At 38.1% G+C, this 59417-nt stretch overlaps 1 protein-coding gene and 4 gene segments (V, D, J or C); all 5 read left to right on the top strand.

Annotated features, from left to right (window-relative positions):
- LOC124235050 (T cell receptor alpha chain MC.7.G5-like) overlaps positions 1-4233 on the top strand; it is a 25566-nt gene extending 21333 nt beyond the window's left edge. The window contains exons 3-5 of the mRNA XM_046652708.1: positions 23-115; positions 3858-3947; positions 4091-4233. Of these exons, the coding sequence (XP_046508664.1) occupies positions 23-115; positions 3858-3947; positions 4091-4233 (326 nt within the window). The remainder of the gene's footprint in view (positions 1-22; positions 116-3857; positions 3948-4090) is intronic.
- Positions 4234-9705: 5472 nt separating this feature from the next.
- Positions 9706-12240, top strand: LOC124235049 (T cell receptor alpha variable 8-3-like). The segment is given in 3 exon segments: positions 9706-9757; positions 9867-10270; positions 12145-12240. Coding segments are annotated over 3 exon segments (546 nt in total).
- Positions 12241-29306: 17066 nt separating this feature from the next.
- Positions 29307-29879, top strand: LOC124235047 (T cell receptor alpha variable 14/delta variable 4-like). The segment is given in 2 exon segments: positions 29307-29355; positions 29524-29879. Coding segments are annotated over 2 exon segments (405 nt in total).
- Positions 29880-45840: 15961 nt separating this feature from the next.
- Positions 45841-46336, top strand: LOC124235046 (T cell receptor alpha variable 8-4-like). The segment is given in 2 exon segments: positions 45841-45916; positions 46029-46336. Coding segments are annotated over 2 exon segments (354 nt in total).
- Positions 46337-48383: 2047 nt separating this feature from the next.
- LOC124235044 (T cell receptor alpha variable 16-like) lies at positions 48384-48976 on the top strand. The segment is given in 2 exon segments: positions 48384-48471; positions 48585-48976. Coding segments are annotated over 2 exon segments (438 nt in total).
- The last annotated feature ends 10441 nt before the right edge of the window (positions 48977-59417 follow it).

Here is a 59417-nt window from a genome sequence, read left to right as displayed (position 1 = left end):
CTTGTCTTCTCTTTTTCCACAGGATCCAGCATGGCTCAGAAAGTAACCCAAGCTCAGACCAGAATGACAAGGCAGGAAGGAGAAGCTGTGACCATGGACTGCAAGTTTGAACCCAGTAGGAGCAGACATCATTTTTACTGGTACAAACAGCCTCCCAGTGGAGGGATGGTTTTCCTTATTTATCAGGATTCTGATTAGCCAAATGCAAAGCAGGATCGCTTCTCTGTGAATTTGCAAAAGGCAAAAAAATTCATCCGCCTCACCACCTCTTCCTTAAAAATGTCAGACTCAGCAACATACTTCTGTGCTCTCCTGGATCCCACCGTAATACAAATAATGGTGCAAGATAATCAAAAACCTTGGGGCTCCATAAAGGCAGCCACCTGCTCAGAGGCTTGGGAAAACTCATGAACATCAGACAGGAAGATGGCAGGCACTGTGGAAGGAGAGTTGAGAACTTCTAATGTAAACTCTCCTTCCACAAAAAGATTCCCTTATTTAAACTAAGTACATAAAACTGCATTCCTCCCTGAGATTCCCAGGTATTATGTTTGTATCTTGGGTTAAAATGAATCACAAAGTGTGCTCAACTTATTCCTAAACAGCTGCATTGAATGAACCCATTTATTTCAGGAGAATAGGGAGTAGTTTTCTAATTAGCATCTTGAATGGTTGGATTCTCAGATCTGAAAAAGCACTAAAAACATTAATTTTCTCTTCCAATATCATGTTGATTTTTTTTTTGAGGCAGATTTCCCTGAGCTAACATCAAAATATATAAAGAACTCATACAACTTAACAGTAAAAAAAAAAAAAAAACCCAATCAAAAAATGGGCAAAAGATCCAAACAGATATTTCTCCAAAGAAGATATACAGATGGCCAGCAGGCACATGAAAAGATGCCAACAGCACTAATTATCAGGGAAATGCAAATCAAAACTACAATGAGATATCATCTCCTGTCTGTCTATAGAATGGTTATAATTAATAACAGGGAATAAGTGTTGGAGAGGATGTGGAGAAAAGGGAGCTCTCATACACTGCTGGTGGGAGTGCAAATTGGTGCAACCTCTATGGAGTATAGACATTCCTCAAAAAATTAAGAATAGAATTACCACGTGATCCAGCTAATCCACTGCTAGGTATTTATCAAAAAAACATGAAAACACGGATGTGTAAAGATATGTACACCCCTATGTTCATTGCAGCCTGATTCACAATAGCCAAGATTTGGAAGCAACCTAGGTGCCCAGCAAGGGGTGAATGGATAAAGAAGATGTGGTATACATACACAATGGAATACTACTCAGCCATAAGAAATGATGAAATCTGATCATTTGTGACAACATGGATGGACATTGAGGGTATTATGCTAAATGATGTGAGTCAGAGGGAGAAAGTCAAATACCTTATGATCTCACCTTTATCTTATAGAACAAAACAACAACAAACACACACATAGAGACAGAGATTGGATTGATAGTTACCAGAGGAGAAATGGGGAGGGAAGAGGGTGAAAGGGGTGATTAAGCACATGTGTTCAATGGTGGATGGTAATTAGTCTTTGGGTGGTGAACATGATGTAATCTACACACAAATTGAATTATAATGATGTACACACAAAATTTACATAATGTTATAAATCAATGTTACAGTAATAAAAATAATAATTAAAAAAATGAACAGGGGCTGGCCCCATGGCCGAGTGGTTAAGTTCGCATGCTCTGCTGCAGCTGGCCCAGTGTTTCATTGGTTCGAATCCTGGGCGCGGACATGGCATTGCTCATCAAATCGTGCTGAGGCAGCGTCCCACATCCCACAACTAGAAGGACCCACAATGAAGAATATACAACTATGTACTGGGGGACTTTGGGGAGAAAAAGGAAAAAATAAAATCTTTTAAAAAAAGGAATAAAAAGAAAGATTGATGGTTCCTCATTCTAAGTAAAGGAGTTCATTAGTGCAGTCACAAGAGGAGGCCATTAGAGCTGCAAAATAAAGCTCCTTCCAGGGTGAGGGAGAGGTTATCATTGAGTCTTGCAAAGAACTTACTTTCATCCTTTCATCAGTGAGTACCTCATAATCTCATACTGAGTGTGTGCACAGCTTCAAGGATGTGGGTAGGCCCCTTCCCAAACGCAGAACAAAGAGCTGACCCCTCATGGTAAGAAAAGACAGAGATGATTAATAGTTTAATCTGAAATGGCCAAATTTTGTTCTGATAGTGGAGTAGTAAGCTTAGTTACTGTAGCAGAGAAAGATGAGTAATTTTAATTTTATTCTGTCCCATTTTGTTAATAATAACCACTTTTTAGAATAGCCAGACAAATTTATTTATGTTTATTTCCACCTATCCTGTAAAATGGTGTTATTTCGTTTCCTTTTCCAAATCTTCTTTTCCTATCCCTTCTTTTCTCCTTAGTGTCCTCAGTGCATGCCACCCCTAGGCATGGGTATGAAGATGAGAAAATATGCGTTAAAGAGGGACTCAGGTGGAATAGGAATAAGTACCATCCAAGTTGTTGGTTCCTGAATCAAAACCAGAGGCATCCAACAATGTCCTTCTAGAAGACGCTTGAGACATCATTCCAGTAGCCAATGTGGGAGATTTGAATACCAGGAAAGTTGGCTTTTAGACTGGATTCTAATTTTGTCTTTTCCTGTCAGACTGAGTACAGCCATATTATACAACTATGAAGTTATTTTTGTCGTATATGTTGCAAATACTTTCTTCCACACTGTCACTGGATTTTTAACTTCATTTATGATTTGTTTGCTTTTTTCACCAGAAAGAAGCTTCTAACGTTTGAAGTTAAATTATATACTACTGCCCCTGAGACTTACTCTAGCTGGGAATATGGATAGGAGTTCTCTTCTTCTCTTAACAGCCCAGGGCTCAAGATAGATTTCTTGGATTATAGGACATTTAATACCAACTCAGTGTAGCATCAAACCACTATTTAGTGGTGAGTTTTGCCTTGTACCATAAATGATGTATGAATAATCTCTTCGTGGATGACATTATTCATTCAGACTCAGTCAGACATGGTCTATTTGAGTTTCAACCCTGAGAACAATTTTAGTGTAAAACCTCTGAATTAGGGCTAGACATTGGGAAACATTCTTACCCTCCTTTTAAAATTATGTTTAATCCTTGGGTGGGAATATACCCAACCAATAGAATGCTCTGTCTTTACCTGTTGCTTGACTGGGGAACACCCAAATTGAAAGCTGCCTTGTGTGGGGCTGTGATAAAAACTGCTGTGTGATTGCTTGGGACTTACCCTAACCTAAGATCAGACATAGATTCTGAGCTCTGAGGCCTGGAACCCCAGATTGCACTTGAACTATGAGATCAGTGACAGGAGTAACTATTCTCCTACCTTTGGGTAAGTGATCTGGGTCTAAGGATGACTCTCATGGCTGAAGAGAAAGAGCAGGTCTGCTGGTTCTACTTCTCCCACTGTACTTTACCAAACCTCTGGAAAGAATTTGCATCTCTGTGTTTCTATGTGTCTACGTGTTTCTCTAGAGAGTCTGAGCTTCATTTTAAGAGGCTGATGGTATCCACTACACACAGAAGATCCTCTGAGTCTCACAGCTTTCGGACTGTAAAGATTTTGGGGTTCATTGAGCCCAAGGTTCATGGAAGACAACAATTTATCTTTGGCCATATCACTCTGGATGGCTCAATAATAAACACCCATAATACTCTCTTGTCCTGAGAAACACACATCAAAATACTCAAGCATGGGGTATGACTGGAGAGAGGAGTTCTGGGAGTGCTTGTGAACCTGACCTCAGATTTGACAATCCAGAACTAATCTAAGGTTTTTCAACCTCTCAGATTTTATAGGTGATGCTAAGACTACACAGCCAAATGCAATGGAAAGTACTGAAGGAGAATCTGTGCGCCTGCCCTGTAACCACTCCACAATCAGTGGAGGTGAGTACATATATTGGTATTGACAGATTCCCCACCAGGGTCCAGAGTATGTGAGTCATGGTCTAAAAAGCAATGTGACCAATGGAATAGCCTCTTTGAGCATGAAAACAGACATAAAATTCAGTACCTTGATCCTGCCCCAGGTCACCTTGAAAGACACCACTGTGTACTACTGCATCATGAGAGAGGCACATTGGGGCAGATGGGGCTGCACCTGTGCAATATCTCCTTGGTTGGGGAAGCGAAGCAGCAGCAGCCATCCAAAGAGGCCACTGCACAAGAATGAGCAGAAGCCCAAGAGAATAAGAAAAGTAAAGCAGAAAAAAATAAATGAAGAGTAGATAGTGAGAAAATCAAGGAGGAATGACAGGAAAAGGATAAGGAATAGCTTACATTATTGAAGGCCCTGAGAAGCTTGTGAGGAAACTAAGAATCACAATTGTAATCCTGCAATATAGGGGAAAGGAAGTGAGAATTAATCATGGCTCTTTGTTTTAAACAAATGTTGCTTTCTTTGTAGGTCTCACTAAAAAAGGTGAGAATAACCATTTGGTTATCCCAAAGACTTTCTCCCTTTGGATCCAGGGAAGTGCCAGTGGCAGGAACTCTGGGCTCCAGACCATGTGGCTCTGAGAGGAGAGGGGGCAGTGTTGGTCCTCTGTGGGAACACCTTTCCTCTCCAAGTTCCCTCAGAGTCTGTGGAAAACCCCCACACAGGGATGATTATGCTATTGTGGGGCTTTCTTCATCAAGCTAGCACCCCAGGAAAGCAGATAGTGAGGGAAGAGAGAGAAGGGCCCTGGAATCACACAGGCGAAAGAAAGTGCCCCTCCCCCACCCAGCACTCCAGCTCAGTCAGCCAGAGTGCCCACACAGATAGAAAAGCAGCAGCTATGAACAAATGAGCTGCAGATCATGGTGGGCTCAGAATACACAGCCCTTGATCCTTACCCAGTGGTGGCAGGCGTGAGCTGTGGACCAGGTACTATCACTACGCAGAGGCATAAATTCACACCATTAAACAGTATGAAAAAATATATTAAATCTCCAGACCAGAAGGAAAATGACAAGCACCCAGAAATCAATCCTGAACTAACAGAAATTTATAATCTAAGAGACAGAGAATTCAAAATAGCTATCATAAATGACTCAACAACCCACGAGAAAATACAGATAGTTCAATGAAATCAAGAACTTCTTCATGAAAGAGATTGAAACTATAAAGAAGAACCAATCAGAATTGTAGGAGATGAAAAACACAACAAATGAGATGAAGAAAAATCAGGACTCCCTGAATAATAGAGCTGATATTATGGAGGAGCAAATCAGCAGTCTGGAGGACAAAAATATAGAAATGCTTCAGATGGAGGAGGAGAGAGAATTAAGACTAAAGAGAAATGAAGAAATTCTCCAAGAAATACTTGACTCAATTAGGAAATGCAACATAAGAATTATAGGTATTTGTGAGGGAGAAGAGAAGGAGAATGGAGCAGAAAGCTTGTTCAAAGAAATAACAGCTGATAACTTCCCAAACCTGGGTAAGAAGCTAGAAATACAAGAGAAAGAAGTCAATAGATCTCCTAACTATATCAATGTAAAAAGAGCTTCTCCAAGGCATATAGTAGAAAACCTGGCAAAGATCAAGGACAAAGGAAAAAATATTAAGGGCAGCAAGGCAGAAGAAAATAACTTACAAAGGAACTCTTATCAGACATTCAGTGGATTTCTGAGCAGAAACCTTACAGGCCAGGAGATAGTGGAATGATACATTCAAAATTCTGAAAGACAAAAACTTTCAGCGAAGAGTACTCTATCCAGCAAAAATATGCTGCAGATATGATGGAGAAATAAAAACTTTCTCAGATAAACAAAAGATAAGGGAGTTCATTGCCACAATACACTCCTTACAAGAAACATTCAAGAAGGACCTCATACCTGAAAAAAAAAAAAAAAAAAAAAAAAACTGGGTTAAAAAGCCTTGAGTAAGGTGATATAATTTCCACAGTCCACAGGTAGTTACCTCGTGTGCTTTGTTCAGTTGTACTTGTAATCAGTGGGAAAGATGGACTCTAGGTTTCCTAAAGCTATCTCCTATTCCACCATGTTCCTGCATTAACCTCTGGGTCTCTCTAGCATTCATGAAGAATGGTCATTTGCCATTTTTTCCCCACTATCATTTTTATTATCTTCTTTTAGTTAATCTCCTCCAGTTTATGTATTTGTAAATGTGTTTTTCTCATCAAGATTATTAGAATCATCTGATTAAGGACTTGATTTTCTGGGTCTTTCACCTCTCATTCTCCAAACTAGCTTTTTCTGGTGCTAGAAAATGAGTGCTTGCTTGTTTTTACCCAAGCTTCAAGGACTGCATTTTTTCTCCTAAAATCCAAAAATTTCTGAATTTTTCATCAATTCCCAAGAGCATGATAAGGCATGGTGCCACTTCTCAAAGCTTATGTTTTCTCAGTACCTAAAACAAAGGTACAACAGAGATTTTCAATTTGCTCTTCTCTCTCTAATTTTTAACAATTTCTTAATTTTTTCTTGTTTTTCATGTTTCATGTTTATTTCAGAACACTATGATTTGTGGTGTTCTGGACTGTGATGGGCTCCTTAATCTTTCTGGTAATCAATATATTTCTTAGAATCCTGTCAACATCTTTAAAGGAGAATATTCTATTTCTGACCTTATTCTTCCTCAGCTATGAGACGTTACTTCTACTACCATGGAATATTGGAGAATTCCTTTGCATTCTTCCAGGGCAGAGGAAACAGCATTGTTCCAATTCATCAAAATCCTTTGGCTTTTGACCCTGTATTTCTTGGGCTTTGCCAATGCCCAGCAAGCTTGACAGGAACTACAATGACTACCAGCCTGAAACCAGCAGCAATTGCTCCTCATAGCTTATTTTTGGCTATTTTTTTTCCTGTCCTAACTTTAATCCTCAACCTGATCCTATCTGTTCTCTGTATTTTGGAAATATGTGTAAACCTCTCATCTCCAGATGATCCCTATTCTTTTAACTCTTATGGATTTTGGTTTATTCCCCTTTGTATTTCTATTCTTTTAACTATGAGAAAATTTGGAAGAGATGGGAGGTAAGGATATGGCCCAAGAATCAGAAGTTCACACTCATTGACTGCAAATTCACAAATTGACAGCATTAATAAATTTTCTATATGTAAGATAGTCTTGACAGGAAGCAACAAATGAATGAAGAACCCAAGGAGATGACTGAGATCATGATCCTGGAATCAAAGAAAAGTATTCTGACTTTTGTCAAAGAGCCCCACTGGCCTCAGAGAAAACAGAGACTTTCTCCATTCTAAGGTTTTCAGAGATTCCTCTCTTGTTGTGGTTGTATGTCCTTTAGCCACACAGGTTTCTGTAGTTTTATTTCCTGTAGGCCTTAGGGCAAAGCCTTCTCATCCAGAGTGACTTCTTGCCAAATAGCAGCACTACTCTCATTTTATGGGCCCTGTCTTTTTTTTTCTCCACCTTCACTCATTTCACCCTCTCTCCTATCCTCCCACTTCTGACAATCACTAATCTGTTCTCTAGCAGTTTTTTATTCAATTCTACATATAAGTGATATCATACAGTATTTGTCTTTTCTGATATATTTCACTTGGCATCATGCCCTCAAGTTTCATCCACATTGTTGCAAATGGCAGGATTTCCTGCTTTTTTGTGGCTGAATAATATTTCATAGTATATATATAATATGTGTGTGTGTATATATATGTGTATGTATATATATATTTCTCATATTTCTTCATCCATTCATCTGTTCATGGACACTTAGGTTGTTTCCATGTCTTGGCTATTGTGAATAATGCTGCAATGAACATAAGAGTGTAGATATCTTTTTGAGATAGTGATTTCATTTCCTTCAGATAAATACCAAGAAGTGGAATTGCTGGGTCACATGGTAGTGCTATTTTTAATATTTTGAGGAACCTCCATACTATTTTTTCATAATGGCTACACCAATGTATATTCCTACTGACAGTGCACAAGCGTTCCCTTTTCTCCACATCCTGATCTACACTTATTTCGGGGTTTTTTGTAATAACCATTCTAACAAGTGCACCATGATATCTCATTTTGGTTTTGATTTGCATTTCCCTGATGATTAGTGATGTTGAGCACCCTTTCATCTACATGTTCACCTTTTGGTTGTCTTCTGTGTCCATTCAGATCCTCTGCCCATCTTAATCAGATTGTTTGTTTTTTGCTATTGAATTGTAAGAGATACTTAGGTATTTTGAATATTGACCTCTTTTTACATATATGATTTGCAAATATCCTCTCTTGTTCTGAAGGTATCCTTTTCATTTTGTTGATGGTTTCCTTTGCTTATAGAAGCTTTTTATTTTGATATAGCCCCAATTGTTTATTTTTGCTTTTGTTGCTTGCACTTTGGTGTTAAATCTAAAAAATCATTACCAAGACTGATGCCAAAGAGCTCATCCTCTATGTTTTCTTCTAGGAGTTTCATGACTTCAGATCTTATGTCCCATTCTTCAATCCATTTTGAGTTAATTTTTGTGGATGGTGTAAGGTAGGGGTTCAGGTTCTTTCTTTTGCATATGATTGTCTGGTTTTCCAAACACTACTTATTGAAAAGACTATTCTTTCCTCATTGTGTATTCTTGGCTACTTTGTCGTAAATTAACCATATATGCGTAGTTTTATTTCTGGGCTCTCTACTCTGTTCCATTGATCTACGTGTCTGTTTTTATGATAATATCATACTCTTTGATTACTATAGCTTTGTAATATAATTTGAAATCAGGAATTGTGATGCCTCGAGCTTCATTCTTTCTCAAAATTGCTTAGGCTGTTTGGGGTCTTTTGTGGTTCTATACTAATTTTAAGATTGTTTTTTTCTATTTCTATGCAAAAGTCCATTGAATTCTGATGGAGATTGCATTGAATCTGTAGATTGCTTTGGGTAGTATGGACATTTTAACAATGTTAATTCTTCCCATCCATGAGCATAAAATATCTTTCCATTTATTTGTATCTTCTTCAATTTCTTTTATCAATGTTTTATAGTTATGGGAACTGTCTTTACACTTAAAAGGTTTCACAAGCATCATGTGGGTTCATGAGCATCAGCCAAGGAATATATATGTGCCATCTTCCATCAGCACTATGGAAGCACTGGGCCATCCAAAATTCAGTCAGAGGCAAGTGGTCTTATTCCATTTGCCTGATTCCAGAGACTTTCATGGACTTGAATTCCACGTCTGATATACTGTTAAAAAATGAATTTCTCAATGAAGTAACCTGATACTCTATTTTTATATGACATCTTATTTCACATGGACTCTACAACTAATACACAATCATAGACTTAGAAAGGAAGAAACATCTTGTGGAAAGTTTTGATATATCTCAGAAGACAAAAGGAACTTACTAGCTCTCCATGGGCCCTCAGGACCTTTGGCTTTGCAACTGGCCTCTAGAGGGCGATCCTGCACAAACTGGAGGTCTTGTTGATCAGTATTATCTGCTCAACCCCTCCTCCCTGCAGCTGGCTGAGTTCTTTGTAGACAGACAAGCGGCAAGAATTAGAAGTCGGAAAGCATCCAGGCTCATCTCAGCAGGTTTGGTGTTTTTATCTAAGCAAGAAACTCATCCAGCCTAATCTTCTCCACACTTTCTATTTCTAAGGGCTTGTTTTTGCAGCCACTTTCCTGCCTGCTCAGGGGAGATTTTCCAGAAAAGACCCCATAGCATTTCCACTGCTCAGCCATGCTCCTGTTTCTCATCTCAATACTGGGGATTGTATTTACCCTGAGTGAGTGTAATTTCATCATGGTTTATGGTTCTATAGATTCTGACTAAAATTACTTACTTTTCATGCTGAAGTCTGCACTGCTTTCACTGATATAACATTAATTTTTCAGGAGATGCCAGAGCCCAGTCAGTGACCCAACCTGATGGCCATGTCTTGGTCTCTGAAGCAGCCTCACTGGAACTGAGGTGCAACTATTCCTATAGTGCAGCAGTTTACCTCTTCTGGTACGTCCAGTACCCCCGCCAAGGCCTCCAGCTTCTCCTTAAGCATTTGTCAGGCCAGGACACCCGCATTCCAGGCATTAAAGGATTTGAAGCTGAATTTAGGAAGAGTAACTCTTCCTTCAACCTGAGGAAATCCTCTGCCCATTGGAGCGACTCGGCTGAGTACTTCTGTGCTGTGAGTGACACAGTGCCTGGGACTGCAGGGGGAGCTGAACACAAACCACTCAGGGGAGTGGAGTTTTCAGAGACTCAAGATGCCTTCCTGTGGTATTTTGAACAATGTTTTATTGTATGATGGCAAATGAGGCAAAGAGGGCTGAGCAGAACCAGGTACATATATACAATCTTACAATTCCATGTCTTATAAACTTTATTTCAGAGGCTTTTTGCTCTTTGTAGAAACTATATAATACTAAATAGTCATTATTCGAGAATGATGGAGGAGTCTGTGTTCTTATCATATAATAATCAGTTGCTCAAGGCCCTGCCTTGAGGTTGACTGCTTTAAGGAGTTGACTATGTGGGTTTGCATTTATCATTTTATCTCTCAATCAAGTCAGAAAAGAAAAAATCAACTCCTCGTGTTCTTTCCCCGTAAAGGTTACCTCTTTGTCTACTTGATCATTCACAGACTTTCTTGGAATTTTTTCCCTACGTCTCACTGTGCTGGCCACAATGCGTCAGAATATTTTCTCTGGGTTTAAGTACCTCTTTTTAGGAAGGATTATGAAAAATTATTGGTCAACAGTGTGCAATTGCTTAGGGCTAAGAAAAGTGATATCATCATGTTAGTTCTGGCAATTGGTTAAGAATAGTGCAAGAGAGGGACTGGCCCAGGCACATAGTGGTTGAGTTTGTACACTCCACTTCAGCTGCCTGGGGTTCACAGGTTCAGATCCCAGGAGTGGACTTAGCATCACTCATTAGGCCATGCTGTGGCGGCATGCCACACAAAATAGAGGAAGATTGCCACAGATGTTAGCTCAGTGACAGTCTTCCTCAAGCAAAAAGAAGAAGATTGGCAACAGATTAACTCAGGGCCAATCCTCCTCACAAAAAAAAAAAGAAAGAAGAAGAAGAAGAATAGTGCAGGAGAATGAAGATTCATAATTCACCAGGATTTTTTCAAAGATTTTTTTCCCAGTTATGAAAGTATCTTCCTATTCTTTTGGTATTTTAAATTCCACAAATCTGCATCAGAAATTTGTGGAATTGGTCTCTTTTGCTGCTTCCAATTATAGACTTTGTTCTCGTTGCTTTTACCCCGTTCTTTATGCTTTCACTATTGGAATATTAGAGACTGATTCTTATATGTTAACTTTGTCATAATTAAGCTTGTAATAAGTTTAACAATGCCAAACTCTGTTAGAAATATTAATAAGAATTGCAGTGAGAGCCAGCCCTGATGGCCTAGTGGTTAAAGGTCTGTCCCCACCACTTCAGCAACTCAAGTTCATTTCCAGGTCACAGAACCACATGCCTGTCTATCAGTTGCCACGCTGTGGCAACAGCTCATATAAAAGAACTAGAAGGACCTACAACTAAGATAAGCAACCATGCGCTGGAGCTTTGGGGAGGAAAACAAGAGGAAGATTGGCAACAGATATTAGTTTATGGTGAATCTTTCCCTGCAAAAAAAAAAAAAAAAAGAATTGCAGTGGATACTAGGGGGTCACCAGAACTAGTATAAACTTAAGGCTCAGTATAACTTTTTTGTGTAAGATGAAAAGAACCATATAAGAATAAGTTATAGTCCTTGTTTTCTTGAAGCCTTGGAGGAGCACAAATACTCTGGAGAAAGAAGAGAAGTAGGAGGGGGAGGTTTCTAGCTGCTATTTGGCTTACACTATAATGCATAAGAATATAGGTGAATAGGAGTCCATAAAATATAGAGAGAATAAGTAGATTGTGACCAATATGTGGATTGTAACCGATTTAGCCAAATGGTGAACCAGGAGGTCAACAGTAATTTTTAGGACACAGTGATACGGTTATATGTAATAAACGTGTTTGAGTGATTGCTGGAAAGTAAGGAAAGTAAACAGGGTGTTAAAGACATCAAATTATGAATAAGAAATGCAAACTCATTTACTATCCTTCTCTCTCCTCCCCCTTCCTTTCTATTTTTGAGCCATACTCTCTTTTACCTCTGACTATTTTCAGGTGATTCCTTGTCATCAGCTCAACCACATTGCCCCCAAGGACCACGAGGGGCGCTTCATGCAGATTGGTGTGAGAAGGAGAACTACCAGCTTCTGATTCTGGACTCAAGCTGAATCTGAAGAAAACAAATTCTACACCAAGGACCCTGTAGGGATCAGAATTTGCCACTTAAAAACGTGTCTCTTTGGGCTGGCCCCATGGCCGAGTGGTTAAGTTCATGTGCTCCGCTTTGGCGGCCCAGGGTTTCGCCCGTTCAGATCCTGGGCGGGGACATGGCACCGCTCATCAGGTCATGTTGAAGTGGCAGCCCATATAGCACAACCAGAGGCACTCACACCTAGAATATACAACTACGTACAAGGGGGCTTTGGGGAGAAGAAAAAAAAGATTGGCAACAGATGTTAGCGCAGGTGCCAATCTTTAAAAAAAAACAAGAACAAAAAATGGGTCTCTTTAGCTTAATTATTTTTAAGAACAAAAGACACAGGAAGAAACTTTGACCTTCCCCAGAACTGCCTAAAAGAATTCAAGATAAAAGACCTGTTTCAAGAAGAAGCTATCCCCATAGATAACTGTAGTTAATATGAACTAGATGTGATAGACAGAGAGGAACCCAGCAAGGCCCATTTCTTCAAAGTCTTCCCAATGTCCTATTTTTCTTTTTTCAAGGTACGGCAAACATTTATTTACCAAACATTTGCTTTTCAATCTCCATGCGAATGGCCTTCCTCTCCTTGGAAGACGACCCAAACCACTATGCCCAACATTCTCCTTTGTCTTTAGCTAAAGATGATATTTCAGGTGGTGGATTTGACAGTTACTCAGATTTCCTGGGTTTCTCCCATGTATAAAGGTCATTAAACCATGTTTGATTTTCTTCTGTTATTCTGTCTCATGTTAGGATTCAAATAATCCTAGACTGACCAGAAGAACCGAGAGGGGAAAAGAATATTTCTTCCTCCCCTACAACCCCAGGCAGCTGGGAGATCATGCCCCTACCTCCCCAACCTATCTCTACTGAGAAATCAAAGCAGTTTTCCTTCCTCCCTTCTTTCCTTTGTTGAGTAATTAATTCCTTATTTGTATTATATGATTTCTATGAGCAATTTTCTACAATAAAGAATTGTATTAAGAATAACATGGAAATCCTGAGTTATTTTATCAATGAAATCAATAACTCTGACTTTTCGTGTAAGTAACTGGTCTTACTTCATAGCCCACCCCTCAGAAGCAGCTGGCCTAATTGAAAGATGGAACAGCTTACTGAAGACTGAGTTACAGTGACAGTTGGGAGGCAACACCCTGACAGGGTGGGGCTCTGTTTAACAGGATTCAGCACGTGCTTTGAATCAGGGACCGTTACTACAGGTTGCTGTTCGCCATATAGCTGGAATATGTGGGTCTGGGAATCAAAGGTTGACGTGGGAGAGGCTGTTCTCACTATTACACCTAATAACCCACTAGCAGACTTTCAGATTCCCAATCTGGCAACTTCATGCTGTGTTGACTTGGAGATCTTAGCTCCTAAGGGAAGAATTCTTCCCCCACGGGACAAAAAATATCTCCACTCAATGGATGATGAGACGACCTCCTGGACATTTTGGGAACCTTAGTCATTGAACAAACATGGAAGAAAAAAAATCTGTTGGCTGGAGTGATTGATCCTGACTAACAAGAGGACTTTGGGTTGCTTCTGTACAGTAGAAGTGAGCAATAATATGTTTGGAGCCTCTTAGTCTTTTCATGCCCAATGGCAAAGCTAATGAAAAATTGCAGTAACACAAAACAAAACAGAACAATTGAGGACGCAGATCTTTCTGGAATAAAGGTTTGGGTCACTCAACCAGGCAAAGAACCCAGACTAGCCAAGGTTTTGGCTGAAGGCAGGGGAAGTAAAGGGTAGAGATGGATGAAGGAAGCCATAGATATCAATTCCAGCCTTATGGCCAACTGCAGAAACAAAGACTATAGTACTTTTGCATGTTTTCTATTTGATTGTTGTATATGTATGCCCTTATTTGTATATGCTAAACATTTTCTTATCATCTTCCCATTTTTATTTTGTATACAAGTTATTGGAAATTAACTTTACAATTTAGTCTATAGGTAACAGAATTTTCAGAAGGACTGAATTTGAAGAGTTATTAATATAATCAGTGATGGCACAATTGCAACTGTGTATCTCCTCATTTTGGGGAAATGATGAGAAGTTCTTTACTTGTAAGAAGGGCAGCTGTATCTTGAAGGAGTTAGAAATACAGAGCTATTTTACCGATATATGTGTTTCAAATGTGTGCAGAAGGTTGCATACAGAAGCTGAGTGTCGAAGATGTGGATTGATTTATTGACTTTTAGCTCCAAATTCACCTTTGTAGTTTCTCTCTCCTCACTGGACCAAACTGATTCATTCACCAAGGAACTCAGGAAGCCAGAGAGCATCCCCTGTCTCCCCACCCCAAGTCTGCCTGAGAAATCAAAGTAAATTTATTTATTGTTTTAATTATCATTTTATTTATTTATATTATTATTATGCAATTATAAGAAACTTCCAATAAAAATTATATTAAGAAGAATTTGGAAATACGTGAGCTATTGTATCAATGAATGTGGTTTAAGTTTTTCACATTTTGTGCATATTTGACACAAAATTTTGTTATACCACAGCTACAAATTGTAATCAGTTTTTAAAGGTATTTTATCTAACTTAAAACACAAATAAGCATTCATCCACTAATGAGAATGTGTCTGAAGATTGTAATTCCAAGTCACTTTTCTTGCATGTAGCTCCCTTAATACATCCTTATTTCTCACTTTTTATGTCTTTAAAATGGGATTGGAAGGCAAAGATAATTTTAAAATAATCTGAAGACAGAATACTTCTATCACCTGAGCAGATTTCATGTGTCCCTTTCCAGTCAACCACCTCCTGAAGACAATGGCTATTCTTATTGCTATTACCATAGCTTTGTTTTGACTAGTTTAGGACTTCAAATCAGTGGAATCATATGACAGGTACTCTTTTGTGCGTAGTTTCTTTCACTCGACATGATACATGTTCTCATGTGTACTAGTCATTTATTACTTTTTTATTAGTGAGTATCCTATTATATGAATATATCATAATTTGTTAACCCATTCAGGTGTATCCACCACTGCCTAGACACAGGATCTTTAGGGGTGAATCTTTGGTATCATGCATAAATGTGAAAGGTACAGGCTGCCCTAGATTCTTATATCCTGTTCATGCAAGAGTAAGGTGTGTCTCTAATATATTTTAGCCAAAGTACATAGCTTAAATATTTTATTTAATGACCCATATCTAACATTCATTATTAATTAACATGCCACTAATTTTTGCCAGGAAAAACCCAATGTGTGACATTCCCTATGCTATTTACAAAGTTTCAGGCGTTGATCAAGATGTGGACAGCTGAATTGTAGTTCCCTCTGTCATGGCCTTCTCTTACAATGCAAGCTGACCTCCCCTGGAATTTGCTTTCCTGAGTAGGACAATTGACTCTCCTTAGTATTGAAGCTTAATTTAAGTGGCATATGTACATGATATCATATCATCTGTGTGGAAAAATTTTAATATAAATTGCAGATCTTAACACTGTGATATATTCTTTCTTACTTTGTAAGTGACATAAAGTTACTAGAAAATTTCGTTGCTAATTTTTGGGGAAAGTTCTCAAGATCTATCAGCTGTGTAACTATAGTCCTTTACAATTAGTTATTCACAGATTTTTTTAGTTTAAGATTTAGAGACATTTTACTGTAAAAGAATATTAAAACATTGGAAAGCTTATTTGGTAACTTTTGAAGAAAATTTCGCTATTTTATTATTTAATATCAAATATACAACACATTCAAAACATGTTTCCAATAATTTTAGCACATTAACAAAGTCATTAGGATAATTAGACCTCTATATACAATTCCTCTGGGGTATCTAAGACAAGGAAATGTTTATCTGGTAAACAAATGCGCTAAAACATGAGTATAAAAGATAGATTGTTAAAATGTTTACAATATGTCATGTGTACAGTTATGACTTCCAATTGCTTTTTGTGACATGTTTCATATTATAGGATATCAAAACTGAACTTTATATTAGTTTTCTAGGGCTGTCATAACAAAATATCATAGACTAAGTGGCTTAAACAACAGAAATTTTTTTTGCACACTCTGGGCTCTAAAGTTCAAGATTAAGGTGTTGGCAGGTTTAGTTTCTTTGTGGTCTCTCTCCTTGGCTTGTAGACGGCTGCCTTCTCACCATGTCCCCACATGGTCTTTCCTCTGTGCCACACATGTCTGTGTCCAAATTTCCTCTTCTTATAAGGACACCATTCATATTGGATTAAGACCTACCTATATAACCTAATTTTACCTTAATACCTCTTTAAAGGCCCTGTCTCCAAATACAGTCACATTCTAAGGTACTGGGGGTTAATGCTTCAACTTATGAGTTTGGGGCGTGGGGGTGCAATTAAAACAATAACAATGCTCTAAGTAAATAAATGTGAAGTTTATAAGCAAGACAGTTGAGACCTCCCTTGATTAAATTTTCTCCTAACTTCTGGTGCACAAAATGATTATATACAATTTTGTTGAGGAGATTTCCCACCTTCTCTTAACGTATTTTTAGAGGACCTTGAAATATGCATTTAGAAGTCGTTCATAAAAGCTAGTATTCACAGTTGGCTGCCTTATCCTCTACTATATCAGAGTATGGAATGTCCTCAATTTTAATTTCATCTTTTCTTGTAAGTAAATTTTAATTTCTCCTTGGTATTTCCTGTCTCCAGTTTCCCCTTTTTCCCATTTTCTTTTCTGTGTGAGTATTAATTTTTAAAACTTTTCTACCTTTTTCTTCTCTTTCTTTATTAGATCTCACCTTTGCAGAAGTTAAGTTCGTTCACTAACTTTGTGTTCCCTGGGACTCCTCCTTTACTGCCCCTTCAGCAGAATTGACCTTCCTTTGGAATATCTCTTTGGTGGGTGTGGTAAGGTCAGTGGGTGTGGGAGGGGGCTTCAGCCTCTGTACAAAAGGGGAGCAGAAATATCCCATCCTATGTGCTTACATTCCTTGGTTGTTTTCTTTTTGGTTTGTCTCTTAAGCAGGTTGTTGCAAGAATTTTTATTTTGATTCAATCAAATAATACATATTTATATATGCTTTGATTACTGATTTATTTGGAGTTATTTATTTTTCTATTGTTTGATTTTACTTCAATCTTTTATTCTCATAGAAACTCAAGTTAGCCTACTTTATGTACATATTTGTTTTTATTCTACATCAATTATTTCTCTCTGATCCTTTCTAGCTCTTCATTGTCATTATTTGGACTCATTTCTAATATTTTGGTTTTGCTAGACATATTACTGTTTTTTTCTTTTCTAATCTGTCTTCTGTTGCATTAATAAAATTTTCTTTTTTTCTCTCTGGTGATTTCTGTTCTTATAACAGAAATGTAAAACGTATTTCTGTTCTTATAATGTGTCCTTCAATTTCATGTATACCTAACCAAGTTTTTCTTTGCCTGATGTTATTCTCTAACATTTCCCTCTTGTATATGCCGCTCCTACTCCTTGCATATACTTTTTTTCTTGCTGATTTACTATCTTTATAGTTACCTCAGTGGCTGATTAGAGAAACTACACACCAGTTGTATGTCAGCATAGTAATCTCAGAGAGAGTTTATCCAAGGAGCTGATAAACTACAGTTCCAATGCACATTAAGAAAAATAATAAAACCATCCAACATGATCAGAACATGAATCCACTGCGTTCTTCCTCAGACGTTTATCCCTGATCTTCCTCAGCCTGGACTGATTCTACTGACCACACGGCTCCTCCTTCACTTCTTCACAGTCTCTGCTCCTAGAGAAATGTGCAGGAGTGAATAAAGAGGAATGCTCAAAAAGGTTTATTACAGTGCTGTATTTCATAGATTAAAAAATCAACATGTTAACTGTTCATCAATAGAGAAAGGGCTGTGTAAATGGTAGTAAATTCATAATATGGCACGCAGTGGAGCAGCGGGACCTCTGGGTGTTAATATAACAGAACCTACAAGATTGATTATCAAGTTTATAAAATAAATTACAGAAAGCTATGCACAATAGGTATCATCTTATATTAAACAAAATCTATAAATGAAATGATATATATTTTCTGTTGATTCATATATCTGGTATATACATGTACATCTATAGTAAAACACCTGGATGCAACAACTCCAAGTTGATGAGAGATGAAAAGGTCAAAACTGGGAGTGACAGTCAAAGAGGATTTTAGTGTATATGTAAAGTTTCATTACTTTAGTAATTCACACATTCACGAATTCCTTCTAGTGTTAAAATTAATAAAAGTCATAAAGGTATCTTAAAGCTTTATGCATATTCTCCTCTAGTCTTTTCACCAAAAAAAAAAAAAAGGAAAAGAGAAAATGATATCTTCTTCAAAAGATGTTGTTGAACAACCCCAGGTATAAGTATTTCTCCCTCCTCTGGGATCATACAGCTTTTAGTTCTCACTCCTTTTAAGGTCCTGCTCTTTGGCTCTATTATACTTATGTATATTTCTGTCTTTCCCTGTAGACCATAAACTACTGTCTCATTCTTTTTATATATTCTTAAGACCTAGTAAATTACCTCATTTATAGTAAAACATTAGCAAATGTTTATGGATTTATTTTGAAATAAGTAAAAGAAATCAAATAGCACAAGATGAGAATTTCAAAATTATTTTAAGACATTAATTTCCAACAAATAATATGTATATGTATATACATTTTTTTAAAGATTGTCATCTGAGCTAACAACTGTGGCCAATCTTTTTTTTTTTCCTGCTTTATCTCCCCAAATCCCCCTGATACATAGTTGTATATCTTAGTTGCAGGTCCTTCTAGTTGTGGCGTATGGGACGCTGTCTCACCGTGGCCCGATGAACGGTGCCATGTCCTCACTCAGGATCCGAACCAGCAAACCCCAGGCTGCCGCAACGGAGCACACGAACTTAACCACTCGGCCACAGGGCCGGCCCCTAATATTTTAAAAGTAGAAATTGGTTCATTTTTAACCCCATTAAATCTAATCAGGCAATTTATTTTCTGACCATCTGCATTTCCTTCTTGAGGAAACAGAGTGAATTGATTAAGATGAAGAGAGAAAGGGACTGGGATTGTGTGATTGCTGAGTTGGTTGGTCCGAAGTGGTCTTTGTTGATGGTTTCATACCACTAGGGGGCACTCTAGGCTCTACAAGAAATGACTTTTTCTGATGGTTCCAGAAAGTTGAACATTAGAGAGGAGACCAGAGAGCACATGAGCCAGTCACATTATAGACAGCAGAGGTGAGAAGAAAGGGGAACAGTGTCTGTGTAAAGTTCATCTCAAGTTTTCAGTTCTGTCATTCTATATAAACCCCAGAAATTTGAAGCCCACATCTCTAAAAATCCATTGTGAGGATGATTCTCTGAGCAGAGGCATGGGAATAAGAATATTACTGGGCATTGTGAGCATGGAAACTCAACAGATATCTCCATTACTTGTTTTAAGTTTTGTGATTAAATTTTCTGAAATTGGTGGACACAGAAATTATCCCAATACCAAGGATATCTTACCTTTTCATATATCTCTCCTAAGAGGAGAAGGAACAAGAATAATAAGGAGAGAAGAAGAAAAGATACAAAAATAAGAAACATGAATAGAAGGAGGAAAGGAAAAAAGAATATTTAACTGCAGGGCCCCAAGGGGATGGCAATAAACCTTGCTGATAAAGTATTGCAAAATAAACTTGCATATGCTCACATTGTGATAAAGTATATGAGAGATACATTAGAATTCTTAAAAAGTTTAGAAACTTTTGTTTTGAAAATTGCTGAAACATTGGAGAGCAAATATCCATAGGCTTAGAAATAGGAATTAAATGTGAAGATAATAGCTTCAAAGAAAAGAATGCCTTTTTCATGTGAAGTTTGAACTAATTCAACAAGCCAATAATTAACACAGAAGATAATTTAAAATTAATTTTTCTTGTAATTAAAGACAGTGATAGGATGCATAAATAAGCATTTTGAGTTACATGCAATTCATAAAGGTGTTTTTAGTTTTCTATATGCCCTCCACGAGATACAGAAAATGTCAGAGAAAACATTAAAATGTCACTGTATAAATTTACATTTAAAATTAAATTCAGACTTACATGAAACCAGTTAGTATGAAGAGTTATGTCATTTACAGAAAAACTGTTCTATTAGAGTCATCAGCTCTAGATTTACTAGAATTTATATTTTATAGTCATTTGTCAGGTGTTTATGCTAATGTTGTCGGAGCTTATAAAGTACTGTTAAGAGCTCTAGTATGAGCTGCATCAACAGAAACATCCTTCTCATAATTAAAAATTATCAAAAATTCTTTTGCAATCTTGCATTTAGCAACAGCAACAGCAATTGACTTTGCTTTCAATTATATCAATTGAAATGAAGTTACCAAAGGTATAAGTTTTGATAACGTAATAAATTAATTTTCAGAAAAGCAAGCTAGAAAATCTTATTATTGTCAAGATATCACACTAATAAAGTATATTATTTGTTGTATTATATAAAATTATGACCCCAAAATATGTTTTTGCAATTTCTAAATTTCTCAGAATTTCTACTCTTTCTCTCAATACTTTGTAGTATATAAAAGAAAGAAATTTCTTAAAATGCGTCAGATTTCTCATTGCAAATTACCCCCACCTGTGGGTTAAATTGTTTTCTTACTCATGGAACTTTTCCCCTTGCTCCCTTATCATTGAGATTTGGTCCTTTATCTCTTGTCATAATCCCCTTTACTGAAGGAAGTTTCCACATTTTGACTGTTGACACTCTTGATTCTCTGGGAATAGCAAGATCAGCTTAGAGGAGCAGAGTCTGAGTTAATAAGTATTTGAAATATTGCATAATCTTCACTCTCTTAATCTGATCTTTGCTTTACATGTTCCTTTAAGAAAGACTTTTTCTCCATAACACACAAATGAGGATGGTAGATTTAGCTGAAAGGAAAAATTGTATATTTTCTTTGTTTAAGAGAGTGAATCGGGGTGGTTTCCTGATTTCAAACATGTAAAGCCAGTCCATCGCTGAATAAACACCAACATCATTTACTTCTTTCCAAATTACTAACAATGACTCGGTCGTGTGCAGAGATATACATCTTGATCTCTACATCCTTATTCCGCAGTTGATCTCAGATCTAAGACCTAATTTGTTTGACTTGTTGCTGCCATTATGCAGCTGAGTACCTCAGGCACAGGGTAAGAGAAGAACATTTAATCAATGAGGTCAGTAGTTAGAGGTGTGACCACAAGATGGTAGTGCACTTCTGCTGATGCAGAATATGTGGAGAGTTCATTTTAGTAGATACTGAATGAACAGGCCTACGGCAGAAGCTGTCTTTTTCTTATTGGCTGGTTAGACAATGTGAGAAACCACTATGAGGTTAGAGGAAAGAAGGGACATCTGATAACAGAAGTAGCTCTGCTGGCCGGAGATTGCAAGTCTATAATTGATCCTAATTGGGAGGAACGGTGAAGATGTCCATTCTAGCTTTATTCAGGTTCCTGTGGCTGCAGCTGGACTTTGAGTTGAGGGGTTTTGGAAACAGACTACATTAGAAGATATTCTTTAGAAGTCTAGGAAGGAGACTGCCTTTATTCAGGTTTCCTCTAGTTACCATAGAAAAGGAAAAGTACATTCTTGAGTGTAATGACTTGGTGAAGCTTCTCCTTTCTCTCACTTTTTCTTTCTGCACAGAGGTCAGTGGAGTAGAGAATGCAGTGCAGCAGCCTTCTACCCTGAGTGTCCAGGAGGGAAACAGCTGTGTTTTCTGCTGTTCTTATTCAGACAGCACCCTGTCTCACTTCTCTTGGTATAAGCAAGAATGTGGAAAAGGTCCCCAGCTCATTACAGACATTCTTTCAAATGTGGACAAAAAAGATGAAAGACTCACTCTTTTATTCGATAAGATGGTCAAACATCTCTCCCTCCACCTCGCAGCCACTCAACCTGGAGACTCAGCTGTCTACTTCTGTGGTGACTACACATTGCTTCCCATGCACCTACAACCTGTGCTCACACTTGCAACTGGGCCAGTCCCCATCCTTTCGGATAGACCTTCAATTTTAGCATTTGTCTTATTGTTTGTCAGCAAGTGGAAATAATGTATTAGGCATTAAAAGCATACGATAGAAGGTTAGGTTCAAGATGAACCAGAAAGGCTTAGAACATTTTGTTGGATGACTGTTGCCTAGTGATTCTTGAAGGGGTTAATGTTTTGTTTTGAAATTCAGTCTTTAAAGATGACTTTACATTTGCTATTCAGACTCTTCTCATATAAATAAATCCTTGGTAACAATATCACATTCCCATTATGGATGAATTTTTTCAAAAATTACTTTTTTTTATAATTATAAAACATTATGTGCTAAATATAGGAAACATAAAAATGTGAAATTGATAATTCTGCACTCACATAATCTATTAATAATATTCAGTTTACTCTGCATAAATTCTAGTATAATTAGGATTATGATTTTTTTCACTTACTACTATATCTTGAATTGAGCATTTCTAATTCATCTTCTCCCCTAATATCTGCTTTTTAATAGCTCTGTGAGAGATTTTCATAAGTCACAATTATATTTTACATTCTTCTTCTTATGTATTTGTGATAAAATTTGACAGCTTGTTCTATGTGCTCTGACCACTTTCTGGTTGAGCAAATGTGACTTGGGTTTTTCTTTAGAGTCCAGAGATGTATATGTCATTTGTGTGTCTGAAGGAAGTGAAAATAGGAAGTGATTTATTCAAGAATGTGAGTTTAGTATTAGAATCACAGAACTATTCTTTTTCAGATTTTGTTAGTATATGTTTACATTTACTCTCATAGAATTGAGAAGGGAGAGTTGTATCTTTTGGTCATTGCTACATAGCACACACTTTGTTTACATAGTCGATAATGAGTAGATGTTTATTAGGAAAAGAAGGAAAAGGTGAATTCTGCTATATATTCAAACTTTTAATTTCAGCTTTGTGATTCAATTAAATTTATAAATTGGCTTATGAAGAATAAATTCCTGGATGTATAGATTTGATTACTGAAGAACATAGTGTTTCTTTCCGTTTATCCATGTCTTTCTCCATAAATCTCTGTTGCTTTAAGATAATTAAATTTATTCCTAGATGTTTAATTTTTATTATATTTATTATCTTTCTGGGCTATGTGGGAAAATTTTTGTATATGTTCATAATCCACCTTGCTAAACTCCTGTTAGTGGATTACAGAAGTCATTTGAATTAATTTTTATTTTAGAGATATTTTGATATAAATTTCCCTACCTTATTTTCATATTTTGACTGAATTAAACATTATTTCCATCAGTTTGTTTAAAAAAAATCAACACTTTTATTGTTGTAGGTAAATCAACAGAAAGAAAAAATTTGCATAAAAATTAATTCCTTCATTGTACCACTCCTGGTCAAGCATGGACTATTTTCATCTTCCCTCGTATTCTTCCTCAGGATGGATACACTTGGCAAGTGGGTAAGAAGATACTTCTTGACTGAGTTATGATGGTTAGGTAACTGGTTTGTTCTCACAGGGAAAGTTATTAGATTAAACTAGATTTAAAACATCTGAAGAAGAAAGGTCAGTATTGTAGCCCAACCCGCCAACTGGCTTTGACTATTTTCCTCACTAAAATTACTAGTTCCTGTTTAGTAGAAGCAAGCTGAGTCTTTTTCTTTCTTTCTTTTTAAGATTTTATTTTTACTTTTTCTCCCAAAGCCCCCCAGTACATAGCTGTGTATTTTTATTTGTAGGTCCTTCTAGTTGTGGCATGTGGGATGCCACCTCAGCATGGCTTGACAAGCGGTGCAATGTCCGTGCCCAGGATTCGAACTGGTGAAACCCTGGGTTCCGAAGCAGAGCACACGAACTTAACCATTCGGCCACGGGGGCCAGCCCTGCAAATTGAGTCTTGATTGGTCCATTTCTCTGAGATTGATAATGGAGTGAGAGGGAAGTATGGCTTACATTTTTACTGGTTTATTCTTCTTAAATCTAAATTAGAAGAGAGAGGGTGCAATTACTATTGGCTTACCTGCTTTATCAGACTTAGGTGAGAATGTACCCATTGGAAGAAGAAAATTCTCTAGCCAGAGTGTACAGAGTCAATACATATTTATCTCAACCCAGACACATTCAAGATTTCAACATTCACCACGGTTTGTGTATTTGTTTCCTATGCCTCTGGACAATTTACCACAAGCTTGGCAGCTTAAAGCAAGAGAAGTCTTCTCTCCTGGTTCTGTAGGCCAGAAATTGAAGTCATTTTCACTGGGCTGACATCAAGGTGTCAGCAGGGCACCTGCTCCAGAGGCTCTAGGGGAGAATCTGTTCTTTTTCTCTTCCAGCTCTGGTGGCTGCCAGCATTTCTTGGCTTGTGGCTGCATCTCTTCAATCTCTTATGGTCTCATCGGCTTCTCTTCTTTTGTTGTCAAATCTCATCTGTGTCTCGAAAGTGTACATGTGATGCTTTTAGACCCATGTAACCCAGGATTGTCCCTCCAGCTCAGAATCCTTAATCAGATCTTCAAAAGGTTTTGCTTTTGGGTTTTTTATTTCCCTGTAAACTCACCTTCACAGATCCTTTGGATTAAGACCTGATTTTTTTTACCATTGTTTTGCCTAGAACAGTTCACATGGCTGCTGCTTTTCTTCTCCAATTTGAGAAAATAATACCTGTATTGGGCAGAATCCAGTTAGGAAAATAGAAACCACATCAATTACCTCATTTGATTTTCCATGTTTTAAATTTTTATTTGTAAAAAATCACATAGAAAAATTGACTTTTTCTATTTTTTCTATATAGTTGTATCTGTGAATTTTTAATTTTAATACATTGAATAGATCATGTAACCATCAGACAATCATGACACAGAACAATTTCCATGCTCCCCGAAATTCCCTTGTGGTATCCTTTTGTAATTATGCACTCTCCCTTCTGTAACTCATTGCAAACCTTGATTTGTCCTTTTGTATTTTTGCCTTTTTAAGAATGTCATATGAATGTAACCATAGAATACATAACCTGCTGAGAAGTCTGAATATCGGTCAGAGAAAGCACATGCCACTGAGCACATGCATGATCTCCATCTCTGCCACCACCCTCAGTTTTTTCTATACCCGAGGTTTTGAACTTTTAAATCATTTTGTAGGAATAACTCATAATTTCAAGTGTTTGAATTTCATTGGAGATTTTATTTATAGTTCTACAAAGGAAACATTATGGCAATTGATAATGGAAGGCTCAGTGGAGTATTGGACCAACTCATACAATCAGATTGAGACATGTTCTTTATATAAGTCTAGTTATACCAAATCTATTCTAAGTTTTTCTAACATTTTCAGACCAAGTTTGTTGATGGAAATTCGCTTTAGCCACACTAATTGGGGTATGGTTATTATTTGGCTTTTCTAGGAGTTGACGTTAAATAACATATCCAACAACTCTTTACTTTGTTGCACTAGCAATGGGCTTACAGAGCTGAATTACAGCGTTAAGGTGGTTACTGCACCAAATAAAGCCAATTCCTTAGCAAATTATTTTATTCGTAATTGAACAAAGGGTAAATAAGAAATATGAAACATTTTAGCATTAAAGTGAGGAAATACCACTAAAAGGACAAAAACCAAAAGAATGCAAAGGGAAGTATGACAATCAATGGTCCAAAGCCTCTAGAAGTCTCTTCTAATGGTGTTGAATGGAGCTGTCGACTTTATATCATTACGTTTGTTTCAAGGATCTTGGGTCAGCACTCACCTTCTGTGAACTGTCTGCTTCTGACGATTCTCTGGAGAGCCTCAGTTTAAGATCTCTAATGTAAGTAACTTTTTAATTCTTGACAATTAAGAATGAATAATGTTGGGGCTGGCCCCGTGGCTGAGTGGTTAAGTTCGCGCGCTCCACTGTGGTGGCCCGGGGTTCGGATCCTGGGCACGGACATGATACTACTCTTCAGGCCATGTTGAGGCAGCATCCCACATGCCACAACTAGAAGGACCTGCAACTAAGATATACAACTATGTACCAGGGGGGATTTGGGGAGATAAAGCAGAAAAAAAAAAAAAAAAGATTGGCAACGGTTGTTAGCTCAGGTGCCAAGCTTTAAAAAAAAAAAAAATAATGTTATATAGTTGGTAACCAGGTAATCAAAGATCAATATCTTGTACTTTATCTGCTCAACTGGTAGTAAATAGTACCTAATAAGTTTGGTTCCACAACCTCAATAGCAGTCTTTCTCTGGGATTTTTTCAGAGTACCACGGCATCCATATTAAGGTCATGTAAAGGCTGATTAAATGAAAGGCTAGGAAATCAACCTGTGCTTGTGATGAAGGAACTAAATATCATAGGTTTATCTATCCAGTTTGGTGTATAAAAGGTTGGAATAAGTATCATTTGGGACATTCTGAATTACATGGCCTATCAATGATCAGTTCATGGTGAGACAACATACGACTTTGGGAGGGGAAGAATGCAGGGCTATGAGAGCTAAGGCTAATAACGCATTAGGCCATAGGAGTTCCAGGGGGTCTGATACAATAACTAATTTAAGTATTAATATTCTATTTTTTCTCTCTACTTTTTCAGAGGATAGAGGGGTGACCGGAAAAGAAAAGTTTCTGAGTGAGGGCAAGACGACATAACTGTCCCAGAGAAATTTGCTCCCCTATATAGAGATAAGTTGAAATGGCACAGGTAGTAAACACAAAATCAAGTTGATTTGTAACTTTTGTGAGTGCTGTGGTTTTCTGAGAGAAATGTATGCCAATCCATGTAGTAAATAAAATACTATTCTAGTACATACATGACTCATGGAAGGAATGCCATTGTGTAAGATCCTTTTGGAGATACTCAAGTGTTTCCTTGGGACAGTATTACAGTTCACAGCCCACCTTTACAGTTTTATGGGATGTTTGCTGGTTCCAAGAAAGGCATGAACTGGCCCCATTCTCTGCTATAATAGAAAAGTTTCCCCAGCAGTGTTTGTTTATATTGCAGTCAATATGTCCCTGCTGTGATGCAGTGTCACTGCAGGATTTTAGCAAATATTCATCGGAGATCACTTGGCTCCACTAGACACCTGTCCTGGCTTTGATATGTCTTGTCTTCATGAATCAAACAAATCAATCATTTCTAGTAATTCTTTACAAAATTGGGGGCTAAATTTTCTGCATCTAAGATGGAGTTATTGAACTTTTCAATGGATTTGTTTTTATGTTCTCAAAGAGAAGCTTACATAAGGACTTTATTCGGAAGTCACGTTTAGCATGATGATGTGCTCAAGCATTTTTTTCCTAGTTTCTTCAGTGTCTTTTATATGTTATACTTGTCTTTGTGACACAAATTTCTTTGAGTAGCATGAAGACATTAAACAATTGATGTATTTTGTGTCCACTTTTCATAGGGACACATGAGATACCTGAGAGGGTTAAGAAAAGGTTAGATGGTTAAGAAACCTCATTGTCTCCACAGTTTTGGAAGCTGTGAACTACATTAAAAACATATTGACTAACACAGAATATAACTTTTTGTAAATTGACATGCCCAAGAGAGATCCACAAGTTCAGCCACTTGAATTAATTTTGCTTCTGCTAAGGGATTGGGTTTTATAAACGAGCCTGGAGTATTATTGCATAACCAGTGTGGTATTGACTCTTTCAATTTTTGAGATAAGATTATTAAAAAACTTATTAGTGCAGATTTTCATATGGGAGTGTCCAAAAGACTTGTTATGGACATGGATACTTCTTGAAAGACAGAAATACAATCATGAGGTTTCCTTGATTGAGAAATGTATTAGGGTTGAATAATATGAAAAGAAATGAATAGTATTTTGTATTTACTCAGCCAACTGGTAGAAAAATGTTGGGTGTTTTTAGAGAATTATAATCTATAACTTAGCAGAACAGTTTGTACAGTATATGGTACGATCAGATTTAATGGAAATTCCAGTGTAAGATCTGAAGATCCTTCAACCAATTTAGCTGAAACTGCAATTATTTTGAGATGAGGATGATAAACTCTGGCTACCATATCAAGAAATAGGCAATGGCACGCAATGGATTTTTGTTTTTGCCATATTCTTGAGTAATATCCCTAGGCATGGTCTTATTTTTTATACACATACAAAGAGAAAGTTTTATTACAATCAGTGATCCTATGATCAGCTGTCCTATGGAGGTTTATGGGGTCACCTGGGATATATTCTCTTCACAGCTAGGCATCCAGAATATAGAAGCTCACTGTGGTTCAGTTACGGTCCCAACTGAGGTAATGGGAAAAATATAAATCGAAGTTTGGATAACCGAATGACGAAATTTTGGTGTCTATTCTGGCCTCTATGACTAGAGTTGGGCTGTCGAAACTAAATAGAAAGACAAGGAGACCTTTATGACAGGACTCAGTGTCTGAAGGGCTTCAGTCTAAACTCTTCAGCACAGAGTAATCAGATTTTTCTGTTTTTGGCCCATGATAGGAGCTGCACAGACATTGATGGTGAGGAGGAGTATTGCTATAGCAATAGGCAGAGCGAAAGAGCTACAGCGATTAGTGCAAACAGCTTTGCCTTCTTATCGTAAAGTGATGTATTACTACCTCAGGCGAAACAAGAGCTTACGTAGATGTGAGAATATATGATTATTATGTCTTACGTTGTTTCCATAATCCATTGCACACAGTATTTTTAATTAAGTGCCACCCACCCAGTTCCATCACAGACACAGTGACTGAACACAGCAGTTGATTGAATCATCAATCTTCCTTTCAATATAAAATTTTACCCATGTTTATTTTCAGATGTAATTGTTTTCAAAATAAGAGTTGGTTAATTCAAAAGGAAGTTTGGGTTAAGTGAGACTGTCAGCCAGTGCATGAAGTTTGATGTGACCCACACTGCCTTACTACACTAGGAAACCCTCGTTTCCTGTTCTGGGGCAGCAGCAACACATAACCAGTGATTATTTTCCACTCTGTCAGCCTTGCCTCACAGTGCAGAGCTCTGAACTGAGAAAGAGCAAGATATTTTCTGACTAGTAGAAGAACTCAAAGATGTTGTTCTCCAGTCTTCTGAAAGTGGTCGTGGTTTCAATGTGGCTAGGTAGGGATGGCTCCAGTGGGAATGTGCCTCCTCTATCACCTAAGGACCAGGGGTACAGGCAGTGTCTTGTGGGTAGCCTGGGAAGGAGGGGGAGCAGGGTGTAAAATAGAACTCCTATGTCTCACACCATTTATCCTAAACCTTCTGACTCTATCTTTTTTCCTTCAGGATCCAGTATTTCCCAGAAAGTAACTCAAGCCAAACCAGCACTGTTAGTGCAGGAGAAGGAGGTTGTGACCCTGCACTGCAGCTATGACACCAGTGACCCAACTTATAGTCTATTCTGGTACAAGCAGTCCAGCAGTGGAGCAATGATGTTTCTTATTCGTCAGGATTCTTATAACCAGCAAAACGCCGCAGAAGGTCGCTACTTACTGAATTTTCAGAAGGCAAACAAATCCATCAACCTTGTCATCTCAGCTGCACAACTGGAGGACTCAGCAGTGTATTTCTGTGCACTGAGTGAGCCCACAGTGAGAAATGTGCTGGAGGGAGGTGTGCAAAAACCCCAGGGCTCTGCTTGATACATGCACCTGCTGTAGGACCAAGGCAGGGAATTGCCATCACAGACTTGAAATGGCTAGGGTTGTGGCAGCACAGGTGTAGATTTGGGGGAAAACACTCACTCTAAGAAAACACCTTTCTAGGCTCATAGACTATGTCCAGAGTTGTCATTAATCAAATATATCCTTATCCCTGAATCACTGGCTTGAAATTGTTTATTGAAGACAAACAACAGCCACAATAAACAAGCTGCCATTTGGTGATTAGATTGAGCTAGACGAATTGACAAAGGAAATTCAGAAGTATCTGACTCAAAAATGAGTAAAAATATTTGTGAATTGTGGATTGTCAGATCAATTTGTTCAATTAATATTTATTGAGTATATATTATATAACAGGTATTGTTTTGAGTAAGAAAGACTGGAATCTGTCTGTGGCTTTCCTGTTTTTGTATACCATGCTGTTTTATATCATTTAGCAGATTAGTTTAATTTAGGTTTGTTAGCTGAGTTAATGGCACTCTTGTTTACTTTCTAAGGGGCTTACTATGTGACAAACTTCGTGCTGATTAAATCCTTAGGCACGGAAAAGCTCAATTTCCGTGATGTAGCTTTACATGTCTCCCACCAGGCTCACCCACAAAATGATCAAGAATTAGCGGTTCTTAGAGGGACACTGTGAAGGAGCAGAGTATCAGTTATCTTTCTCCGATCTTGCCCTTCCCTTCCCCACTCCTCCAAAAGCAGGTTTGCCGTCATGTGGCTCATTTTGCACACTTCCTGGCCCTCTTTGTTCAATCAGTGTTCCACAATCCAAAATATTCATTCTCTCCAATTTCTTCCTTCTACCTCTAACCCATTTTCTTAGTGCCTTAAAATCTGAATGGGAATGGATAAGTGTTAAGTGATCTTGTATTTTAACTTTGCCTTATATTTGCATTTGGAAAGCAGATATGTGGAGAAGAAATCTTAAAAGGAGCGTCTTTGCAATTCTTTTTTAAATTTTACCGTTTTAACAATTTTAAGTGTACAATCCAGCAGTATTAAGTACACTTACATTGTTCAACCAGCACCACCATCCATGTCTAGAACTCTTCATCTTGGAAAACTGAAAATTTGTACTTACTAAATAATAACTTCCTGGCCAGCCCCAGTGACCTAGTGGTTAAGTTTAGCTCTGCTTTGGCAGCCCGGGTTCAGTTCCCAGGTGCAGACCACACCACTCATCTCTCAGTGGCCATGCTGGGATGGTAGCTTACATATAAAATAGAGGGAGATTGGCTACAGATGTTAGCTCAAGGAGAATCTTCCTCAGCAAAAACAAACAAAACAAAATGAAACAAAAATGAAAAACTGTAGCTCCCCGTTCTTCTGTCCCTCTAGCCCCTGGCAGCTACCGTTCTACTTTCTCTTTCTATGAGTTTGACTACTTTAGATACCTTGTATAAATGGAATCATGCAATATTGGTCACTTTGTGACTTATTTCACTTAGCATCGTGTCCTCAGAGTTCATCCATGTTGTATCATGTGTCAGAATTTCCTCCTTTTTTTTTCTTTTTTGAGGAAGATTAGCCCTGAGCTAACATCTCCCACTAATCCTCCTCTTTTTGCTGAAGAAGCCTGGCCCTGAGCTAACATCCATGTCCCTCTTCCTCCACTTTATATGTGGGACACCTACCACATTATGGCTTGCCAAGCTGTGCCATGTCCGCACCCAGGATCCGAACCAGCGAACCCCAGGCTGCCGAAGCAGAACATGCTAACTTAACTGCTGCGGTACTGGGCTGGCCCCCAGAATTTATTTCCTTTTTAAAGAAATCCTCATCTACTCCTGGTGGGAATGCAAACTGGTGCAGCCACTGTGGAAAACAGTAGGGAGATTCCTCAAAAAATGAAAACTAGAAATCCCATATGACCCAGCTATCTCACTACTGGGTAGTTACCCAAAGAACTTGAAATCAATAGTGCAAAGAGACTTATGCACCCCTATGTTCACTGCAGCATTATTCACGACAGCCAAGATGTGGGAGCAACCCAAGTGCCCATGAACTAGTGATTGGATTAAGAAGATGTGGTGTATATAAATATATATATACACATATATATACACACAATGAAATACTACTCAGCCATAAAATAAGACAAAATCGTCCCATTTGCAACTACATGGATGAACCCTGAGGGCATGATGTTAAGCGAAACAAGCCAGACAGAGAAAGATAAACACCATATGATTTCACTCATATGCAGAATATAAACAAACTTATGGACAAAAAGAATAAATTAGTGGTTACTGGGGGAAGGGGAGTGGAAGATGGGCACAAGAGGTGAAGGGGCATACTTATATGATGTATGACAAACAATAATGTACAACTAAATTCTCACTATATTATAAGCTATTATGACCATGATAAACCAAAAGAATTTCTTTCCTTTTTAAAGTTGAATAATATACCAGTGTATGCATACCACATTTTGTTTATCCATTCATCTGTGGATGGACACCTGGATGGTTTCCAACTTTTGATAGAAACATGGATATATAAATATCTCAAAATTTTGGGTATACACCCAAAATCTTTCCATTTTTTTGAGTATATTCTCAGCAATAGAAATGCTGAGTCACATGGAAATTCTGTTTTTAAATTGTTGAGAACCATTCATACTGGTTAATTTGAACAACTATCCCCCAGACTCCTTTATCACAAGTAAGTTAAAAGGAACAGAGAGAGAGAGTGATCACTGGCCATGAGTGAAGCTCCAGTACTCTGCTGGTTCACCAAAGCTGAGAAGAGTTTGTCACTTTTGCTACAGTGCATTGCTCAAGTCGGGTATGTAACAATTGGTCTGAAAGGAACGCTGATGCCACTACCTGGTGGTCAGCTGGTTTGCGTATCCTGTATATTGTTTGCTTTTCTCTTTTGGTGAAAGATGTAAAGCTTCAATTACTTATTTATGTTAGTTCCATTTGCATAAAAAAAGAATCTGCTAACACAATATCCCAAAGTATTTCAAAGTCTCGAGAAGTAATTTTGCTACCCTCTAGTCTTTCTGTCAAATTTGCTCTGAAAATAATTAATAGTGGAAAAACCAGGGAACAGGTTTTCACTATCAGAGAGATCTGTGTTCAAAACTATTAGCTATGCCATGAACTTTCTAAACACTGTGAGCTTTGTTTCATTATTTGTAAAACAAGAGAGTGATATCCTCAATAATACTTTAGTGTGAGAATTTATCAATAATGTATCCAAAAAGATTGACAAGTAGCCAATGAACAATGAATGAGAGTAACCTCAGTAGGTACAGAAAGAGCATTTGACAAATCTAGTATCCACTCCTGATTAAAAACTCCCAGTGAATTAGAAATTGAAGGGAATTTCCTTAACTTAATAATGGAATTATTAAAATCTATAAAAAACCTGCGTCAAATGTCATACTTGATGGTGAAATACAGTGTTTTCCCCCTAAGATCAGAAAAACAGAGGAATTTTGGCTCTCATCACTTCTATTTAATACTTTACTAGAGATTGTAGCCAGTGCAATAAAGCAAGAGAAGGAAACAGAAGACATACAGTTTGGAAAAGAAGTGAAACTATCTTTATTCACAGTGCATAACTGAGTAGAAAATCCAAGAGAATCTACCAAACAAAAAAGCTAGTAGAATGAATAAGTAAGTTTAACAAAGTCAAATATGTACCTATCGTATGATCAAACCATTCCACTCCCAGGTACTGACCCAAGAGAAATGAAACTACACGTCTGTAAAAAATCTTGTACACAAATGGTCATAGCAGCCTCATTGGTAACAACCCCAAACTGGACTAACTGAAATGTACATCAACAGGTGAATAGATGAACAAATTGTTTATATCTATATAATGGAATACTACTCAGCAACAAAAAGGAATGAACCATTGACACTTCTGATACCATAGAGGAATCTCAAAATAATTATGCAGAGTGAAAGAAACCAGACAAAAAAGTACATATGGTTCCATTTATATAAAATTATAAACTATGCAAACTAATTTATGACAGAAGTGTTGCCTGGAAATGGAGTGGAAGGTGAGGAGAGGGTTAAGAGAAGAATTACAAAGACACACGATGAAACTTTTGGGGTGATGTCCATGTTCCCCATCTTGACTGTGGTGATGCTTCACAAATATATACATATGTCCAATCTAATGAAATTCTCCACTTTAAATGGGTGCAGTTTATTTTTATGAAAATTATGCATTAATAAAGCCAATACAAATCCAAACTTAAGAAATATCTTCCCTCAAGGTACAAGTCTTCTTGTGTGACCCAAAATGTAAACTATTTCTTCTCCAGGTTCTAATTGACCTTACACTGTTTTTTTAAAAGAGTACCTAACAACATTCTGCATCCATGTGCTGTACCATTTACTTTCAATTCAACATCAACCAAACTCATTTGCATTCTCAACTATATATCAGAATAGAAGTTTGTATCAGCTTTTCCAGAATTCTTTCTAGCATAGTTTTGTGCCAGGTCCTGAAAATGTGATTTGGAAGGTGGAGGAGAAGAGAAGGGATACGTGAACCCAAACAGTATCTGGGCCTGAATTTCCTACTTGAGTCCGCATCTGGGAGACTATTCGCATGATGACTCTGGACTCATGAAGACTCTTGGTCTGATTCTGTGGAGAGGGAACTCCTGGAAACAGACTGACCTGAGGTTCCAGCTACATGTCTGGGGATAAATGTTTACAGAACTTACAGAAAGATGTGCCCTTCTCTGGAACTATATCCTGATAATGCTCAGAGGTTTTCTCTTTTGTTTTACAAAACAAATGGACATAAAAAGGGAGCTAAAGAAGTGCTTGCTTTTGCTGCTGGTACTTCATAGAAAAAGAGTAGTTTATCAAAATTTGTGTAGTTTGGGGACGTTTTCCCATGCTGACCCCAGAGCTTTCTCCCTGATCTGTGAGGACCATCTTGGTCCGAGACAGCATGGCAAATGAAATCTGTAAACCAGCATTGGGCTGGCTGCAACAAAACCACCTGGAGAGCTTTTAAAAATTACAACTTAGTGGGTCTCAATCCTGGAAAATATGATTCATGAAGTTAGTGGTGGGTCCCCAGAATCTGTACTTTAAATCACTCACATTGATTTTACTATCAGCTCTTATATGGATATGAGCTCTGATATGAATACAATTTGAAAAACTGAGAAAGAAGAAAGTTCTAACTTCTGCGCCAGCCTTTTGATGCAAATTCACATCTTCTGGATTCCCTACCTCGTAGGAGGGAAATTATTTGATTAAAATTTGGCAACAAAATGTGGCAGATGGACAGGAAGAAAAAACATCCTTGAGGCTAGATCTTCATTAAAAGTATAGGATTGATTTTTGTTGACTGACCCACATAGCTTAGCCACGTTATCTTGGAATCAACAAAATAGTGGGACATTTAAGATATTCATCTCAGATCATTCTATAGGGATTGTAACTTCAGTTAACGATGTTTCTTCTGCCTAGGGTCCGTATCTTTCACACTTCAATAATTCTGAAATTCAAGAATATTTGACTACTGATTAGATAGTGTGCCTTTTTCTCTTAAAAGGGCTGTATTAAAAAGATAGCATTCCTGGGGCCAGCCCAGTTGTGTAGTAGTTACATTCATGTGTTCCTCTTTGGTGGCCTGGGGTTCGTAGGTCCAGATCCCAGGCATGGACCTACACACCCCTCATCAAGCCATGCTGTGTTGGTGTCCCACATATGAAATAGAGGAAGATTCCCACAGATGTTAGCTCAGGGACAATCTTCCTCAAGCAAAAAGAGGAATATTGGCAATGACTGTTAGCTCAAAGCCAATATTCCACACCAAAAAAAAAAAACCCAGCATTTTTTACAATTAGCATTATTTTAGCACTGAGGAAATATTGTATTTCCATTAGCAGTGAATCTTTAATCAAAGACTGTTTACTCATTATTTTTGTTTAATTTAACCAATATTTAGTAAGCACATAATAAATGTCAGTCACTGTTCTATATGTTGGGTTACAGTGCTGAAAAACACAAAATCACTCAATAATGCCTTGACTTCTTCTGTATTTTCTGACATTCAGTGAATTATAGGATACCCCACAATGAATACATAAGAATATAAAGTACTCTATTAAAATGCTCACGAAAATTGACATATTCTCATCTACAGAAATACCCTACGATGCTGTTAAAGAACTACCATGTCAGGTGGGGTCCTAAGAACAAGATAGACCTGAGATGTTGAAGTGGCTGTTGTTCAGATGTCTAAGCACAACCTGAAGACTGACATGTACACATACATAAAGTCAGAGATGAGAACATCTTTCTGACTTGGACAGGAGTCTAGAAAACATGCACCCCATTTCAGTCCCTGTCCACCAGCTGGTGCAGCTTTTTAACACAAACACATTCCCTGAGTGAAATGTAGGCCTCGCTTTATCATTTCACTGTGACTTCACCATTTCTTTATGTTAAGAATCCAGAACATCATTTAGGCAGCACTCCAGAGATGAACTCTGCTCCAGCCTTAGTGACTGTGGTACTCTTAATGCTTGGTAAGTAAAATGCCTCTTCAAATTTGGATTATTTCTTGTGTTATGTCAGAAAAATCTTTAACCATAGTTTTATCCCAGAGTTTTATGCCCAAAGTGACACAGATCTCTTTTATTTTTCCCCAGGACAAATCCATGGAGACTCAGTGACTGAGCTGGAAGGTCAAGTGACTCTCTCAGAAGGGGCTTCCGTGACTTTGAGCTGTACTTATTCAGCCACAAGGCACGTCGTTCTTTTCTGACATATTCAATATCCCAGAGAAGGTCCAGAGCTCCACCTGAAAGCCACGAAGGCCAATGAAAAGGGAAGCAACAAAGGTTTTGAAGCCACATACAAAAAAGAAACCACCTCCTTCCACTTGGAGAAAGCCTCAGTCCAGGAGTCAGACTCAGCTATGTACTACTGTGCTCTGAGTGACACAGTGACAGGAACAAGGGGAGCTGAGGGCAAACTCTGAGCAGCAACAAAGGGCCTGGCTGCTGAGTGTCTCTGACTGTTTGATCCACTCTGGATTCAGCACAATCTATGATTGTTTGTCCTTCAATCTCTGATTGATACAAAAATCATTCAAATCGCTAAAGGATAAGAACAAGGAGTAAGTTGTATGTGTTCTTTATGTAATTTGGAAATTAGCGCCTTATTGGATATATGGTTTGCAAATATTTTCTCCCAGTTGCTGTGTTGTCTTTTCTTTTTGTTGATAGTTTTCTTTGCCATGCAGAAGCTTTTTAGTTTGACATAGTCCTATACAAGTCAACATCAAAAATCAAACAACCTGATCGAAAAACAGGCAGAAGATATGAACAGACATTTTTCCAAAGAAGATATACAGATGGCCAACAGGCACATAAAAAGATGTTCAACATCACTAAATGTTTAGGGAAATGCAAATTGAAACTACAGTGAGATATCACCTCACATCTGTCAGAATGGATATTATTAAAAAGACAAGAAATAAGTGTTGAAGAGGATATAAAGAAAAGGAAACCCTCATACTCCACTGGTGGAAAGGCAAACTGGTGTAGCCCCTCTAGACAACAGTATGGCGATTTCTCAAAAAATTAAAAATAGAGCTACCTTGCGATCCAGCTATTCCACTGCTGGGTATTTATCCAAAGAACGTGAAAACACTAATTGAAAAAGATACATGCACCCCTATGTTCATTGCTGCATTATTCATAATAGCTATGACATGCAAGCAACCTAAGTGCCCATGAAAAGGTGAATGGATGAAGAAGATGTGATATATATACATAATAGAACACAACTCAGCCACAAAACAGACAAAATTGTGCCATTTGTGACAACGCGGATGGACTTTGAGGGTACTATGCTAAGTGAAATAAGGCAGACAAAGACAAATACCACGATTTCACTCATATGTGGAAGATAAAAAAATATGTAGACACAAGGAACAGATGATGGTTACCAGAAGATTAAGGAGAGGGGGGATTGCAAAAGAGGTGAAGGGGCACATATGTGTGGTGACAAATGGAAGCTAGACTTTTAGTGGGGAATACGAAGCAGTCTATACAGAAGCTGAAATATAATGATGTACACCTGAAATTTACACAATATTACAAATCAATGTCACCTCAATAGTAAAAAAAAGAACAAGAAGTGAGCATTCACCATACCCAACTCTTCGTTAGTGAAGCTGGAAACAGTCTGATATCAGTAGTTGCTCATTCTGGACCAAAGTAATTTCAAAGTAAAACCATACAAAGAATGAAATGGTCTCTGTACTCATCCCTGCAATCAAAATCCACCCCCATGAGTTTTCCCAGGTCGTTCTGGTGAGTGTTTCTATGTTTTATTATTCTTTTAGAGAGTGAAAGTGTGCCAGAGAAGGTGGCATGTGCATGTCTTCCTGACTGCGTGTGGCAGGAGAGATGATAGAAGAGTTACAGCTTCAAATACCATGGTTCTTAAAAGAGAGAGAAGGGAAGAGAAGAAAGGAGGAGGAACAGAATCTCACATGTATATGAGCAACATAAAGAGAGAAAAGGGACATTTATCCTCATTTCTTTTCTAGTAGATCAGTTATATGCATAGGCTGATATTCAAAAAGAAGGCAGAAACATAACTGAAGAAATGACTCATGTCTAAATCCTGAACAATGCCTCTCATCTTGTTCCCGGCCAGTACACAGATCTGTTGGCTTTCTTACAACAAGGCCTCAAGTGAGATCGTTTTGCAGTGCCAATGGAAGATTAAGCACCTATATTCATCCCTGTATCTCCTGGAACTCTATTAAAAAGATAGTAAAGAAACTGAATAGGGCATAAACCCACAAAAAGAACAGAAAAGGAGATGACAGCAGACAACGATGTCAACAAAATTTTAGAGAGTGAGCAGTATATGGAGAAATGAAAACTTGCATAGCAGATCAAATAAAGAAGAATCCTGGATCTAGTGTGAGAAGCCAACAAGAAGCACCACAATGTGTGCTATGCCCTTGTGGAAAGGTTTAGGAATTAGAAGCACAAATTACGTTTGAATAATTGAGGAAGATGATGCTGTGTGGGTATCTATGTTTATGTATTTTGAGGTCATTTGAGGGGGAGTTGGGGATGAAAATAGGAGGACTGAATGAGAAAATATATAGTAACAGACCACTCATGTTCTCTACCAGTACCGGAGTAACAGAAAATGATTCCTTCCCAACCCCAGCAGAAAATTGGAAGTTAGTTATTGATGAACTGAGGAACAGCACATATAAAGTAAAAATAATTAAAGTAGAAAAATATAATGAATATTCACTTCAGGGAAAATAAAATATTATTCAAGAAAGGAACATACTCATGGTACTCGATGAGGTTCAACCAAATTGTCTTCTACGTCTTTTACTAATACATACTGCCAATAGTCGTGATTGGGCAGAATACCTATTTTCACCAAACCTTGTGTATTACTAAGATTTTTGACTTCTGCTTATCATTCAAGCTTTCTTTTGTTTTTTTTTTTTAAAGATTTTATTTTTTTCCTTTTTCTCCCCAAAGCCCCCCCGGTACATAGTTGTGTATTCTTCGTTGTGGGTTCTTCTAGTTGTGGCATGTGGGACGCTGCCTTAGCGTGGTCTGATGAGCAGTGCCATGTCCGAGCCCAGGATTCGAACTAACGAAACACTGGGCCGCCTGCAGCGGAGCGCGCGAACTTAACCACTCGGCCACGGGGCCAGCCCCTTTCTTTTGTTTTTAATAATTAACTGTTAATGAGATGGAGCTTCATTTCATGTATTTAAAAGCCATTTGCATTTTTCTATAAATTGCCCATTCATTTATCTGCCAATTTCCTACTGTGTTATTCTCGTTTAAATATAGATTTTTAAAGATTACCTATATTAGGAAAATTGTCATATGACTGTCATATATTTGTATCTTTTAAAAACAATTTAGTATTACCCTTTTGACTTTATTGGTGGTGTTTGTTTCTGCCATGGAGAATTTAAAAAATTGTATGTAGTAAATTTATCAAAATTTTCTTTTATGGATTCTGAGTTACATGTCCTATTTAAAAATTCATAGCACTCTAAAATAATAAAATTTATCTCATATTTTCTTTTGTTTCTCTTAGATTATTTTTGTATTTAAATCTTAAACTGGATTTCTGTGTGTGTGTGTGTGTGTGAGAGAGAGAGAAGTGATGTTGAGATTCAAGTCCATTTTCCTTAAGTTTTGTTTGTTTCTTTATTTTGAGGCATCTATCCGGGTTCAACATCCAATCTTGAATAACTTATTTTTCTTCATTGATTTGAAGTGTCATCTTTGTCTGTTCTTTCCATTTTTTTCATTTTTCCTTATTAAGGTTTACAGCCTAGGCATTGTTTTTTCATTCAAAATTTACACTTTAATATCAGTAGTGCTTCGTGCCAATAGCTTACTGGATATGTAAAGGAATATAGATCCAGTCAACTCCAAGCTCACGCTAGAAATAAATACAGAGAAAAAGATGTGAATGGAAGAGATGCCGTTACGGAAGGAGGGAGAGAGAAACCCCCTCCATTACTTCGGAAGATGTGTAGTGAGGCGTCACCTCAGGTAAACTATCTGCCTGTTTCCCCAACTCTGTCAGGTGTTTTGGATTGAGAAGACGCAGGCAAAGTAACTGACTGCATGCTCACAGATGGTCCACACAAGAATGGCAGGAGACAACTCCGTTTGGAGAAGGACTACAACTTTGTATCTTCTATGTTCTCCTTGAAGAGGAGGAATTAAATGCTCAAGACTTGGCTTCAAAGTTCAGAAGAGACCCAACTACTTGAAATGCTTTCAAATCTGCTGCTGCCCCCAGTATTTTGGATCCTGTCACTGCTTTGGAGGAAAATTTTTGAATTTTTCTGTTACCACATGCGCTTCTTCATGAAGTTTGTAAAAATCAGTTATGGTAACTATCATTGCCTCTCTTGAGGGTGTTGTTTAAAATCAATAATAATTGAAACATAGTGACCCTAAATTAAGCAGAATGGGCGTGGACAGTTCTCTTGTCCGAGATTCTCTCTTTCTCCCTCTTCCCCTCTCTCTCTCTCCCTCTCTCCTCTCCTCTCTCTTCTCAGTTCTCTCTCTCTTGAGTTTGCTCAATAAAAATTTATTATGTGCCTATTTCTTGGAAGGCCCTAATCTAGAAACTGAGGATGCAGCAGAGAATAGATAAAATAGATGAAAATTCCTACCCTCAGGAGCTTGTATTTTAGTTAAGGGCTAAGTACAAACTCTTCACTGCCATAGGCCCTTAACATGCATCATCTCTTTGGCTTTTAAATTTTTTCCAAGTTTATTGATACATAGTTAAGTAAAAATTGTCTACATTTAAGGTGTATAACATGATGTTTTGATATACGTATATATTGTGAAATGATTACCACAGTAAAGCTAATTAACATATCCATCACACCACATAGTTACTTTGTGTGTGTGTGGTGAGAACACAAGATCTACTGTCTTTGAAAATTTCAGGTATACAATACAGCATTATTAACTAGAGTCACCATGCTGTATGTTGAATCTGCAGAACTTATTCATCCTGCATAACCGAAACTTTGCACCCTTTGACCAATATCTCCCCATTTTCCCCATCCACAACCACCTTGCAACCACCTTTCTACTCTCTGCTTCTATGAATTCAGGTTTTTAGATTCCTCATTTAAGTGGTTTCAGGCACTATTTGTCTTTCTGTATTTGGCTTATTTCACTTGCCCTAACGTCCTTCAGGTCTATCCATGTTGTCATAAATGGTAGGATTGTACCTGTCAGTGGACAGGTAGGTTGTTTCCGTATCTTCTCTATTGTGAATAATGCTGCAATGAACACGGGAGTGAAGATATCACGTTGAGATACTGATTTCATTTCTTTAGGATATATATCCAGAAGTGGGATTGCTGGGTTGTATGGTAGTTCTATTTTTAATTTTTTGAGGAAACTCCAAACTGTTTTTCACAATGGCTGCACCAATTTACATTCCCATCAACAGTGTGGAAGGATTCCCTTTTCTCCACATCCTCATCAACACTTGTTATCTCTTGCCTTTTTGACAAAATTCATTCTAACAGGTATGAGGTAATATCTCATTGTGGGTTTTTGTGTGCGTGTGTGAGGAAGATTGGCCCTGAGCTAACATCTGTTGCCAATCTTCCTCTTTTCTTCTTTTCTCCTGAAAACCTCCCAGTACATAGTTGTATGTACCAGTTGTAGGTTCTTCTAGTTCCTCTCTGTGGGACGCCACCTCAGCATGGCTTGATGAGCAGTGCTAGGTCTGCACCCAGGATCTTAACCTGTGAACCCTAGGCCGCCAAAGCAGAGTGCACAAACTTAACCACTTGGTCACAGACCCAGCCCCTCATTGTGGTTTTGATTTACATTTCCCTAATAATTAGTGACCATGAGCACCTTTTTTATATACCTGCTGACCATTTCAATGTCTTCTTTGGAGAAATGTCTATCCAAGTTCTTTACCTATTTTAAATTAGGTTATTTGTTTCCTTGCTCTTCGTTGTTTCAGTTCCTTATATATTTTGGGTGTTAGCCCCTTATGAGATGTATGGTTTGCAAATACTTTATAAAATTCTGTAGCTCTGTTCACTCGATTGATCATTTTCTTTGCTATGAAGAAGGTTCTTAGTTTGATGCAACCCCAGTTGCTTAGTTTTGCTTTCATTGAGTGTGACTTTTGAGTGATATACAAAAAATTATTGCCTAATGGCAAGAAGCTTTTTTCTTGTGTTTTCTTCTAGTGGTTTAGCAATTTCATGTCTTATGTTTGTCTTTAATCCATTTTGAGTTGATTTTAGTACAAAGTGTGAGATAAGATTCCAATTTCATTCTTATGTATGTGGATATCCAGTTTTCCCAAGGCTATTTATTGGATATACTATCTTATCCCCATTGGAAATGGGGACTATTCTTTCTGCATTGTATCAAAGATCAGTTGACTTAAAATGTGTGGACTTATTTGTGCACTCTCTATTCTGTTTCATTGGTCCCTTTGTCTCCTTTTATGCCAGTACCATACTGTTTTAATTACTATAGCTTTGTAGTATATTTTGAAATCAGGAAATGTGATGCCTCCAACTTTGTTCTTCTTGCTCAAGATTGTTTAGCTATTTGTGGTCATTGTGCTTCCATATAAATTTTAGATTTTTTTTGTCAAAAATGCCACAGGAATTTTGATAAGGACTGCATTGAATCTGTAGATTACCCTGGGAGGTAGGGAAATTTTAACAATATTAATTCTTCCAATCCAAGAACATGGGATATCTTTCCATTTGTTTGTGTCTTCTTCAATTTCTTTCATCAATGTTTCATAGTTTTCAGTGAACAGATCTTTCAAATCCTTGGTTAAATTTATCCTAAGTATTTTGTTGTTTTTGATACTGGTCTAAATGAGATTGTTCTCTTAACTTCCTTTCCTGATAGTTCATTGTTAGTGTATATAGAAGTGCAACTTATTTCTGCATGTTGATTTTGCACCCTGCAAATTTACTGAATTCATTCATTTGTTCAGATTTTTTGGTGGAGTCTTTAGGGTTTTTTGTATATAAGATCATGTCATCTGCAAATAGGGACAATTTTACTCTCCTTTTCCTATTTAGATGCCTCTTATTTGTTTTTCTTGCCTAATTGTTCTGGGTAGGATTTCCAGTACTATGTTGAATAGAAGTGATGAGAGTGGGCATCCTAATCTTGTTCCTAATCTTAGAGGAAAAGCTCTCAACTTGTCACCATTCAGTGTGGTGTTATCCGTGGGCTTGTCACATATGACCTTTATTATGTTGAAGCATATTCTTTCTATACCTAATTTGTTGAGAGACACTATTATGAAAGGATTTTTGTTGTTGTTAAATACTTTTTCTGCATGATTGTGTGGTTTTCATCCTTCATTTTCTTAATGTGCTGTGTGACATTTATTGATTTATTGATTTGTGAACTATCTTTACCTCCCAGGGATAAATCTCATTTGAACATGGCATACAATCCCTTTAATGTGCTTTTGAATTCAGTTTGAGGATTTTTGCATCTATATTCATCAGAGTTATTGGTCTGTAATTTTCTTTTCTTGTGGTGTCTTTGTCTGGCTTTGGTATCAGGATAATGCTGGTCGCTTAAAATGGGTTTGGATGTGCTCCCCTCCTCTTTCAATTTGTAGAAAGAGTTTGGAAAGGATTGTTAATTCCTTTTTAAGTATTAGGTAGAATCACCAGTGAAGGGCTCTGGTCTTGGGTTTTCCTTTTTTGGGGGATTTTGATTACTGAATGAATTCCTTACTTGCTTTTGCTCTGTTCAGATTTTCTATTTCCTCATGATTCAATTTTGGTAAGTTGTACGTTTCTAAGAATTTATTCATTTCTCCTGGTAATCCAATCTGTTGGTGTATAATTGTTCATAGTAGTCTCTTATGATCCTTTGTATTTCTGTGGTATCAGTTGTAATGTCTCCTCTTTCATTTATAATTTTATTATTTGAGTCTCATATTATTTTTTTCATCTAGCTAATGGTTTGTTAATTTTCTTTATCTTTTCAAAAACCCTGCTCTTAGTTCTGTTTTTCTTTTCTGTGGTTTCCCTAGGCTCTATTTTATTTATTTCTGTTCTAGTCTTTGTTATTTCCTTCCTTCTGCTAACTTTGGGCTGTCTTTGCTCTTTTTTTCTAGTTTCTTGAGGTATAAAGTTAAGTTGTTTATTTGATATCTTTCTTTTTTCTTAGCATAGGCACTTGTCACTTTAAACTTCTCTCTTAAAACTCTTTTTGATACATCCTATAAGTTTTGGTATGTTATTTTTCCACTTTCATTTGTGTCAAGATATTGTTTGATTTATTCTTTGACCCACTGGTTGCTCAAGGGTATGTTGCTTACTTTCCATATATTTGCAAATTTTCCAATTTTGCTCCTATTTGTGTGTACCATTTTGCATACAAACTAGGTGGGATTCTGCTCAGATTTCTCTGCAGATGTTCCTCTGTCAATGTTCTTCCTAGTGTGAAGTCCCCATAATTTGGCATACTATATCAGTCTATAGTGACCATTGACAATTGGAACAACACTCTCACTTTCTCCACTTAAACATGTGATGCCTAAGTGATTTTTTCACAACTTTAACAAATTTCAAACTTGTTCACCAGAGCCAAGGAGTCTTCTTCACACTGTCTGCTTGATAAAGAAAATTATTGCCTTTATTAGTTTGTTTTGATTAAATAAGTAATGACATCAGTTTCAGACTGATATTAAGCATGAGTCTCTGGTCTACTTTTTCCTTTTAGCACCAAATAAAGGAATAATCTCTTTCTCTTACTCTGATGCTCACATTTAGCAGCATAAGGCCATGTAAACCTCAGCTCTGATGAGGCAATTGATCTTATTATTTCTGCCAGATGAATGGCTTTAAAAAATAATATAGAGTCTTTTAATGGTATTCCTAAGACTAGAATAATCTTCAGTGACTAATTTCTCAGTGAAGTCGATTACTCTTCTATTTCTACATAACTCGCATTTCTCATTTGTTTTGGGATTAATACCACATACTGCAAAAGATGATATCATCACAGATTTGAGAAGGAAGAAACACATTCTGTTGAAGTCGTGATTATCAGGTATCTGAAATGAGAAGCTCTCTTGCACTTTAGTCCTGCCTCTGGACTCCAGAGGGCGATGTTGCACAAAAGAGACCTTTGTTTTTGTTGCAAATTGTCACCATCCACTTAGCCGTACCTCCAGGCAGCTGGTTGATGTATCCTAACTGATGTCTGTGTAGATAGGAACATATGATGAGACTAGGAGGCCAGAAAAGATCCAAACTCATTCAGAGAAAGACTCTTTTAACAGTTTTTGAAGCTTGTCAAAGCAAGAGACTCCTCCAGACCAACCTTTCCACTTCTCCAACTCTGAAGGCTCAGTGACCTCAGCTGCTGTCCTACCTGCTCCTGCTCCGGAGCCTGCAGTGTTTCCACTGCTCAGCCATGCTCCTGCTGCTCATCCCAGTGCTGGAGATGGTTTTTTCCCTGAGTAAGTAACCTTCCATTCTCTTTCCTACTTTCACAAAGTAACCCGTGTTCAAACTGAAGTCTAAATAGAGACATCTTTTCTTCATTGCTAAAATCTGCCCTTTATGTTCCAGGAGGGACCAGAGCCCAGTCAGTGACCCAGCCTGACAGCCACATCACTGTGTCTGAGGGAGCTGGTCTGGAGCTGAGGTGCAACTACTCATCTGCTGTTTCACAGTTTCTCTTCTGGTACGTGCAATATCCCAACCAAGGCCCCCAGCTTCTCCTCGAGTACTTTTCAGGGCCCACCCTGGTTAAAGGCATCAAAGGTTTTGAAGCTGAATTAAAAAAGAGTGAAACCACCTTCCACCTGAGGAAACCCTCAGCCCATTGGAGCGACTCAGCTGAGTACTTCTGTGCTCTGATGGAACACAGTGCCTGAGACTGCAGGGGGAGCTGAGCACAAACCTCCTGAGACACTAGGACTTTCTGTGACTCAAGACCTCAACCTGGGGAGTTTTCAAGAAGGTCTTTTTTTCTGTCAAGGCAAATAGGGCAGGGTGGGCTGAGTCCCATAAGTGCTTGTCTCCTGACTGATTGCTTCAACATCAATGCTGTGCCACATTTGGATAGACTCTGTACCAGACTGAGGTCTTCTGATGAATTTCCCCAGGAGGGACCACACCCTACAACTCCCCACCCCCACTGCCACGCTGAGGAAAGTACATCATAAAGTGTTAGAGTTTTAAAGTGAAAAAGGCAAGAGCATTTTTATTAAAAAAAAATCATTTCTAGCATTCATTATGATAATTAGCATTGCATTGGGTGTTGATCAATATGTAGAAAACTGAAGTACTTGGTTATAATGTCAGCTGACAAGCTGTGCTGCATATATTCTCAATTCGGGCAACATGTACAGCCTGGATTCTTAATTAGTGCAGTATGGATTCTCAGCCTAGATTTAAAGCTTCACTTGTAGCACATATGTAATATCCCTCTGTGTGCTGTTGACATATTCTAAAGTAAATTAGACATCATGATACTTAGATTTCTAATCTTGTAAGCATTACACAAAACCAGAGAGCAAATTGAACATAATTCTTAATGCAATATTGAAAATCTAAAAGTCACTCAATTGTAATCTTTTTTGGAAACTGTTATTTCAGTGATTTCCAAATTAGAAAGTTGAGGCCACTAACCCATAAAAATCTATCAAATACAATAGATTAAACTACTGAAAAACTCCTAGGCATTTTATTTTTAGACATCATACTAATTAGTGATATAATATGAAATTACATAATCAACAAAAATTTCCAGCCTTTCAAAGCACATTAACAAACTTCATTGAAAAATAGACCTCCACTTGAGAAGTTCACAATATCAGAGATTACAGTAACTCTAACAGGGATGTCCAAGACCAGGGCACATTTTTATTTCCTCTCAAAAAGTTGCACCAAAGTGCCAACATATTTAAGATACTGTAGATACATTTTATATGTACACTCCAAATTGTTATTTGTGATTTCATTCATACGATGATTAAAAAACCTGCCTCTTAAAATATTATAAAAAGTTACACACATAGAAATTAAGCCTCCTTTAATTCATCATTTCTTAACTTACAGAGGCAGAAATTATGAGCTGAATGATTTCACTTCTTAAAAAACTTTACAATTGCATAAATCGAATTTTTAAAAATGAGATGAGGTAGGATTGCCACCTTACTATAAATGTGCCTCTAGAGCTATTAAAGCATGCATATAGAATGGTTTATAAACATAATTCTATGAATCAATCCAAGAGGGGGTAGAGAGTTTATGTTCAAAGATATTCAGACTTGGCTCTTTCCTCTCTTGTTGCATCAAAGACTCATCTGTTCTCACTTTTATTTCTTTTGCTGCTGCTGATTCCCTAATTTCTAGATCTTGGGGTGCTGTTTCTTCCAATTTTCCTTTTGTTTCCATTTTCATTTTTGTTTGGAGTTTCTTTGACCGATTTGTTCTTTCATTATGTCGTTTATGGCTCTTTAATCTGCTGCGGTCACGTTTTCCAGGGACGGGATTCTTGCAGTTCTGTTGGGCTCCTCCTTCGCTTGTCCTTGAGCAGAACTGGCTTTCCTCTTGGGCATCTCATTGAATGTTGTGCTTGCAGTGGTCGTGGTGCTGCCTGGAGCATGTTTGGACTTTCCATTCTGTTATATTAATTTCTCTAGCTGGACCTTTTAATAATATACTTTTTCAACTAGTAGAGCACTACAGTTTGTCTTATCAACTGTGGAGGAAATCCCTCCCCATTCTGTTTGAGAATTTCAAGGCTTCCTGATGACTGAGATTATCTGCAGTATCAGATTCGACCACTAGAGGAAGGTGCGACACAAACTGAACTTGGTAGAAAGTCAGAAAGCAACCAGGCTTTTGAGCAAGAGCTTTACTTTTCATGCTTGATAAACTCACTCACTGCTCTGTCAGAGTATCCACGTGGCTCAATTATTTCCAGAAAAGAGTCTCCTGTCTCCTCACAGCTCAGGCATGAAGCCCATCCTCATCTCAGTGTTTGTGATGATATTCCCACACAGTGAGTAGTCTCTTTTTGTTCTATCTTTCTATGGTCTTCTGATTTAGAATCTGCTTAAAGAAATATTCTCCTCAGTCTGCAAGTCTCTCCCTGATCCAGACTTGGTGTTACAGGAGGAGCAAGAGCCCAGACAGTGACTCAGCCTGAGGACCGCATCTCTGTCATTGAAGGGGCCCCAGTGCAGGTGAACTGCAACTACTCGTATTCTGGGAGTCCTTATCTCTTCTGGTATGTCCAGTACCCCAAACGAGGCCTCCAGTTACTCCTGAAACACACCTCAGGAGAGAGCATCAAAGGTTTCACGGCCAACCTTAACAATGATGAGGGGTCCTTCCATCTGAAGAAACCATCAGCTCAAGAGGAAGACTCAGCCATGTACTACTGTGCTCTGAGTGACACAGTGACTGGTTTTACAAGGGAAGCAGAGCACAAACCCTTTGGGAGTTACAGGAAATATTTCTTTGTCAGTTCTCTATTTGACCACAGTGGGGCATTCTTTCTCTAGAAACTGACATTAAGTTGACCTTAGACATGATATCATCAAGATGTCAGTTAGCTATAGGTTAACCTCAAAAATTTACCCAAGAAATTTCCTATTACCTACTCTGCCTAATTAATTTTAAAAATAGTAAGTGTATTATTCTGTCTAGTAGTACCTGGAAAAAAATACTTTTGAAGTAAAAACTATATAGTACGGCATAAAAAATATTCTTTTCTTGGCCCAGAAAAGAGTCTGGGACTCCTCAGGTTTAAGCAGTGCAGTACCACCTCTCTGACTCCTCTGCCCCCCCATCCACCCCCGCATGTATTCACCACCGTATACTTCAGCACAATTCCTTAAAAGTACTACACTGCTTCATGACATGTGACTGCTGATCTTTCTGAATCTGATGTCTTTCCTCTCATGCACTTCTTGGACTCCTACTATCTCAATCAGGGTCCAATCAGGAGAAATAAACACAGTATTTTGAACAAGGGAAGTTAAATATAAAGAATTTTTAACTAATAATAGAGAATTATTTACTAATGTGTAATAAGAACACTAAAGAACACGGGAACGGCATATGTAGGGAGAAGCCCTTATCTCTAGGACTAAGCCAGAGTTCCAAAGTAAGTAGCACAATGTAATACATACCACCCTCTCCAGCAGCAGAGATTCTCCTGCTGAATCTATGAGTCAGACCTCATGGAGGGGTGTGTGGCTGTAGCCTGCTGGATGGTGGAGAAGTTTGCTGATGTGTCAGAGAAAAAGGCTGCCAAGCAGGAAGACACACACCAGGGTTCCAATAGAATTTATGGGAAACCGGCAAAGGAGTGGGGCTGAACTTGCTTTGGGTGCTCATGAAACTTGCCACGAAGCCACCTGTGTGCTATCACTGAACTTTGCTGGAGGCCAGTGTCACAGGTGTCCCACAAGCTGGTCAAGCACTGTGGGAACAAGAAATGAGGAAGACATTCGAGAACCAGGAGGAGAAGACTCTTCTTCCTGCAGTGTCCTTCCAGTTCCCTCTACCGACAAAGCTTAATATCATGCCAGCCAGCAAAGAAGAAATGCTTACAAGGTCCAGGTCCAGAATCACAAATAGGAAAATGAAGAGGGGATTTGGAGTTGAAAGGCAATAAATTGATAACTAGCACCCTTCTGGTTATTGGTCTTTCATACACACCCCTCCCCACACATTTAAATTTCCAAACAACAATGGAATGACTCTCTTTCCATCTAACAAACTAAAGCTGTCCTTTGAACAAGTGAAGTTCTTATCCTTTCCCCAAAATACAGAAACTCCTAAAACATTATAGTCCCAACAGTCAAGGCAACTCCACTGAATCTGCTGTTATATACAGACTAAATTGTAAAGGTAATCTCCCACAATTTGTATATAAAATAATTATGGTGCGGAGAGAAAAGAAGAAAATGGCAACATATACAAAGGAATACATACATATAAAGAGCAAAAGGAGAATTTAGAAAGCTACTACATTCCTTGACTCCAGATTTGGTCATGAGGCTGCAATTGATATAGACAGGTTCTTTCTTTTATTACACATTTTATACTTCCCCTGCCCTCAGCCATAACCTCAGTGGATTGAGTTATTTACCCTGTGGAGTGATCCAAATCTTCATTCTCAAAGGATCTGAGTATTCAATAATCTTGCTTTTTTATTTGTTGCTGTAATTTTCCATCATCCTTTACTTTTGGGCATGGAAGTTCCAAGAGGTTCCCTCAGAAAACTTTCTGCATTCCAGACATAGTCCTCTTTATATATGTTATGTAGCAGCAACCCAATTTCTCTTTCATAATTGGTATCAATCACTCCAGTCAGTAAACTTTTTTTTTTTTTTGGTGAGGAAGATTCACCCTGAGCTAGCATCTGTCGCCAGTCTTCCTCTATTTTGTATGTGAGTTGCCACCACAGCATGGCTGATAAGTGTTGTATGTCTGCACCCAGGATCTGAACCCATGGATCCAGGCTGCTGAAACGGAGTGTGCCAAACTCAACCACTATCTCACTGGACTGGCCCCAGTAACCTCTTTTTCTATTTGTTGGTTCAGTGATATATGTACCCCAAAATGGCCACATGACAGTCTCATCTTCCAATTCGATGTAACCATTGTGTGTCCCTTGCTGTGAGCATTCTTACCTTTAGAGAATAAGACCTCCAAACCAAGACAGCTCAAATTTGCAAAGACTGGAAGCAAAAATCCTGCTAGTGAGTTACTGGTAAAAATAGTGAGAGGATCCACTCCCATGGCCACTTCTTTGATGCCTGGGCCCATGCATTCAGGCTATGGGTGAGACGATACCCTATAATGGTCTCTGATATAATGCATATACTGCATCTTGTAAGAAAGAACTCTATCTTTTCAGAGAGTTGTCTTCCATACTACATTTCAAGAGGTGAGCCACTTTTGGGTGATGACATAAGTAGTAAGACTAGATAATTCCATGGGTTTTTGCCCACTGCCGTATTCCTTTGCTGTGAAAAAAGTTCCTTCATCAGAAGGAATGCTATGGTGAATATATTGATAAGATTAGGCATTCTGTGGATTCATGAAAATGATGCTGGCAGAAGCATTATAAACCAGGAAGACAAATCCATATGCAAGTGTATGTGACTATTTCAGTGAGGACAAATTTTGGCCATCCATCATGGAAGAGGTCTAATGCAATCAATCTGTCACTGTGTGTCTGCACAGTCCCTCTGGGGAATGACACAATATCAGGGGCTCAGCATAAGTTTCTGTAGTTGACAGATTAGGCAGTCAGCAGTAGCATTAGCTAGACAAACTCAATAAGGGAAACCAATTCTTTTGAGCTCATGCATAACTTCCATCCTTGCTAACAATGCCACTTTGTTCATGGCATCATTGAGCAAGCATTGGCATGGCTGGGGAAACATGTTGACACATCCATAGAGTTTATCATTTTCTCCATTATGAAGAGCTTCCACTGCCATGGTTTCTCCCAATCAGTGTTCACATGGAGCATAGTTATCTTGACAATCTGTGCCCATTCTTAGAGGTCCATCCAAATACCTCTTCCCTAGATTTCCTTGTCACTAATCTTCCAATTCTGCTCATTCCAAGTCTCTTACCACCCAGCAAAACCATTAGCAAGTGCCCATGAATAAATGTAGATCTGTACTTCCGGGTGTCTCTCACTCCAGATAAAAGTGACAACCAAAATGTACCACCTGATGTTTTGGTGGGATTTTCCTGCACCATTGTCCTTCAATGGGGCTATAGTTCTAGTTTTGTGTGGTACCGATATAATGTGAGATTCCACATGAAAAGTAGGCTTGATTTTTTTTTTCCTCAGTTCACTGATTGTGAGGAACTCCTCAGGAAGCTATAGGCATGGATTAAGGAAGAGTAGAGAATACAAGAAAAGTTGGTGTCAAAGGAATCTGAGGCACTGACTGATCCAACTTACCTCTAACTTCCAGCTCCACCTGAGCCCAATCTTGGATAGCCCATTTTCACTTGATGATAGATTGCTGCTGGATATGACCAATATTGTGGGCAAGTAGGTCAGACAATGCCAGGAGCCATGTTACCAATGCCTATACAGCCATCTGACAGGGTCTGGGCTGAGAAGGGCCGAGGGGCGCAGGGACACCCCTTGGTGACGAATGGCTGGCCGACACCCCTGATATTTTCTGAAATGTATGCATGCTTTCTATCAAGGTTATGACTATACTTGTTTCTGCTTTTTATTCTTGAAGATATATAATTTAACTTAGCTTTTCAGCCTGATGCCTTACCAGAAAAATGATATTTTCTCCGGGCGGTGTGCTCAAGGGACAAATAGTCCTAACCCCTGAAAGACAAAGGAATGCTTTCACCCCCTAAGGGGCGCGGGAATGTAAAGATGTTTAACTACCTGCTGAGAACACACATAGTGCTGGGGATAAGATAGCCCAAAGTAGCTTTTTGTTCCCATTAACCATCTGAACAATGACTAGACGATCAATGGGGGCAGGGGTAGCTCCCCCAGGACGTGAACAGACAGAATGCTGTCCTGTCCAGATGTCTGCACCTTCTCTCTGCCTTTGATCTAACTTTACCATAAATTACTTTTGTTTCTGAACCCGTAAATCTATACATGAAGAATAGAAGATTTAAATAGACTCCATCCCTGACGTCAATGTATATTCGTCCCAAAATAGTAGAGGAAGTCATTTCTATACCCTTTAAAGTTTAGAGGTTAAATTTAAACATATTCTACTACAACAGATGTTAAGCTACCTATCTCCTTTAGTTTAGAGACAATAAATAATAATTAATTGCAGAAAAGATGATCATTAACTTTGTGCTCTATAGAATGGAAAAATTCTTGTGCTCGCTTTGTACTTCCTTATCTCTCTGAGAACATCTGCAGAGCTATTTCTGTACTAATACTGAAAAATACAAAAATGACACTTGTGCACAGTAAAGTCAGACTTGATTGCACCGACTCAAGTCTCACGTCTCCTTCCTTCACTGTGCCGACTCTGTCCCTCCCTCAGGAACCTGGACTCGGCTGGAGCAGGACTCCGGCAAGACAACACTTCGTTCATGATGGAAGTTCAGGCTGCATGGTCACTTGTTTTTCCTAAGTTAAATATTCAGATGTCACCAACGTCAACTGACGAGTTAGATGCTCTTTCTCAAAAAGAGAATAGTTATTTGAAGAAAAGGGCATATATTCCCCCCAAACTCTAGAGGACTAGGCTGTGATTCTCCTGTTGTTGTTTCTCAAATTCTCCATCATATTTGCCATAGAAACTTCAAGTGTCACTGTCAGATCTGCTGGATCTTTGGATCAAAGTGGTAAATCACATCGCACTGAAGCCTGAACCTGCTCTGAAGCTTCCTCCTGCTCTGGCCCCACTCAAGCTGGCAGCTCTACAGGTGACTGTAAATAGGTCAAAGCAGCACACCCACGTGTGGGACCAAGTGTTGTGCCTCTTTTTCTGTGGTTGGTGGCATGAGGTCCATCCACATGTCTTTCACCTTAGAGGAGATTTTTCAACATTCTCTGGACCATTGAACCCCTAGAAACTTGTGTGAGGTGACAAGTCCTTGAATTGTTGTGGTGTTTTTCATTATGCTTATTGATTGTTCAATTTCCAGCTGACGTGGCTTATTATATGTTAAGCATCTCATGACTTCTGGAGCTACACCCTCACTCTCCCTTTCTAACAACTGTGCTATGTGTTTATTTTCAGCCAGACACTTATCACAATGCATTAAAACTTTGTCTTGCCTTTACTTCCTATTGGGTTAAAGGCTCCAGAGAAGAACCACTGTGTTCTCTTCAGTTTTCATCTAACCTTCTAACGCAATATTCAGCACACAATATCCACTAAGTAAAGGAATGTTAAATAAATCCATCTAAGAATAAATGTAAAAAGGAACAATTGTTTTCCTTGAGACAACTATGGTGCTTAGTATACCGCAGACGCGCTGTATGTGTACTGCCTATTTCACCACACAGAACGTTAAAAAGGTGTATACACAAGGGTCTAGATTTAATTATTTTTTTACGTCTTCATCAAGGGCGTTGCTAAGTGAAACTTTTTGTTTCTTTAGCACGTATGTGGTGGTGATGGATACATACAATGACTGCTAGCATATTTTGCTATCATTGATTTGACTTGTGTTAAGGTGTCAGCAATTTCATTTGCACCATCAGTGTAAATTCAATACAGTGAAAAACCCCAATGATATCTTAATGTTATTGTTAAAAGTAGTTTTTACTTTGCAGACCACCTGAAAGAATCTTAGGATCCTCAGGATCCCAAGATATGCATTTGAGATCCACAGACACACATTTTGAGAAGTGCTATTCCAGCATATACTATTTCAGTGGAAATTAACCTGATTCTCTCTCTGGTAGGTAATTTTCTTTGTCTTTGTCTAACTTGAAGCTTATAAGACTTTACCACTTATTTGGGATTAAAGAAATTGAGTCTCAAACTGAAAGGGCTGACCAACTATCTAGTTGGATTGGAGGTGGGGTCCACACCAACACATAGCTATGTGCTGTTAACGTTTATGAATCCTATATATAAAGAGAGTAATTCTCAAAATTTCAGATAGAAAGGAAAAAATTCTACATCTCCAGTTTATATTTTTTCAAAGGCTATATGAAAGATAAGCTTCTTGAATCTGCTTAAAATTCTTTCTTTTTCTGATTAGTATTGTATTAAATTTAAAAATTATTTTTCAGGCAGTATAAACTTTATATGTTAAATATATTGAACATAATTAACATATTAATTGAACAATTTAGCATGTTAATTCAAATATGTCTAAAAATACACATTTTTCTCTTTGTTTTAGATTTTTTATAAAAGCTTTTTAGTTTTCCTAATTTGCTTAAGTTTCTTCATGGACATTTATTTTTTTGGTATTATAAATAGAATTTTTCTTTAATGTTATGCTGTTATAAGTTATTTCTGAGAAATCGTTTAATGAATACTTCTGAGTAATCTTATCCTTTGTCTTAACAGTAAAATAAATGAAATTTGTTTTTGACTATCAAGTATTAACATTTGCTGATAGTGTTTTGAACAGATAGGCTTTATCTCATATCAGGATTAGATATTTTATTTTTAATTAATGGAGACAATATGATGAATATATTTTGAAGTTTACTATTTTTGTTATCTTGCAAGGTTATATGGATTTTTTTTTCAAATTGAAGAATTATATTAATGGTATTCTAATGTTGAGCCATCTTTGAGTCTTTGAGTTCTTGAATAAAGCATATTTGTTATATTTATTTATTTATTTTAATTTATTTATTTATTTATTTTTGTGAGAAGGAGATTGACCCTGAGCTAACATCTGTTGCCAATCTTCCTCTTTTCTGCTTGAGGAAGATTTTCACTGAGCCAACATCTACACCAATCTTCCTCCACTTTGTATGTGGGACTCTGCCACAGCATGGTTTGATGAGCAGTGTGTAGGTCCACACCAGAGATCTGAACCTGTAAACCCTGGGCCATTGAAGCAGAAAGCGCGAACTTAACCACTACGCCACCAGGCCAGTCCTTATTTATTTCATTTTTGAATGAAAATGAATTCTCATGATTTAAAATTCAAAAGCTACCGTGAAAAGTTATCCTTTCACCCCACTTAGCTAACCTCACAGTTCTCCTCCCCAGAGGACAGCAATGCTTCTGTTTCTTTTTCTGCTTCAAGGTGTATAGTTTGCATATACATCCAAATACATACAAATATTACGAGACTTAGATTCTTATCCTTTTTTTTTTGTGAGACAGTGGATAAGTCCCTTAAGTTCTTAGAACAAGGGGACATCTTTTAACTACTATTCTAATTTTGTCGCAAACTTTTCTAAACTATGTAGCAGAGAACAGATAGAATAAAATTTAAACTTCTTAAATAACATCAGTTTCTTGCTCACAAAGCTTTCATATTTCTTTGTTTTCTACTGACAAACATCTATATTTATTCTGGCAGTCATCCAACCCAAGCCATTTTCTTGATTCATCTAGCACTCTCCAATCCATGCATTGCTCCAGCCAACAATCTATTCCCTTCTTCCTTTCATCAAGGAAGAAACAAAAGTTTCATCCTTCCTTCCCCTCTTCCCCATCATTTACTCTATTTTATGCACAGAATATCTTAAAATCAAATTTTTTTAGGACGATTATCCCTGAACTAACATCTGCTGTCAATCCTCCTCTTTTTTTTTTGCTAAGGAAGACTGGCCCTGAGCTAACATCCATGCCCAGATTCCTCTACTTTATATGTAGGATGCCTGCCACAGCATGGCTTGACAAGTTGTGTGCAGGTCTGCAGCCAGGATCCAAACTGGCGAACTCCAGGCAGCCAAAGTGGAACATGCGAGCTTAACCACTGTGCCACTGGGCTTGCCCCTTAAAATAAATTTTTGAAAACATTTATAAAACACCCTAGAGGATGTTTAACATGCTTTTGACTGCTCAGTATCAGGACATGTTTTCTTGTAACAATAATAATTTTCGAGTCATTAGTAAGTGTCAGTCCCTGCTCTAAATAGCATTTTCTTGTCTTATCAACAACTCCAACAAGTCTAAAAAGGTAGTATTATCATTACTTGTCATCCAAGAGAATACAGGCACAGAGGATGTAAACAGATACTGAATGAATACATCTAAACTCGACCTCGAGGGCTTGACTGCAAAGTCTGTTCTCCTGTACCCTACTGTCTCCTGCCATAGACACTGAAAATATTAGGGACTCATTGTTACAAGAGGAATTGTGTCCCACCCCAAAATTCATATATTGAAGTCCTAAATCCCAGTACATCAGATTGTGGCTGTATTCAGGGATAGGGCCTTTAGAGAGGTAGTTAAGTTAAAATGGGGTTGTTAGGGTGGATCCTAATCCAGTCTGACTGGATGAAATTAGGTTACACACAATACACACACAGAGGGATAACCATGTGAGGACACAGCAGGAAGGTTGTTGTCTGAAAGCCACAGAGAGAGCCCTCAGAAGAAATAAAACCTGCTGACACCTTGATCTTGGACATCTAGCCTCCAAAATTGTGAGAAAATAAGTTTCTTTTGTTTAAGCCACCCAATCTGTGGCATTTTGTTATGGCAGCCCTAGCAAATGAATACACTCATATAGCCTCTCATCCTATTGGAGGTTCTGAGGCAAACCCAATATTAATTAACTTACTCCTTTCGACCTAACTCAGCCAGGTCAGTTCTTGTTGCTCACCAATAAGAACTCTGACATACTTACAATCTCACTCCAGCATTAGGTAAATTAGAAATAAAGGAAGCTCATAGATACATTATTAGAGGTGATTGCAAGAAACCTAACAGTGCTTCTCAGAGGTATTCTAGGAATATTAGGCCCCAATGTTCTTCTTAACTGAGTTCTTACCTTAAATTAATCTGCATCTGTTCTTACTCTAGGATGGAACAGGAGTTCAATGAAGGCAGAGAGTAGAAGAGCTTTGTAACTTCTGAATCCGCCTGGTACACACTTCACCTTTCAGAGCACATTCTATCAGCAGAATCATGCCACCACAAGATGGCAGTGCCTCTCTCTCCTCAGACTCACTGGGTTTGAAATCAACACATGTGCATTGAAAGCAAAAGATTGAGCTTGCCTCTGATTGGTTAGGTGAGAAACCTGAGACTCTCTGGGATGCAGAGGGACTAGAAAAATATGCCCTGTAAAGAGAGCTAACTCTGTAGACTGAGGAAGCTGGCTCCATTTCAGGCCTCAGAGCTCAGTCTTCTGTGATCCCAATAAGGAAGAAGAACAGAGAAACTCCTGGGAGTGTCTTTGGTGATTCTATGGCTTCAACTGGCCAGTGAGTTGAGGCTCTTGGTGATGGGAACAGGGTGACCGAAGTTCAGAGCCCACAAGACTGAGGGACAAAGTCTCCTTGTTAACTTGGAAATGTAGCAGAATATTATGGATGGAAATGTAAACACTAGAGCGTGGAAATGCAATGACTGACTTCTTGTCTCTGTCCTGTGTTTCTGCCTAGGGGTGAACAGCCAACAAGAAGAACAGAATCTTCAGGCCCTGAGTGTCCAGGAGGGTGAAAATGCCACCGTGAACTGCAGTTATAAAATTAGTATAGATAATTTACAGTGGTATAGACAAGATGCAGGTAGAGGCCTTGCACGACTGATTTTAATACGTTCAAATGAGAAATATGCAGCTAGTGGAAGACTACAAGTCACGCTTGACACCTCCAGCAAAAGCAGCTCGCTGTCCATCACGGCTTCCCAGGCTGCAGACACTGCTACTTACTTCTGTGCTGTGGAGGCACAGTGTTCACCAGGCATCTGCAACCCCTACACAAACTCTGCCAGAGCTGCCTCTTAGGAGTCCCACCAGTGGGTGGAGTTGGTGGTTACGCCTTCCCACGAAGGAGAGTCTACAAATAGCTGGTAACATAAAAGGGAGGCCCTCTCAAATCATGATATTTTTTGAAGCACTTTGGACTAGGGAAAAGGGCATGAGATTCAGAATGGGAAACTGAAATGCCAGGTTCCGTTCTGCCAATCCTGGCTATGTGGCCTTAGGCACATCATCAACATAACAGCCTTCGATTTCCTCACGTGAAATGAACGATTTGGACTGGTGAGCCCAAAGAACTCTTCAGGCTCTAATTTTATCTGGAAAAACGTAGTCTCTGGACACTTGTGGAGGGTGAGTAAGGACTTCTCAGTACTAGAGGTATCATCTGTTCTATGTGCAGCCCTCTCAAGACTTTGGTGGGTCTTGGAGATGCATGAGATGACTTTGACATTCCTCTAATTGCTGTATAAGAAACAGTAGAGTCATCAGCATTAGAGTTAGAAAGGATCTTAGGACTCTTTCAACCAAACTTTTCATTTTAAGCTGAGGTGTAGGTACGTTGTGTGTTGATAGAGACAAGGATCTGAATCTTTACAGTGGTGTAGACAAATTTGATCT

This window comes from Equus quagga, chromosome 2 (genome assembly GCF_021613505.1).
Source record: "Equus quagga isolate Etosha38 chromosome 2, UCLA_HA_Equagga_1.0, whole genome shotgun sequence".
NCBI classification, from domain to species: Eukaryota; Metazoa; Chordata; class Mammalia; order Perissodactyla; family Equidae; genus Equus; species Equus quagga.
The sequence above is the reverse complement of the archived record's forward strand: the minus strand, read 5'-3'. Positions and strand labels throughout refer to the sequence as shown.